General features: G+C 42.9%; 2 protein-coding genes across 2 annotated transcripts; both read right to left on the bottom strand.

The window, feature by feature from the left end:
- Nucleotides 1-6329: 6329 nt before the first annotated feature.
- smc3 (structural maintenance of chromosomes 3) lies at nt 6330-30257 on the bottom strand. Its single transcript, XM_034526175.1, is given in 31 exon segments — nt 6330-7553; nt 8147-8273; nt 8868-9025; nt 9438-9546; nt 9548-9585; nt 9587-9630; nt 10319-10550; nt 12416-12663; nt 13712-13820; nt 14136-14243; nt 15465-15623; nt 15742-15893; nt 18739-18891; nt 19362-19512; nt 19740-19881; nt 20112-20272; nt 21282-21381; nt 23261-23364; nt 23612-23825; nt 24163-24284; nt 25692-25856; nt 26134-26214; nt 26509-26684; nt 26870-26984; nt 27597-27675; nt 27765-27844; nt 28599-28670; nt 28936-29003; nt 29115-29153; nt 29336-29411; nt 30054-30257. Coding segments are annotated over 31 exon segments (3669 nt in total). The 5' UTR covers nt 30069-30257; the 3' UTR covers nt 6330-7481.
- Nucleotides 30258-31133: 876 nt separating this feature from the next.
- dusp5 (dual specificity phosphatase 5) lies at nt 31134-36371 on the bottom strand. Its single transcript, XM_034534880.1, is given in 5 exon segments — nt 31134-31896; nt 33949-34168; nt 34850-34932; nt 34935-34988; nt 35876-36371. Coding segments are annotated over 5 exon segments (1116 nt in total). The 5' UTR covers nt 36240-36371; the 3' UTR covers nt 31134-31501.
- Between the last annotated feature and the right edge of the window lie 35718 nt (nt 36372-72089).

The raw sequence follows: 72089 nt of genomic DNA on the forward strand, positions 1-72089 counted from the left end.
CCCATTTTATAGACTTGAAAAGCCCCTGCACTCACTTGCACATAACTAAGTGGCAAGCCTTGTGAAACTGATTTAACAGATTCTTGTAAGTAAATTAGTTGTCTCACCTTTACATGTAAATACAAATCAAACTGTGAATTAACATTTCACTGACCTTGTAATTGCCATAATTATCCTTTGGTGGGCTAAATCGAGTAAAGACAGCTTACTCAGTCGAAGCTACTGTCAGGGATAAAAATGGTAACATCTACTGAAGTATAAGTACTATTACTTGACCTAAATACAGCTGCTTCCAGAACAATTAACTTAGATTATCAAACTGTAGCAGTGTGACTATAGGTTACTTATTTTCACCTTCAGTTTTATTGAGTAAAATACAACTAGTAGAAAATTCAGATTTTCATCCAACTAGTAATGAAAACCTCTCGACACTAATTCTAATTATTTACTTATAAACCACACAAGTATTGTTACCATATATAAATCACTTTAGCTAGAATGTAGGCTAAAATGTCTCCAGAATTCATAAAGACACTATTTAAATATATTTAATTAATCAACATATTCCTAGTTTATCAAAGGTTTTAGGACGATCAGGTCACAAAGCCCTTTTCTTTTTTCATTTCAAGTTCAAAAACACCACAACAGTGTGGTATGCTGCATGCTATTTGTATTAAAAACATTGCCGTTGTTTCTTATGTCAAAGATCATTTTAAAGCAAATCAGGTTGAATTGAATGTAGATCACAGAATAAGCTATCAAAACAACACTGATCTATCTAGAGCGCGTCACACTTTGCCTCAGGCCGGCAGCTTGGGTCTCGTCGTGAACTCGGGGGGCCAGATCCACCGGTGACCTTGGTTCCACGCAGTCTGAGCCAGGGCCTCCTGCGGGGCTCCATCAGCTCAACAGCAGACCAACAGGGGTTAATGTGTGTCTCTCTGTCAGGCAGATTGGTGTCAGCTAGATAAACATTACACTGAGAAGACCCATTTCATTTGAATCCCACTCTGTATTTCTCTTCCATATGAATCACATGCATATTCGGATTTAATTGACTTGAAGCTTCATGCTTATTTTGACAACATAGTGAGAAATCAGATTAATCTCAACATTCACAGGCCGATATGGCTATTATGTCTAACTAGTGTACTTAACTAGCAAGCCTAATCTTGGACGGGTCATAAGACTAGCTAAATACTCACCTGGACAGTCATAGGCTTCTGTGGCTAACAAGCAAATCTGGCTTGCATTATCATAATAGCTCACTGGCGAGCTAAATAGTTTGCCAAGTCACATCCAGGATAGTGTGGGGAGATAATAAGAGATAATTCACTACTGAAATGTCATGAGGAAAAAAATTTATTTTCATACAGCATCCCACCACTCACTGTTGGCCGATGGATGTGAGGGCTCAGTGCTGTTCCTCTGTCCAATCGTCAAGTGCATAAGAGCTCCGATGCGAACACCATCCCCCACCCTTTCTGTGAGTCCGTATGGGAATTGTAAAACAGCATTATCTCCTTTCCTTTTGTAGGATGGTCCAGTGTACTCTATGCTAAATGACATAAGAAAGGAAGCATTACATATTTCCTAAGCATTTAGAGATTCAACCAGATCTCGGCGTGGCTGCCACTTCGATACTTACGGGTCATTTGAAAAATGTAAAAATAATCTTGAAATACTGCTATTGCCGGGGTGGAAAGTTGATGTATCGATAAATGAAAACGGCAGATTAAAAGAGTCTCATCTCTCCACACAGATCTGATGTAACCTTCCACACATGAATACATGAAACAAACAGATATATCATATTTATAGAGAGTTTTCTAGATTATTTTTGAAGGTGCAACTGGCGTTTTTTAAACTCCGTCATGTTGTTGAACCCACTTCTGCAATGGTAAAAGGGTTTCTCGCCACCCACTGCTTATCTCGATGAACCAACTCCTACTAATCGCATAAAGGGAGTATTTGCATTTTCTTTTGTAGATTTTTGTACATTTGCAATTCATCAGCAGCTGCATTTCTCAATGAGATCGATGTGAATTCACTTTAGGAATTTTAAACTCAGCCATTGTTTATGAGATAACTTGCTGGTCTTGGCAAACAACGTGACACGTTTGTTCTAGAGTTTTCTGGCTAACCTAACTCGAGGTGCAGCGGTTAAAAATGTAGCCTGAATATTTTAGGAAATGACAACAAATCCTCACGTGTGATAACTGGAGAGTTTGTTGCCTCGAGATGCTTCCGAATGAGTCTAAGCAGAGTGATGCTGTTCACAGAAACACAGACATTTGTGTTAATTACAAGAAAGCATATTGTTATTGAGGAGGGGTCACGCCCACCTGCTGAACATATGTGTACACATACCACCACTGCAAGCCAATACAATTAGAAATATATAACAGTTTTTAGATTATGTTTTCCCAGACCAGCAAAAAGAGAAAAAGCCCATGAAACCACAACTCTCATCAGTGACCACCACCTTCGGGCTGCAGCCAGGCTTCGGGACAGTTACGTTTGACCAGACTCACACGCCCGTGAGAGGCGGTGAGACACGCAGACAGATGACAGACAGACTGATCAGCTGACAGGCAGAGAAAACAGACGGGTCTGGAGATGACTTTGGAGTAGCAAAAAAAGAGACGGTCAGCCAGACGGTCAGGCCTGCACAGCAGATGGACCACCATGAAGTGCAAGGACAGAGCCAGTCTGTTCAAGGGGCACCCTCCTCCTCCTCCCCCCCCCCCCCCCCCCCCCTCCCCTCCAACGCAGTTAATACGCACCTGTTAGACAACAAATTAACTTGTTGACTGTAAAAAACAGGACAGTTTTATGCATGTTTTTTATGATAGGGAGCTTGATTACGGGAGCTATAATATTAACTCTTCATTTACTGTACTCCACATTCTGATAACAGAGGGCAGAAGTTCATGTGGATGGTTGAAAAGACATGGTGTTTATTGTCTGAGGTGGAGGGAAGAGGGGCTGCCAAAGAGGGGGGGGGGGGGGGATACATTACACGGCGGAAATATTATATGACCAAGAAGAGGAGGCGTAATCGTTAAAAAACAACACTTACACACCCACTTATATGAACAGATTTCAAGCAATGGTTGAAGAAGGACATATGCCTACATAGTATTTTCATCGGTATAATGTATTAATCAAACTACAGATATAAAGGAAATGTCGTCCCCTGATGTTCAACGATAGATCTTTATTCTTTTTTTGTCAGTTTTTGATTAATTGGTTCTGTATTACACTAACTTAACTGACCATCTGCGTAAAAGGGCTGATGGGTAAAAACGTAGCTTTCAGCCTGTAGAGTAACAATTGTCTACATTTAAAAAATTACTAGAGTGGAACTTAAAGATGTATAGCTACAATCGGCCAAACACACTTTAATTTCCTCTTAATGTGACCAGCAAACCTACAGCATCATGTTGGAAGGTCATAAGGTTAGCAAACTCATTTTAGTTCACCAGGATGGGGATAACTAGTTTGGCTAACTAGCCAAAGCTAACTAGCTAAGAAGGTGACTAGCTCAAAACTAACAAAATGTCTCTAAATAAGCTTCAAAGGTCCAGAGGATATTTTTGAATTGTCACAGAAAAGCACATGTGCAAATATGAATATTGAAATAACGATGGCTGGATTCCTTTTAGCTGTTTTAGTTCCATGGTCCTGCTATACAGTAGCGCTGGAATGAATCCTAAAAGACGGAAATAAGTTTTATTTCTTTTACTTCCGGTTTTCTTTTCTTGAAGACATTTGTGGTTTTTTTTTTTAGGCTTTATGTTTAGATGCCTGAAATAAGGTCTGTGGTCAAAAAAAGTGTAAGATATTTCAATGTTTAGTTTTTCAGTGGATGGCCCTCTCCAGATTTTCCGTGTCTTCAAAAATGCGGTTGCTAACAAGCTAACAAGACTCCTAAATGTCACCACGGCATCTAGTTCACCTGCAGCCTCGTTGTGCAAACTCACGCTCATGTGACCGTGGAGAGGTTCGTTTATAGCCTTTAGCTTTTTACTTCTGGAACTGTATTTATGCTTCAATAAATCATAACAGTGGTGTTACTTTGTGGCAATTACGTTGCTGAACAAGATGTGTAAGTATCATACCAGTGTTTGCCAGAGAGCTTCTTTTTTGTTGTTGCTATAATCCAACATACAAAAAAAAAATCTAATTGGCTTTTTGTGATGCCAACTTCCAGGGGTGGCCTACACATATAATAATAATAATGTACTTATATTGATCCCTGTGAGGAAATTTTTCTCTGCATTTAACCCATCCTTAGTTATTAAGGAGCAGTGGGCTGTAGTGAAGCGCCGGGGAGCAACTCGGGGCTCAAGGACACTTTGACATGCAACTACGGGGAGAGCGGGAAATACCTTCTTGTTTATTAAGATAACAAAACGACGAAAAAGATGCTCTTACTTAATTTTACACATATGAGAGAATACAAGTAAATGAAAGGACATTAAAACCTGACGGAGATGAGTTACGAGAATATGGCTGATCTTTCATCATCAGCTGACTTGGCGACAGATTGTGTGCAGGGTTGTTAATATCTGGCAGATCTGCTCTCTGCTGGCAGGCCCAGAGGAATGAGGTGTCCATATCACACCGGGCTCACTGACGTGTTGGCAGTGCTTTTAACCAACGGACTTTGAGGTCAGTGTGGTTCACAATTAATGTGAGCAGAAAAACATTGATCGCTTATCATATGGATGATAACTGCATATGCAGGGAGGTACAAGAGAAACACAACGGTGTCCAAAGACAACTGAAGTCAGGATTATTATTGTTGCCCTTCTTGAATTCTTGTTTTTACATGTTAATGGTTTCTTGAAATGTTTTGCTTGAGGGTGCAATGACATTAAAATGTATCAAGTTACAAAATAGATGGTAACATCCACTAAACACCACGCTACTGCGTATTCATATCCAGAACCATCATCTGAAATCACTCTTTCAGCAGTAAAGGATGTTAAACTGTACAAAGATCATAATGTCAAAATAGCAACAATCATTGTGAAATAACTTCAAGTCAAACAGGAATGGAAAGGTACCATATAAAGATGTAAATAAATGTTCCATAGATACCAGAATTGTAACACACAGTTAGTTTTGTGTCTGTTAATTACTCATTCCCTTCATCCGCCCTCAGCCACTCCTCTGCCTCCTTAATTACTCATGCCCTACACCTGTGGTTTTCCGCCCCTATATATATACTCCCATTCTTTCCCTTGTCCTCTGCCAGATTGTTGTTAGTCTTCTGTGTGACTTCGCGCTCCAGGCTGTGTTTTTGCTTGTGATTGCTTCTCAGTAAAAGTTCTTTTGTTCACGTGCCTGGACTCCTGCCTATTCTCTCTGTTACCCTTCCATCCGTGTGATAAGAATAATGGGTTGGTAGAGTTATAAGTGCTGAAAGAGATGCTCAGGCGGTCTGTGCCATTGCATCAGGAGTCTCTGATCCATCTCAGGAGGTCTGTGGCGTTACATCAGGAGTCTCTGATCCATCTCAGGAGGTCTGTGGCGTTACATCAGGAGTCTCTGATCCATCTCAGGAGGTCTGTGGCGTTACATCAGGAGTCTCTGATCCATCTCAGGAGGTCTGTGGCGTTACATCAGGAGTCTCTGATCCATCTCAGGAGGTCTGTGGCGTTACATCAGGAGTCTCTGATCCATCTCAGGAGGTCTGTGGCGTTACATTAGGAGTTTCTGATCCATCTCAGGAGGTCTGTGGTGTTGCATCAGGAGGTCACCTTTCAGACCGGCCTTGAAGTTACACTAGAATGACAGCCACGCATGTGTGACCAATAAGATAATTCATATCACAAACAATATGTAAGGTGTAAGGGTGGTGAAATGAGCGTCACTGACCTTGTGTCTGATTTGCCTCAACACTGAATCTAAAGCTGGATGGCGTTTCCCTCCCTAAATGTCTAGTATTAAATACAGGAATAGACATGATAAACAAAATTCTATAAAATAGGAAACAAATACAGAAATTATAAAAATAAAATACAAGTATTAGAGCAAATGTTGATTACGTTTGTGTTAACATGTGAAGTATGTATTGGGTAAATTCCGAACAGTTTTGTTATGCATGCAATTTTAAAAAAATCCTTCAGCAACGCAATTTTAGATTCATTTTCAAATAATTATTCTGTAAAACCCTTTTGAATAATGCATCATATATTTCCTCAAGTTCAACCTTACAAACCTTTTTAGTCTAAAAACATCTTTCATGACGTGAGGATGTCAGGTATCAATGGCACAGCACCACCTAGTGCTCGTATTAAGTGGAGCGAAACACTGACTGTTTTAAAATTATTTTATTATTTTTGGAAGTTTTCTTATTACATAAAAATGAACCAAAACATTTATAAAGCGTGTGTAAAACTAGGTGCAACATATGAGGAGTTTAATCCCAAACAAAATATCCAGTAAGGAAATGATAAATTACAACAAGTAATTTCATGACCCAAACTAAAATACTCCATCTCTGAATCACTTTTGCTTTTAATATATTGACTGATGAAACTGGGTTGATTTCCACAATGGATATCTGGTGTTATGGAATTAGAACTTTCATATATTTAAATGACCTAAAAACAGGAAATTACACAATACAGCCATAAAAAGTAACCACAACCTTGGAACATTTTTAAACCATGTGGCAGGTTATGACAGATACACATTAGCATTGTTTCAATGAGTATAAAGAGTATACATTACAGAAACCTCAGTGTGAACAAAGACTCTTTTAGCAAGAGTGGCAACAAAAATACAAATCCGGATCAGCTTGAGGCCCCTCCCATCTCCACTGAGCTTTCACAATGTTCATCCAAGTCATAACAAAACACTCAACTGTACACAAGAGGATTTGCCTCCCGAAAAGGTCCTGAAGGTTTGTTACTTTTAGAGCGTCTCTGGCACTTTGCATTAGAAATGACAGATAACCAAAAATCAGCTTGAAATTTTAGTTTGCCAGAACAATTTAATACAGTAGGACAAAAGCTGTTGCTCTCTTCAGGACCTCGAGAAAAAATTGAGGATTTTTCAGTGTAAAACAATTACACTTGTTTGTCCTTAAATCCAGCGTGGGCGATACACGGCAATGCAGGAAAATGTGCCAAATGTCTCCCTCACACAGATTTAAAAAAAAAAAAAAACATGATATTATATTTCTCAAATTTGTAGTTTTATCAGCCTGGAATGATGTCAAAGGTAAACAGCAAATATGAGTAATTTAGAGCGATGGCGTTATCAAAACGTTTTTTTCCCCCAATTAAACTTCAACCTTCGGAGATGGTGTGAGAAGCGTAAGACTTGCTGCGTTGTTGATCTTAAACAGAAAGACGAAAAAAAAAGCTGGTGGATTGAGGGAGATATTTCTGTCTTTGGGCCTCGTTGTGAAAGGTTTTGAGCTACGCAGTGCACCGTAGAGGAGGATGAAGAGCTGAGGACTATTAACCATGGGTGGTGTCATCCTCCACAAAGTCTTTAGCCTGCTCCGCTGTGATCACATCAATGTGACTCACCTAAAAAACACACACACACACACACATACAGTTAATAACCAATCAATGCCCCATTTTAGCTGTGACTAAACAGTGTTCATTTATGTTATTAAACTACAAAAAACTCAAGAGCAATTTTTTTCTTTTCACTCAGGCTGCTTAGAAAACAGACCTGAACTACAGGTGGAGAGTGTAAACAGAAAGCCTTGGACTGAAAGAAGAATCGGTACCAAAAGACGAAGAAATGTGGGTGTTTGTCTGTTCAACTTTCATTTAGAGGGAAGACGCTCGTTTCTTTGATAACAAATCAGAACAGAACTGTGGCAAACCCTTTTTTTCTCCTGCTATATATTTTTATTTCATATGTAAAAGACACAACACTAGGAGGACAATATGGCAGAGATTAGAATAGGACTTGCTCTTTTTTTTTATCTGCCATTTTTGGATTTTACAGCTATGACTAAAGCCTTAATATCAGTTTTTTGCATAAAACCGGGGGATTACAAAATGCAATGCACTTTTAAGTCATGGCACTGTTGTGACCAATGCAGAGAAGAATCAAACTTGATCCAAGTGGACAACTGGGCAAATCCTCCCTTTAGCAGAAGACTCACCTTGTTTCTGAATTTGACGCCGTAGAACTTGTCAGCAGACTCCAGCAGCTCGGGCCTGAAGGTGGTGGTGATGAACTGGGCGTGGCCTGCTAGCTCCACGATCATGTCTGAGATGGACGTGCAATACAAAGAGAAAAAAGATTAGGACTTTTCACATTTGCCAACTTCTCTCACAAAGAATGAAAACCACGATATTCTGTTCCGATCATTGGTCTTTTTTGTATTTATCCCAATACAACTCCCCAAAAAACTGTTGCCAGGAATTTCAAATCGACATCCATCTTACACAATGACAAACTGATACTTTTAAGATCATAAGATATATATACTGTAGGCCTGTGGTACAGATTGTATAAAACTGTACAGATTAGGGGTGTAATGGTACACCGAACTCGGTTTCAAGGTTTCATTGCGAGTTTGGTCCAGCGGATGCAAAGCTCATTGTGCGAGAACCTTAGCACATGGTTGCTTACAGCTAAAAGTTTCCAAGCAGAAACTCACGCAGTGGTGAAACGTGGGTCCGCATTACGTGCATCAATTTGACACACACTGCGTCGTCTGTATTGGCTGCATGCAACGAACAGCGACGGTTCTGCATGATATATGAACCATTACAGCCTTTGCACAGATGTTTCTCATTTTCTTGCTACTCATTGACATTAATTCATGGATGACATTCACTCTATTCCACGAGCACTTTTACCTGAGACAGCCTCCTGTGCTGGCATCGAGGGCCTGATCGATCTCGTCAAACAGGTAGAAAGGAGCCGGGTCACACTTTTGAATGGCAAATATCAGGGCCAGAGCCACCAGCGACTTCTGGCCTCCAGAAAGCTGTTGCATCTCTCTCATCTCGCCCTGCTTCCCTGTGAACGACACCTACACACGACAAGGGAGGTTGTCTTTTTAAAACCAAGGCAGGAAAGACCTTCCATATAAACCTGAGGGTTTCTTTATCATTATGATATTCTCTGTTTTTGAGACAGATGATCCAACAGAGAGCAAGTAAGATTCTTTCTGTGCTGTTATGACAAGCTTCGATAATGAGACGCACACATTTAGAGTGAAGAGAATCGGGTATTACTCATGACATGGCGGCATCAGGTGTGTTGACAATACTCAAAATACACAGTCCCATGGTTTCTAGACAAAGACCGCATATACAAGGGTACACGGTAATATAACCGTCATTGCAATTCTTTTCTTACTAAATTACATTCATCAACTGTTGTAAAAGGGAAAGCATTCTCAGTCCAAGGGGATACAATGAAGAACGAAAAAAGACTCTTACCCTGATGCCGACTCCAGTGAACTGGTCCACTGAAGGAACGCTGCTCTGTGAACCGGAGCCCCCGCTCGCTGTCTGCACCTCCCTCACCCTCATCTTGAGACTGGCTGCCTTCAGCATCACCCTTCTTCATCACCAATGTAGCTTTGCCCACCTGGGACCAGCTTCAGGAAAACCTCACTGAAGTTCTTGACACCTGAGGGAAAGAAAACATGGCGGGAAGAAACAAGGTGAATATTAGCCACGTTAGAAAATGTGCATCTAATACGACTCAGAAACAACATACGTTTTCATTTCTAAAAAGGAGAATAAGTGAAATAGTTGCTCTGATTGTCCAAAAAGAGAATAATAACACTGCTAAAATGTTGCCCGTTTGCAGCAAGGATTACATTTGCAATACTGTCCATGCTGTTAGTGTTTGAACAGCTCAAATTGTCAAACAATGACTTCAAATGGATTTAGTCATCGATCTAAAGAACGGCTGAGCTGGTACAACACAAAGTAGTATTTTCCACTAGTAGGGACTCCCCCTGTTATACTATAAGTACTATAAGATGCTGACTGGCAAAACTGACTGACACTAATTCTCTTTTACACAGGTCTGATATTGATCCGTTTAACTCCAGGGACCAGATTTCATTAATAATATTGTATCAAATCTTATATCTGATGCCAGAGTGCCACTGTAGGTCACAGCCAAGGGCATTAAAAAAACATGCATGTCATAGAATTATTCAATAAAGCACCAACAGGTACATCCGCCCTGCTAAGCCAGACGTGTTTTATTAAGCACCAAACACGCGTTAGCTGACGGATGTATAACAGACCTTTGCGCGAGCTACGCAATGTCACCGCATGCACCCACCCACCCGGACACTTGGAACAGTCCGGCGAGCCGCGTACCTGTTTGAATGTGAGCTGGATGGCCTCGTACTTGCGCAGCTCCAGGACGTTCATGAGCTCCATGATGGATTTGTGGCCGCGGTCCAGCTCCTCCTGACGCTTGATCAGCTTCTCCTTCTGCTCAGAGAAGTTGACAAACTGGTCCAGAGCTTTCTTGTTGACATGACTGTACTTCTTCAGTTCTGTGTTGCACTGCTCCAGTTTTCGGAACAACTGTTGGAAAAGAAAGAAAAAGCAAAGATGAAATCCTTATTGACTTCCAGGTAAATCAGTCTGTCGGTATCTTGAGAAGATAATTGTTTTTTGAAGTACAAGAATAAGGAAGTAATTTATCCATATTTGTAAGACTGTTTAAAGTACTTTCAAGGATGCCCCGCATCCTCTATTAATTTGTATATACTTATCATGATTAACTATATAATGCTTTACAGTATGTATTCAGAGGCATTAGTTTAGATAAGAATGCATGCACGCTTGATTTTAACATTACCATCTAAAGTTTTGGAAACTTCTGAAATAATATTTAATTTCTTCATTCAGCATTTTTGCTGTTACAACGGCACTGCCCTTTGATTATTTTCAGAGAATTTATTTTACCACCAAAATATGTAAGCATAATTCTGCCAACAAACCTATGTAACTTCATCTTGAAGTTTCACAAAGCTAGAAAGTTAGCTATATCCCGCTAGCTTCCAAGTGTGCAGTGAGACCACTTGTCGACTTAAACAGGGACATCACTTCAGACCTATTATTCATTTCAGCATTTAAAAATATGTTGCTAGTTTCTATTCAGGTCTGAAGATGACCTGATTAAGAAGAAGCTTAGCCTGGATCAAAAGTGACATGTACCACAGACTCTCAAACTATAAATTCATCCATCTGAATCACTAATGACAGAACACGAGCAAGTGCCATTATCACTTGGCCCTCTCTCCCACTTCTGCAATCAATGGCACCATCTTGCCCCCTGAGCAGTGGCCAGAGCAGTTAACTACGTGGAGTGTTTATGAGAATGTGTGTGGCTATTTTCAGCATTGTCAAGAAGGGGAGCACACAGACACACAGAGACAGACAGACAGTAGCCAAGTCTACTCAAGTCTCCCAGAGGCAGCTGGTTAAAACATAATCTGAGAGAGCACTCAGTGTCTGAGTCACTGGTGAGTGGGTGGGATGTGAGGGCCCTGGGTCTTATTCCTTAGGCGAGCTGGCTTCATTTGTGTGTGTGTGTCTCAGTTTGTGTGTGTGTGTGTGTGTGTGTGTGTGTGTGTGTGTGTGTAAGCTTTATTCAGGTAGTGAAACTGGATGTGCTGTTGTTATGTCTTTGGTGTCACTCTGAAGTCAAACAATTTGGGTCTGACTTTCTACATTTTATTTTTATTATTTTGTATTAACTGCTCAAATGATGTGTTATGCAACAGCTTGTTGTGATTAGTGCTTTATTGTCCCTACACTGTAGTTTAGCAAGAACATATGTCTTATTAGTGATCAAAATAATTATTTACATATATTTTGAAACTAGATTGTTTTGGTGCGAGTTGCCTAGTTTTAGAGATATCAGCCATAGAGATGTTGCCGTCTCTCCACTATTATGAGACTATATGGCTTTCACATTGTGGTGCTCAAAGCACCAAAACATTTGTTTCTTTATTTCTTTCAAGAAATCATGACCCAGTTACTTAAGATAATCCACAGACCCTCTTGTGAGCAGTTTTATGAAGAAACTACGATTGAAAGAAAATAACAATTGTCCCTGTAAAATATCCACTCGAGTTATCCATCTTAAAACTGTTGAAGCCTCACATTAAGTTCAGATGAACTCTGGAATGTATTTTTGCACAGGAGGACTGTGGATTACACTGCTGACATTGGCAGTGCATTAGCAAGGGTTCTCTGAATGGCCGGTACTAACAGGAGGAATGATTACAGCAAGCACATCCTGTTGCAATTTTTGTCTGGGCTATCGTTTTAACATTTAATGAGGTCATTTAAAGATTATATATGCTGTAATATATAAATGAAACTTAAAAACAATGAATCACCATGCATCATCATTAAGCACTGTGAGTCTATGTGTGTACCTGTTTGAGTGTGAGGGTCTGGTACTTCTCAAAGGCCTCCTGAGGCAGCGAGCCGAGCTCTCTGATCTTCTTCATGCACTCTTCTTTCTTCTTGAGCAGCATGCCCTGCCTGTTGGTCATCTTCTCCAGCTCCTTGGTGTCGTGGTTGATGGCGTCATTCTGGTCCTTCTCAATGTTCTTCCAGCGCTCCATGCTCTTGATGTGGTCCTTGATCTCTATCTCTGTCTTGTCAACCAGAGTATCCAGATCTGGGAAAGACATCGGAGGAGACGGTAAGTGATGGGTTTCATTCCAAATGAGTCACAAAACAAACAACAAGCACTCCTTATAGACTTATAGGTTTCATCTTCATTCAGTGGACAAAATTACTCTGTTTGGATTTAAAGCCTTCATCAATAACCGACTAACGTGGATGCTATCCTCAGTCCAAAAGAGAACATTTATTGAAAAGATGTTATCAGTTCTAAAATCAAATTATTTTACCCAACAAAATATTCATCAATTCATATGTTAAGACGTTTGGCCTTGCTAAATGGACATTCCCGCTGCCCTAACACTACTCCGTCACTCAAAAACCTCAAAGCTTCAAATGTAAAAACCCTATCCATAACTTAACTAACTACTTAACTACTGTTATGGAGCACAGAGCAAAGTTCTGGTGAGCTGGCATATGCAGAATGCGATGCAGGGGACAGATCCGTGGAGAAGGTGGCAAACTTGTTTGTTATTTAAGGATTCAAATTAACTCGGCACTCGTGCTGATTAACAGAGCTCAGCAGGCGGACTGCTCCACCAGAAACATCTCCAAATGCACTGTAGGGTGCAGATTCTGGAGACTTAGTTCTGATAGTAAGTGAGTTTAAATTGCCTTAATATCGGAACAGGCCAAATCAAAAGACGGCACACAATGCCTACTTCAGAATAAGCTCATGCTGTTAATGTCTTTAGTTTAATTAATTTAATTTAGGAATTCATGCAAACTAAATCTATTCAGGTCAACTGCCTTCCTTCCACCTCATCTGAGTCATAGCACCGCTAGAACATAATAACAACGGCCAGGCTGTCTCTGGAACAGGATATCAACCACACTGAGTCGATCACATCACAGCAATTTTTCACCATCCGCTGGTGGTACAAACCTATTGAGGACAGCCGACAGTTTATGAATTTAGACTGCTATTTTTGGACTCAACAGATAATAAAATCAGTTAATATTACGGATATTAGTCAATAGCGATATGCTGTGTTTTGTTAGTTGCCTGAAATGATAAGGCTGCTCTTTAGTACAGTGCATACCTTCCGATCGCGACAAAGTCTCCTTGACACGTTTGTTGATGCTCTCCAGCTCAGATGTTGTGGCTGTGAGCACCGTGCCTCCCTCGGTCTCTCGCAGCTCATTTAGCTCCTGTGACAATGCAAAAAGAAAGTCATTCAAATTCAAACACCTCTCTTCTGACTTGTGTGCATGAAAGCATTGAATCCAGGACTCTCAATGTACAACAGCACACAATGTCAGAACATTATATCAACTGAATCCTCCAACAGCTGCAAACTAAAACCTTGAACGTGGTAATGCACATTTATATAATTTACCATACGAATAAAACACAAAGAACAAAACTAGAGCGCAGTTACACACAGATCTGACATTACACAATACAAATGATCCTGTAGAGCCGCACTATGACATGTTTCTGGGGAGAGTAAAGGAACAGTGTACCTGCTCCACTTGGTCAAGACGCTTCCGCAAGTTCTCGTTGAGATACGTTTCCACTCTGGTCATGATGCCCTCCAGCTTAATCCTCTCATTCAACAACTGTCTGTTGTCCTGTGGGTGGGTAGAGGGATCAACACACAAATCACAATCGGTTACTCAAGACGTTAATACATTCTCAACAACTCGACATGTAAAAGTTCCTAACACTTGCTCTGTGTATAAGATGGAATGAATTAGTGATGCCATCAGAGACAAAGAAATGCAAGTAATGGTAGCAGTATTTAGTAATCTAAAAAAGGAATATTTTGAATAATATCTTTCTTTGGCATTTTACATAGACTGCTATACTGTGACAACAATATCCACTTCTGCACTGAATAAAACTGAAAATTGTGAATAAGCAAGTCCTCGGTGAATACTAATCTGTGTGTGCATTCACTACAGTCAAGACAAATGCCTTATTAACTATAACTCCTAACTAAGTGGGATGTCGCGAGCAATAGAATTTGACAACCACCAACACTGCAGAACGAACATGAAAGGCTGTTGCAGGGGCGGAGTTGTTGCGCAACCATAGCAGGGAAGGCTGAGAGATCATTGAGATGAGAGCTAAGTGCAGCTGGCGTTGAAAGAGAAAGAGGGGGCAACACTGGATCACAGGAACAACCCACACATGGATGCTGCCTGCTACTCTCACCTCAGTCAGGTCATTTGAACACTGCACGCTAGCACATCATACGCTAGAAGGAGGCGGAGAGGGAGGAGAAACGAAGAGACGACAAAATGTAGGTAACAGGCGTGTACTGTGTGAACTACATCGACGCAGGTGGAGGTTTGTGAATGCATCAACGAGCTCAGCTCAGAAAGGTTTAAATCCATTAAAATCAAACATTGACTCTATTGTTGCTACGCGATATGACCAAACATGTATATCGCAGTATAGTTGGTGTATATAGCTAGGATCCAAGCTTGGATCTAAGCAATAAAGAACGTTTGAAAGAAATCCACGTCACCGTTTCATCAAAGCTTTTTCACCTCTTCTCACCACAGCACAATGGAATTACATTGCACTTAAACAGTTACATCTTTAAAGAAAGCAAATGCAGACCTCACCTAACGGCAGAAGCCAGTATGTCACCGTAGACAGGGACGTAGTTCATTAGGTGCATCTCCCTCGTCCCTGTGTTTATCACGCTGAAGTCGTTATTGCATGTCGAGGTTGACCGTCACATTGGTGACGTTATGAAACCGGTATACCGCCCACCCCAAGGTGTAAAAGACTGAATGACATCAGACACGGATCATACATCTCTGTCCAATCCTTCTACCCACCTGCTGGAGTTGACGGATCTCGTCGTTGAGGTCATCAACGCGCCTCTGGTCCTCCAGGCTGAGCTGAGAGAGCAGATCTGTACCGAGCTCGGCCTTCAGTGACTCCCTGGTGGACTCCATGGCATGGAGACTGGCCTCCAGACTTTGGAGACTGCGTTGCTAAAGATGAAGAGTCAGACATCAGTGGCTAGCACAGACTCCCAGGGGACAGACAATGCAAACTCTGGGCTTGTATGTACGGTAAATGACGATATTGTGACATCAGTTTTATGATCACCTTGGGCATGAACGTCTTCTCTGACTGCTGCCGCTTCTCCTTCAGCATCTTCATCTCCGACAGAATACTGTCTCTGGATGCCTTAAACTTCCTCTGCTGCGTCTCGATCTGCTGCATCTGGTTCATCAGTTGGTCGATCTCATTGTTGATGCGTGGAGGCAGTGATTAAGGAAGTATAAGCCAATGGTTATTACAGATGAGCATTTTTATTTTCTCTGAGAAGTAACTTAGCAAAGAAGCAGAAGCAACAGAGACCTGTTTTGTAGAGGCCAAAGAAAGCCAACAGGATGGCTAGCTTGTCATTCTTTTTGTGAACTCAATAATGCCTTAATAACAGGATTGTGTCATTATTTATATCAAAGAAGAGGATTAAAGAGGACTTCCCATCACATCATTAATCTAATTTAACAGAGAAGCTTATTGATCCGCCAAAGGCCCAACATAGGCCTTTGAGGTTTAACAGGACTCAATAAACACTTAGGCCAATACATCTGCTGATTGTTTTGTTTTTTTATTGTTAAAAGAGCTGCTGAAAGTCAGAGGACTGTCCTGTCTAAACAGATGGAGGAAATGGATGGTTTAAGGTCATCCAATAATTTCATTTAATGGGAACAAGCCGACATCAGGTCACTAACTGCTCCGAGTGAAATGATTAATGAACCTGCATTAGTCTCTGATGACCACTTCAACTCATGAATACAATATAAACCATGGTCAATGGACTTGTATCGCACTGCTCTAGTCTTTTGACCACTCAAAGCATTTTACCACAACGTGTCACCAGTCGCCCATTCATACACTGCTTGAAGGGTCTACCATGCAAGGTGCCACCATTCATATACCGGAGGCACAGACTATGGGAGCAATTTGGAGTTAATGGTCTTGCCGAGGACACATCGATACGGACTAGCGGGGCCGGGGATCAAACCGCTGATCCTCTGAGTGAAGGACGACCCTGAGGATCTACCACTGAGCCACAGTCGCCCCCAAATCATGTCACATAACCAAGTCAATGAGAGTTGTAGCAGTCTCGTGCCCTTACTGTGTGACCTCAATACTTTCCCTGCAATGTGGTGCTAGTGGCAGAATGAAGATGGCAAACTGTAATAGAAGGGACGGGTGCGGTGCATCGGTGTCATCTTGTGCTTATTAACAGGGGCAGAGATGGAAAACAACAAGGGGCTTTAAATAATTGATCTGCTGTCTGACTCATCGCTGCAGGAGTGAAGGACGAGCGCCATGTCATCGGCTCAGTCATCCGTTTCCCCTGCCCACTCAGACACGTATGTAATCACCAGGTGCATTTATTACGCAGTACTGGCTGCGAGTGAGAAGCTACACAGGTGTGCAAACACACACATTATCATTCCTCAGCGGAAGTGACCATATTCATAAACATACCGTACATGCAAACCCAAATCCTCACTGATCCGCCTGTCTTGCTTTCACAAAGCTGTCCAGAAGTGAGTCATGGCTCTGGCCAGTATGACCTAACAAAATAATCCTTCTTGACCTGCTTAGACCCAGATAACCCAGATATATTTAATCCATAGTCAAAAGACAGGCTCAACCATGTGACAAACTGTAATTGAGTGAAGGCTGAGCGAAGAGAGATAGGCAAGAGTCTCCTATAACAGTGGCATATGAATTAAAATGTTTCTTTACTAACAGAGGATGTCCATCTTAAGACCTATTTTCTATCTCCAACATACTCTTAAGAAAATATTGACTGCATTTCCTCCTCCATTTCTCCAGAATCCCCATGACACACGTGTCTACGGTTTATCACACTTTAGACATCAACAATGTAAAGCTCACACTGCCTGCTGTCCTGAATTTTTTTTTTTTTTACATCATTTCAAATTTCAGAAAAGATTCTAGCCTGAAAACTGAAACACTTTACTGGAACTGATTTCTGTCTAACTGTATCCAATTATTCTGAATATCATAACAATATTTCAGAGTAGATTAAGTCTGTCATTTTCAAATGTAGAAACATTTATTCTGTCCAGAGTACCCAATGGGATGAATATGGACATAACTATATTCACAAAGCATAAAACGAGAAATCTAGGCGTATTCATGGACTCAGATTTACATTAATCCACATTAACACAATTACAAAGTAAGCCTAAAATCACCATAACAATACATCAATTAGGAAAGAACTTGTATCTCAGCAGGACTTGGTAAAACCTGTCTATGCATATATTTTCAGTAGACTCGACTTCTGTAACAGTGTCTTCACAGGCTTCTCTAAAAAATTGATTAAACGTCTGCTTTTGATTTATAACACTGATGCTCAAGTCCAAGAAAGTGGATCACATCACTCGGTTTATAAAAGCACTGAATAGTTATAACTCTGATCTTCTGTTACACTATGAACCATCCAGACCTCAGGTGGACTGGGGCAGGTCTACTTTCTGTCAAAACTAAACATGCAGAAGCAGCGCTCAGGTTTTATGCACCACATATCTGGGACAAACTAACAGAAAACTGCAGGTCAGCTGAAACTTTCCCTTCCGTTTGATTTAGGGCAAACCTTGCACTAATAAGAACATAGCGTACACAGTGTACTTCATGGTACACAGTGTACTTCGTGGAAGTGTACTAACGGAGGTACACGACTTGAGAAACAGCCAATAAAACTCAGAGGGAGGAAAAAATCTGAGTGTGATCACATGGTGAAGCATTTACAGAAACCGCATGAATTTCTTTGAGTAAACTAGTTCCAAACTCAATCTGCCAACTAAAAGAGTTCTTTTCTTAATAATTTCCATTGAAAAGCAGACACATTTCCATTGTAAGCAATACTGCAAGAATGTCTGCAGCACATCTAGACATACAGGCTACGCCTTCTATAAAAGAATACTATTTTCCCAATGGAAGTGATATAAGTTATGTGTTCTGACTTCCCAATGTAGAACACAGGGAACCGACATGTTCCTGTGGGCATCAATGACAAAACATTGTCTTGAGATGTAATTGAAAGGATATGTTCAATGTTCCTGCGCAGGTTCTCATTGAGCTTGGCTTCCAGCTCACCCAGCTCCTCCTCAGCCTTCCTCATGTCTTTCTGCAGCTCCAGACGAGACTTTCTGGTATCGTAGTAGCCTCCTGTCAGAGCTCCCCGGTGGCTCACCTGGTCACCTAGAAGGTCACAACATATAAAAGTGCTTCTACAGTACTGGAGCCACGATGACATGTTTAAAACTATATTAATGAAACATAAAAAAAACTGAGCTACGATGCACAAGATTCAGTGATATAAAAAGGCCAATAAAAGATCCTGATTTAGTGCACCGTCAGATGACATTGCCAAACCCCTTAACAACACAGATTAAATGGGATCATTCAGAGAGGGTGGATAGTAATGACAGGTGGCTTTTTACAGCCTTGCGACAGCTAGATAAACCTTCCAACTAACAACATTTAGATGCAAATGCCTACCAGTGTCTTGTCATAATTTCTTTTTAGGTATGTTTGTACAGATGATTGCCGTCTTTCTTTTGGATGGAAACCACAGACGTCGTTCGTTTTTTTAAACAGAGCTGCCGCCTTCCTTTTAATGTTCTTGTGGTTGCGGTACACACAGTACTGTGCATCACAGGTTCGCTTACCCTCGAGAGTTATACAGTCCATAGTGAAAGCTCTGGCCAGCTGGGTGGAAACTTCCATGCTGCGACAAATCAGAGTCTTCCCAAACACGTGCTTGAAGGCCTTGTCAAAGGGGTTGCTGTAGCGCAGCTTGCTGATCATGGGGATAGCGTCCTTATGGGGCGGAGACAGGTTGGTATGAACACAGTAGTGAATATTACACACACATTATCACAAAACAAGAACTGTCTATCGTAGTGTTCTACACATTCAAGCGCAACTCTGAAAAATGAGGGCGCTTGTTGCGATTGTTACACTTCAAGTATGTAAAGTAAAATATTTTATTTGCTGTCATGGTCTAAATGTACTGCCTACAAATGTAATTTAAGTGTGTCCCTTACGTTGGTCTCTGGGTAGGCCGTGTCCCTGACGTCCAGCTTGGTCAGGGGCAGGAATGTGACTTCTCCAGGCAGGTTCATTTTGTTGAACTCCATCAGTATTTTGGTGCTGACCTCGTCAGTCTCCACAATGTGATAGAACAGTCTGGAGAACATAAGAGTAAAATAGAGACATATGAGTGGATGAGTGTCACTTTAACTATAAATCCAGGCTGCGTCATTGTAAACAACAAATATCTACACATCTGTGGAAACAGAGAAAATAGATACAACATCTGTTCTTGTGAACAGATGTTGTATCTATTTTCATTGTGACATGGTATTCATTGAAAACACCACATGGAGGAAACTAAATGTAAAAAAGGCAGTCCTTACCTGGTACCAGCTGTCACCTCCACACAGGTGTAAAAGGCAGGCTCACACTCAAAGTTATTCATGACGATGCCGTGGTAACCATTGATGACATGCTGGTTGATGCCCTTTCGACGGAAATGCTCAAGGACTTTGTTGATGCTGTCAATGCCGTTGAGAATAGACTGTATGACCACAAGAGATACACAAGGCTTGAGTCTCACTTCAATTGGTAAACTAAAACTTTAGATAGGAATATATATATATATCAAATTTCACAACAAATAATGCAGCATAAAAACATACATCCTAATCATAATGTTCTCATAGTAACGTTTGTTTTTTTATTATTACAAAACCAGCCACGATCTCTTCTCTAAAGTAGGAAATGTTCAGTGAAGAATATGTGAAACTTTGCATGCAGTATTGACAAAAATGGCTTTGTATTTTGTTACTATTGTGCAGCACAATGAATCGGTCTACATTGAAAAACAGTGAAACAGTATGAATATAAAAAAAGGTGAGGAGTCCATCCTGTTCTCTGTTGCCTGCTCTGGAGACAGGATGAGTGAGCTGGGACCAATGAAAGACAAATAATCAAAAAATGTAAAAAAGGCAGGACATTTGTCCATGTAGCTACAAACAGCCTCCTTTCATCTCAGCAGTCATTATTCAGAGGGGATATTTGATTGATGTATCTGCCCAGAAGAAACGACTGGCAGTTACTGGATAAGGCAGCGAGGAGTGAGTCAGATATAAATTTAGCGAGCTGTGATGAGGTGCCAGTAGCGAGGCAGATGAATGATTCCACTTGATATACCTATCCTGACAACTGGCTGACTCACAAAGTGAGTCATTTGCAGCATTCAGGTGGGCTCATATAGGAGGAGAAAAAAGCACTTTTACACTTGGGATTTGATTCATCTTCACTTGCCCATTTCCTTTCTCACAGAACTCCGGCAAGTCTGTGCACGTTTGAAGGTTTGTCCCTCTTGCGTCATCCTGAGGATGAGGCAGGTGTGTGTGTGTGAGTGTATGCATGTTAAGTGATTAGCATGGTTCCATCAGTTTGTCGTCAATTTTAATCCTCTGAAAATGTCTATTTCTGTGCCCCCTCTATCACACACACATTAGGTATTGTGTAGCTGCATTATGCAAGTCAATAACTACGCAGACGTGAACAGCGACACGGACCTTGCCAGTAGCCGCTCGAAGGAGCTGCTGTTTCTTCTCCAGGTCCTCTCGTTTGGCAGCCAGGGCCTGCTGCTCGGCGTTCTCCTCACGCCACAGGTAGCTGGACAGACACACACCGTTTCACTTATGTCACCAGAAAGGCCAAAACGCAACTGCAGCCATAATACTCACTAAGTCAGACAGTGATAACACATTTTTAAAAACACTGCAAAACGAGGACACTGTACTAAAAATGGTTGTCATTTAGAATACATTTTAATGTAAATAATTTGTGAGTAAATAAAAACATTATTTTATTATTTTTTTAAAACTGAATATATATATATATATATATATATATATATATATATATATATATATATATATATACACACACACATACACACACACACACATACATACACACATATATACATATACATACACACACAGTATTTGTCTTCCTAGAAATAAGGTAACGCAGTAACTTTAACAATGCAACTCCTCGTCCGTAAATGCAGACTAACTAGAAATATTAGGTGAATTCTAAGAGTATTCACCCCCTTGATTTTCACATCATTTCAAATTTAGACTTTTTTCAATCCTCATATGAAGTCACTTCATTCATGTTAATGACATTTAAAATCAATTAAAACTAGAACAGTCTCCCTCTTGTTTTCATTAGGGTAATTTTATTAATGTGATCATATTTTTAGATCACACACTTCCAATAGCTTGCAGCTGTTGGTCTGCACGTCATTCTATCAAAGTTGTCATTATGCTGCCTTTTCACCGACTTCACCTCAACAATGAACTGGAGGGCGAATTCAATATCAGACAAACACAAACCTATTCATATAATCCGTTTCATTTAGTTATTGTCCTGAGGGCCTGGTATTTAAATTGAACGGAATTTAATTTAAAAGGCCCTAACCTCTTTTGTAAACATACATTTAAGAAAAACACATTTGCCTCGAGTGTGCATCACAATTAATAGTTGTAAACTGAATGGAAATGCTCAGTGTGTCCTGTTTAAGAAGCAGGGAAGCAGCTGTCGTGACTAAATGTTCACAACTAACCCACAACACAATTCATCCACCCTGGAGGACACATGAAAAGCAGAGCGGCGTCTGGCAGCAGAGACCCGAGGAATCATCCTCACGTTGCATGAATAAACCTCATTGTTTAACCAATCAGTGACGGCCCAGTGACATTCACAGACAATATTCTGCTGTGTAACTGAAGCAGAAACAGCATATTGGTTTAAGGGAAGGGTGAGCAATTCAAATTTAATTTAAAATCCTCGAACAAAATCCTCAAGTTGAAGTATGCGATTTATCAGATGAAATTACTTCAATCAACTTTCTTTGATGTATATTGCCTCCTTTTGTGTGCATCAAGCAAGAGAGCTTTGTTTTTGAAAGGCTAAATGGAGACAGATATGAATTGATGGAGTATTTTGCTAGATATAACTTGTTTTTTCAATACATTTAGATATTTGGACTTAACGCCCTTGAGTGATTGGAATCGCTTTAAATCACACGAGTCGGCCACAATCATAGCCAGCCATCACTGGAAAGAAATTCTACAAATAGTATGATGACGCCAAATACTTTGATAATCAACGCATTAGTTTGAGTACTTTTGTTATTCCAGCTTCTGAAATGTGCATATTTATTAGTTTCTTTACTGCTCTTTAACATCAAACTGAGTATCTTTGAGTTGTGCAAAAAAGAAGAAATGTGAGTCAATCATCTTGGGAAACACTGATTTACAGTGTTCCCCATTTTTTAATCGACCAAACTAATCGATTAATCTAGTCAATCTGATCCACAATGACAATCTGGATTTCAAATCAATGTGAATAAAGCTTTGAACAATATAAATGAAGTGATGCTAAACTCTGAGAAACTACACACAAAAATAAGACAGCATGAGCAAAAGACAAGGCTGAACTTTAAATTGAGTCAAAGATGTCACGTCAAAGACACGATTCTTACTTTCTTTCGCTCTGCAGCTCATCTTTCCTGTTCTTGACTTCATAATACTTTTTGTCCAGCTCCTCAACGCGGGTCTTGACTTCATTTAGGTCTTGATCAAGTTTCTATGGAGACAAATTGAAAGTTGATCAGATAAACTCAGCTGTTGGGAGGTTAGATTAAAGTGCAGAAAGCTGTTAAAGAAATTACACGATAAAATCATCATACAGTAGCATTGAAACAGTCCTGTAAAATAAACCAAGAGACAATGTGACTTAACTTTAGTTAAGCATCAAGATTAAAAACCAGAGCAGAAACATCGTGTAATTTACACCGAATAGGTTATCACTTTGATTTTATCTTTAAACATACAGTGTACTGCTCGAGGTTCTTCTCCTTGCTGGTCTCCGTGTCCTCCAGGTCTTTGTGGATGGCTGCGATCTGCCTCTTTTTATCATTGATGGCCTGGTCCAGAGACTTCAACTCCTTCTTAATCCACTTGTCCCTCTCTTCTTTAGAGGTGAACTGGCTGCCACGGCCCTGCTTGGCATACAGGTCTGTCCTCTCCTGCGTAGCCTGAGCCAGTCTGGAGGGAGGCGTAACCACAGGAGTTCACACATTAACGGGTCATCTTAATATCAATATCAATATTTATATAATAATAATAATAATATATTTTTTAAAATATTTTCTCCTCTATTTTTTTGGAATGTATATATTGAGCATTTTTCATACTTAATATGTTGGTGTTTACTCTGTAGCTGTGCTTGCTATATCCTTAGAGAATCCATAAATGTCTTGTGTGCATCCACCTCTAGGTCTCTCGTTATCCAAATTAATTCAAAATGGGTTGAGTGACTCATCGAGTTATACCTGGCCATCAGCTGCTCAAGGGGCTGTGGCTGAGAATGAGTCATCCCTACCTGGATATGCCTCGCTCCTCTTTCTCCTTCACCATGTTGAATTTGGGTTCAGTCTCCTGCAGCTCTTTTTGCTTCTCCTCGATTTTCTCAAGCAGCTTCTGCCGCTCCTTCAGCAGGCGTTTCTGGAAGAGCAAGAGTGGCCATTTTACAACAAATCTTCAAAATGTAAAACAAAGAAGTGGGCAGGGGGAGAAACAATATACATTTAGAACATTTACACAAGTTCAACATGATCTATCAAAAATAGTTTAACAAATATTATTATAATTTACTCAGCTCAGATCGAATATTCATTTTTAACCATATTTCCTATAAGTAATATAATTATTTAATTCTTCTTCTAGGCAACTAAAGTAGCAAACAGGACAGATCTTTGTGTATTTTATGGTGTCGGATAGATATAAAGTAGGAAAATATATTACTTTGCATAATTAGCATGCATTTAGCTATTGCATACTAAAGTAAATATGTATGAAACAAACGCCACAATGAATGATCATAAATTCACAGGTCCCATCACTAAATCGATGGTGCCTGTAAACGACAATCACAACTGACATATGGGATACTAATGGGGAAACGACATCCTACTCTGGACACATAAAACATTTATAATTATTATAGTAAACATGAAGCAAATGCAGAGAGGGAAATGTTAATCCCCATCATCAAGATTCAAAAGGAATTCCTTATATCTTCCTCCGACACCTTCTGTAGGAATCTTAGCTTTCCCCTGGATCTCCCGAAAAGCAGACCTGCTCAGTGACTCCTGATGTTGACAGTGTGAGTGGTGATGATGGGCTGTCATCCCACCGGCATGAAAACATGTACTTTCCCTCTCGTGTCAACGCCATCGCAAATCAGAAACATCAGCGACTCGTGACGCAGTTCTGCTTCCCTTTTTTTTTTGGCTGATGCTCTGCCAGCCGTAGCCAGGTGGGCTTAATCCAACCAATCGCAAGCATGCTGCCTGGGACTCATCATGGGTCACACACAGACTGAGCCAATAAAGCAGTTATGCATGATTATCATCCTCATACTCACACGTGCACACAAACTGAACACAGGGCCATACGGAGAGGGATTCCTGCCAGCTCTGTACACACAACTTCCCGCCAGGAATGATGTATAGTGGAGCTGATGGCAAAGGGTCTGATACCCAGGCTGGTGCCTCCTCTGTTCCGAGTCTCAATTCAACTATTGAACCAGCAAAAGTTATTCTGAAAGATTTAGGGCTAAAACTGACAACTGCATCCATTAGGCCAAACTGACTTTAAATTCGTATTTTGAAGTAAATTGGCAGTAAATTCCCACGTGATAATTTACGTAAATGTAAGTACAATTAAACAAATGCTGGTTACAGTTTTCACAAACTGTGAGGTGACCCTTTTGGGGAGGTATAGTGGGCGAAAAGAGAAACGGACTACCATCCTTCTCTAACAGTGAAGATGGTGCATGGGAAGGGGTGGGGGAATGTTGCTGGTGCAGTATCACGTGTGCCGTGTGACGCAGATGGGAGGCTTCCGTACCCTCTGTTCGCTGTTGCCTGCCAGCTCGTCCTGCAGGTCCTTGGTCTTCAGCTCGAGCTTGGTCCTCTGCTTGATCTGCTCCTGGCGCTCGGCCGACAGCTGCTCTCTTTCCTCCTTCATGGCAGAGATCTTGGACTTCAGCTCTCGCACAACACGCTCCGTCTCCTACAGAAAACGAGTCAAAATAAAAAAAGAAACAGGCTGTGAGATTTAATTCAAAAGAACCGTAAATGCAACAACTTACTTCCTCTTCTGTGATTTATTGACTATGCATGTATTTACCAAGGCCACGTACTGTCAGGGCAGTTGAATACATTAGTCCTATAAAAACGTTATGTCAAATTAATTATGCATGTATTCATTTAGTCCGACATATAAACAAGGACCACGATGACCTTTATCCCAGATATTAACACTTCTGTTGCAAAGTAAAATTCTTTACCTCGACTTTGTCTCGGGCATCTTGCTGAGCATCACGCAGCTGTCTGGATTTGTCTCCACAGGTCTCCCTCTTGCTTGACAGCTAGAAAATTAAACAGCCAAAGGGTCTTGGTATTGAAGCTGTACCCAGCACACAGTTAAAACAAGGGTCACACATGTTCCTACCCATTAAACCTTCCAATGGCTCTAAACCTGCCAAAAACATTGCAGATAAACTACTCATAACCAAGCTAATATTATTATTCTGTATATGTTATATAATAATGGGCAATGATAATTTCCCCCCCTGGCACCAAAACAGATCATAAAGTCAAACATGTTCAGTCTTCTACTCGCCGTATACACAGTATATCATTTGTTTTTTATAGCACGTTACCTCATCCAGTTTGGCGCGGGTTTCATTCAGCTCCTGGTTGTAGATGGTGTACTCCAGGGCTCTTCTCATCTTGTCCCACTTCTGGTACTGAGCCAGCTCCTCTTTCTCATCCTCCAGGGTATGGAGACGCTCCTCAATGTACTTCAACAGCTCATTGATCTTCTCTCGCTTCCCCTCTGAGGAACACACACATTTTTTTTTTAAACAAGTAAATCACTACTAACCGCACACTTAACTTTCTAGGACTGGAATTGCTCCGATAGCTGTAATTTAAATGGTGAATGCTGCGTCAAGGTACATTTTAGCACAACAATCCTCAATAATTGCAATCTACAAGACGATGATGTTAAGAAGCTTTTACCCGTCTCCTTCATCAGAGAAATACTCTCCTCCTTGCGCTCATACACCCGTGTCCCTGCCACCTCTCTCAGCAGCTTCAGACGTTGGGAGTCGGGGGCTGTGGCCATTTGGTTGATCTGCACAGACATTAAAGTATAATGCGTGAGATGAAACGCATTTAGTCTTGGACGAAATGATGAGATTAGCATTCAAGACAATATTTGCCAGCCACGATAATGCTCCTCACTTGTTCGTGCTGAGAAAACGATATTTATTCATACGACACTGGTTATTGGTTTTAAGCTATATTCAGTTTCTATGCTTCACCGCCTTGTTGTAGCACATTTAAAAAAAGTAACAACATGCTAGCATACGTATGATTTTGTGAAATTGTGGTTCTATGTATCGAATGTATGGACTGTCAGAACACCCTGATAAAGAATAAACCATTTTAATATCATTTTATTTCCAAAAAGCAATAACTAGCTGGAGAATTTCAAATCGCCCAACACTCAACACACTGCTGCTGAAAGCAACGCTAAGATTTTCCTGCCTGACAATTTTTTACATTTTATATACATTTTAGCAGATGTTGATTTCTTATTTAACCCTTTCCTTAAATCGGGCAAAAACATCCAAGACAACTCGTTTTACAGCTCTGTTTGAATATTGCAAAGCATTAAACAACACTGTGAAATTAACGAGTATGTCTTTAACAAGTGTGATGTTGGCACCTAGTCCTTTCTCACCTTTCCCTGCTTGACGATGTAGTAAGGGTTGCTGCGGGAGAAGCCAGCACTCTCCAGAAGATTCATGACGTCATTCTTACTGCAACAATCAGAGACCCCATCAAACAAGTTATTACAATGACTTATTTCCTGTGATGAAATGAATAGCCAATCCACAGCTATACTTACGTAACCATCTTCTTGTCTAAGAAGTACTGGTCCTTCTTTGCGCCAATGACGCGGCGAAGGGAGACTTCCTCCTTGTCGATCTGGAGGGAGAGACAGTTAATCACTGTAGAAGAGGAGAATCATACACAGCAGCAGAATTGGCTGGTTATATCACAGCATTATCAGGCTGAAATCTTTGGATTTCTAGAGCGGTGCAAACATCCGGCCTTCACCATCAGAGTAATAAGCACTGTGTGAACTGTGAGACTACTATCAGTGGTCATCAGCAATTTAGGAAGACAGTACAACATGAACTCAACAATATAATACAGTGATAATTAACCATTTCCGCTGGTAGCCGGGACTAAGGATGTTGAAAATAAAAGATATTGTATAAGTGATGCCAATATCTGGTACTTTTGCCACATCTATTGATGTACATTGTTAAGAGTATTGGTATAAATGTAGGTATTAACCATTCCAACTTTTTTTTTATGTGGTGGCTAATTTGGTTGTTAAAATTAAAGAAATGTATATAATATATTTCTTTAATTTTAACAGCCAAATTAGCCACCACATTAAAAAAAGTTGTAACAGGTTAATACCTTAAATTGGACATGCAACGATATGCACATTTAAGCTTACACCAGCCAATATATCAGTTCACCTCTAGCTGTAGCTTCTACTGGCTCAAACACATAAAACTAACAAGTATTTATCACATACACACAAAAGACTGCATATTTGTTGAGAGGCTTACTGAAAGGTTTCAAGTGTATCAAAAAGTAAAGAATCAATCAGTTCATCGACAATGACATTGTAATAGGATCAATATGAAATGATTGCCATTCCTACCGGCAGCCGGTTGTCAGAGTTGTCAAATATAATCTCCACAAAAGCTGAAATGACACGAGGACCAGTTCCCTCCTACAAGGGAGGAAAGTCATAATTCATTATTTAACAACGTGTAATAATTACCTTGATTGTTAAAATATGTTGCTCTATCTCTAGCAAAACTTTATATTTTAACAAAAAAGAAATTACAGTAATTCTATGATAGCTTTTGTAATCCACCAGTTATTAGGAAGTTACACAACTGTCGCTCAGCGTAAACATGCCCAACAACAGATTTCTACACAACCGCTGTGAAACAGTAGCTAGGATCTGTAATGTGACATTTGCCTGAACTTACATGGAGCAGGGCCAGGCGCTGTTCAGGTCGCAGGTGGCTGAACTCATCACTGAGCACAAACTGGATGGCTAAAGAAGCAGAGTGGAGAAACGGCTTTATACACCCACAATAACTGGCATTGCACAGAATGGAAACATGTTGGGACTGCTGTATGGTAAAATGCATTGAGGGAGACATACCATAGAAAAAGTTACTTTTTCCTGACCCATTTCTTCCAACTGTAACGGGGAAAAAGTAGATAAGTAGACAGGCCACCATCGAGACAGGTATTTGGCACAACAATGTTGCTCTGGCAAAATTATGTTTGTATGGTGCCGTCATTCAAAGTACATACTACATTGTGCAAAGTACGATACTACACAACAACAGGAGGGATTCATCTGGACGAGCACGTACTCACCGATGACATTGTGCTTTGGACTGAACGGGTCGACCACAGTCTGGTCCCTGTAACTTCGGAAGCCCTGGATGATGACCTGCACAAGAACCCAGACACCCGCGTGAGCACAACATCATACTATTTAGGGTCAGGTGAACTTAACGTGAAGTTATCCAAAGTGACGCAAGTAGCAAGCCCAACACTATTTATGAATGCAACAATATTCCTTCTTCGCCCTTTTGATATAAGTTAGACTCGACATTTAAAACGTATTTGCTTTTTTACGTCATCATGAACGGGGCTCGGTTTCCCACCAGGGCCTCGACCGGCCAGCATTCATTCGGGACGTCAAAGGGTGTGCACGTGTGCCAACTAAATGACCCCATACGTCAGACAACCACAATACTATCAAAGTTCATATGTACATGTGATAAAAACCGACTGAACTATGATACTGTGCAACATTACAATAAAAGCGATAAGTCCGCTAACGTTAGCCTCGTAGCGTTAGCTTAGCATCATAAGAAAAGGGGGACGGGCAGATTCCTCCAGACAGGTGGCCTCAACTAGCATGAGCAAACTATCTGGTAAACGTGTACCTGTCTTTGGTTTGATTTCGCAGAGCGCTGCGATCTAATTGACGTTAAAATGTGTGCAAAACCTCGGCATCCCGAACTACCATTCAGTGGGATAACGTGAAGGGACGGCAGCACACACAAGTCTGGGGTCGTTAGCTTACCTGTTTGATGTACATGGCGGTCTAAACAAGGCGGCTCCTCGGATTCACTCGGAGATAAACTCCCTCGCTCCACTGAATTGGAGAAGCCAGGAATTTAATGACCCAAACTTAACAAAATAATAGAATTCGAAGCATTACAAATTGGTGAAACACTGTGTGCCATAAGAGAATAACATGGAAAATGGCGGCGGGGGCGGGATATAATGGACCGTACCATTCTGTAGAAACAGGATTGCAGCAATAACCGTGATGCTAAATAAGATGTGGTAGATACAATAACTATACATCATTAGACAATAGAAAATAAAATATCCCAACAGCACTGCGTCTTCAACCTTTGGTCTCATGGGTTTGTATGTAAATAACATGTTGGACAAGTTTGCCATGTACTTACCTCCCCTTTAGTACAGCTGGTACAGTCTGGCTGCCTGTCTTCTAGGCGCCAAAAAAGTCAATAGTTTAGGAGAAGTGGCTAAATAGGAGAACACGATGGTCAAAAAACAAAGACTGTCACTCTGTTTCAAATAGAAGTAGCGCATGCAATTATTCACCTTTGTCTGGTTTGAATTCTTCCCATGAATATTGTGTTTGGATTGCCCGAGTATACTAGCGATGAACAATATAGTCATCTGTCTGTCTCTGTCGCTGCAGGTGTCACTGTTGCCTCTTCTGCTGCATTTGGGCCTGTCCCGGTTTATTGTTGCGTTTGCAAACATCGTGCTTTCAGAAACATGGATACGCTATCTGGAGTCCTTTGATATAAGCTAGGACACTGGCATACGTATTTCCATTTGAAAAATGTTGTGGAATTTGATATAGATTTGTTTTCTGTTACATTTAAGGATTAGGTGTTCCTTTATGGGTTAGCAGGTTTCTCATGTCCCATGTAATCACTATGTCCTGGATAAGATCTAAACCAGGATGGTTCAGAACAAACAGGATGCTAATGTGCATCCCCCCTAACACACACACACACACACACACACGCACACGCACACTTGTAATCCCGTTTGACTTCCCAGTTAGCCTGTAACTCTCAAACAACATGCTAGAATGAGGAAGTGATAACAGTTATTTTTGTGATGAAAACATTTATTAAACACATATTAACATCCACATGATTGCAAAAATTCAGACAGACAGAAATAAATTAGGTATAAATGCCTGACTGTATTTGTGAATAGGCATAAATCACAATATCAACCTAAGGCATGTATATTGCAGTTCATCACTGTGACATGTTGTTTCATCATAGCAGTTCAGAAGACAGGAGAATAACATTGATGTCTATAGCCCACTATATAGTGTTCAAGTCTCATGAAGTGAATACTATTATCTTGACTCTTCTTTTTCTGTCTATCTGCTCGGTTGGTTTCAACAACAGGCACACAGAGACCATTACTTTTTCTTTTTTTTTCAAGTAAGACTACAAGCAGTCACGGTTCATTTTAAGGCAGTGCCGTTATTGGGCTCAGTTTGAACTGGAGGTGGACCGGGGACTGCAGGCAAGAGGTAGGGAGGGTGAACACAGATGGCTCAAAGTTTTTGGTGTTGAAGTCATTGGCAAAAAAGGAGGCGGACTCCTGGGCGCAGGGTGTGGCAGGTTCAGGCGTGGTGGCGTGAACCGGGGCCATGGAGAGGACCTCTGACTCGAACTGCAGCAGCTGACCCATGAAACTGAAGTTGGGTGAGATGACTGCCCGGCGCTGCTTGATGATGTCGAAGGCCTCGTCCAGCCGCAGCTGCTGCGTCCTCATGATGTAGGCCATGCAGATGGTAGGTGAGCGTGAGATGCCCGCTTCGCAGTGGACCAGAACCTTTCCCCCCGATTGTTTCACGTGATCTGGAAGGAGAAGAAGAAGAAGACAAGCCAAAGTTAATGATCTGGGGTGAGATGGCAGCCCTATTTGACTTTGTGATCATTTACAAAATTATTTGAATCAAACTTTGCATTCGTTTTTATTTTATTAAAGAAATACCCATTTCAAAATAGAGACCATTGTATTTTTCGTGTTTCTGTAATTTATATTTTAAAAGTCAAGTTATTTTGCTCGAGAGGTTGCAATGAATCACCAAGGAGTTTGAAACGGTGAATAATAATAAATGAAAAATCACATTTTAACAGTGTAATCATTACCTACTCATCACTCCCACTCACTAATTAATGCAAACACCGTTGTCTTTCTCTCTCACTCACCCTTTTGAAATGTGCGCACATCTTCTACCCAGTTTCAGTTGCACATGCATAAACACTTGTGAGGCCTGTCTGAGTCACAGAGTGCAGCTGTACATGAGACTTTCTTTCTCCCACACTGCTGTAGGGGCGCTCGGTGCTGCTGCAGAGACGTGTGTTCTAATTTGGAGCTGCAGCACTCCTACATGCCTATCTGTGTGCTCTAAGGCCCACTCAGATACCTACTTTCTGTCATCTGTACAAGTGTCAGTCGCGACACATTTCAAGATTTTGCTAATTCCTAGAACTACTGCAAACACCTACACGTCTCCTTTTCTGTCTGTCTCGTGTGCTAATTTAATCCACCTACAGACACTTGGTTCCACTTAGCCACTGCTGACACCTATGCCCCTCTCTCTCTTTGTATACACTAAATAGAAACATTTACATCAATAGAAACCCTTCTGTCTGCTGCTGAGAGCCACTGCCGAATGATGACTTCTGGCAGCGTCTCTATAAACCGCATGAATGATGGATGAACTTCCCATCTTGAGTGGAGGGCGGTGGGGTGAAAAGAAGAGTGACGGCAACAGTGGATCAATAATATTTATCATCTCAACCCTGACTGTGCATCAGTAGCCATGCTCTCAAAGGGTTTCTGATTGGTGATTGATCTTCGTTTGGGGGCAGCTGCAGTTTGGTGATTATTTGCGTGCACTACATTTCAGTGCTCAACCCGCCCCTGGAACGATTATTGGTCTTGTGTAATAATAAACGGGCTGACATCCAACATGTAGGCTGCATCCTCAAACAATGCACAATACCAACAATAGCACTACTGGCCGGCCCAAGCTACTCGTGGGTGAGTTTTCGCCCTTGGTTGTGCCTTGCTATTAATAGCCAATAGCACACCATGTACATCTTCTACTGCTGCAGTTATTATCCGGCACCTCTCTTCTGTCCCACACACTCTCTCTTCCTCTGTAACACATTCATTGCCCCGCTGCCCTCGGGTCTGTCAATGATTCCCACCTGCGAGCAACCTCTCATTATGTGTCTGTCAGCTGGCTTTTATCCTCCACCCAACCATCATAAACAACTGTGTGTGTGTGTGTGTGTGTGTGTGTGTGTGTGTGTGCGTGTGTCAGTCAACCTCCTCCACCCGACCATTACTAAACTCGGAGAGCTCGCCCAGTTCTCACATTGACTGACCACACCCGGCAGAGTAAGCCACCGAGATTAGGCCTGGGAGGCGATGACGGCATGGGAGTGTCTTTTTCAACTCAAGATGATGGGGGAGGAAGGGAGAGAAGGATGAAGGAGACCAGGGGGGGTTGGGATGAGAGCAAATCCTAAATGAATGAAAGCAAGCTGTCTGGATCTGCTGGTGGAGGATTGAAGGCAGGCGAAGTTACAACTGATTACAGTTTACAGCCCTCTATTTGTGAATGGTGGCAGGTAAGAGACTTCGACAAAGGGGGTTATTTGAGCATGGAATTAAAAATAAACACACCTATGTAGAGGAGTCTACTTAGGGTGAAGTTGCACTATAAATATACAGAACGTGATGCTCCAGGAGAAGGTGGTGGTATTTATTTACCTTCCTGGCTCGTTTGAATGACTGAACTATTTGGTGACTTTTTTTAGTATCCAGATTCAGACGCAAAAACCAGGAGCGCGAACGCTCTTGACAGAATTTTTTTTCCGTTTCTACCAACTCACCAATAAAATCTATGGCCTCCTGGAAATGGGAGCTGATGTCGGCCATGTGGCTGTCCTCCACTGGGATCCACTTGTAGTCGTAGTGGCCTTTGGCCGGCTGTTGGTCCCTGCGCGACACGTTGAGCAAGGCTGTGATGTGAAGGTCGCTTAAATAGTCCTGTCTGGAGGCGTGATAGGCACTACCGAGGTAGAGGAAAGGCAGGATCTCCACAGGTTTACCCTGAGAGGGGAAGAGAGGGGAGGGATACGTCAGTTCATTCGGATAAGGACTAGAATATACAGAAAACACAACGTGATTTCACAGCCCGCTAACAAGACATAATACTGCATCCCAGAACTTTTTAATTAACCAATAATCCACCCCTGAGAACATGGCCAGAGCCACAACATCCAAACAAACACCTGTCAGCTCAATAAACTGCAGAGCAGAACATTACGTACTAAACGCACGCGGATGCATGGAGTTGGACGATGGATGGATTTCACCTGTTATGTAAACCACTAATAACCCACAATATGTCAACCAGACACAATACAGCGTTTTCTGAGATGCAAAGCCTGCCACATGCTTTCTGTTTGGGCAGTGTAGGAGATAGGTCAGAGATGAAAGAGTTTTTCTCTATGGGGTGTCAGCTGCCCATCATGGGCTCAAACATGAGATGTATGGGGAGCAGTGAAGGTCAAATAATATCATGTATGATGAGAAATGTTTTGATGGACTGATGGCAAATATAAGATGTCAGCTATAAGATGTCTTTCTGATGTCAGCAGGACTTGGATGTGTTGATGTATATATATATTTTTTAATTGGTTGGATAAGGTTCAAAACAAAAACTGTCAGTGGATGGATGTGTGTGAGAGTAGGAGTAAATCTGCTGTACTGTGAAGGGTGTTTCCGTACCTGATCGTAATCTGGTTTGCGGTGAGAAAGCTTCTCGCTGTTGCTGTTGACTCTTTTCTCGGTTTCAGTTCCGCTCTGGTCGATGGTTTCACCTCAGTGCAAAGTTCAGGGTATTGAGAGTTGAAGTTCTCGTATCCTCCTGAGAGAAGGGGGGATGAACCGTGAGTACACGCGGTAATAAATAAGCTTACAATAAACACCTAGGAAGCGTTTATGAAACATGTTCTAGCAGCGGATTATAACATTTATAACCTGATTATAAGCGCCTAATTAATGACCGGAGCCTGCATTTAACAGACCGGTAATCCGTTTAACATCCTGGGGACGCAGAGGTGACAGACGGAAATGGAGGTGTTTCAACACATTATCACGACCCCGCTGGTTTTATTTAGCGAACAGAAAATGTTAACTTGGGATTTTCTTTCTTTCTTTTTTTCTTTATGGTTATTAATGAAACTCATTGCGCCACCAATTTGACTGCGCTTCCCTCGCACTGACTCATCCGCTCCGTTGACGCATGGAGAGCATTCGTCTCTCCAAGAAGTGAGAGGAGAATGTAAGCAGCTCTCAGCACAGGCGAGAATGATAATGAGGGAAATGTGACTTCAATTTTGATTCAAAAGAAAAAAGTCAAATAATAAAGTCAGAAACACACGGTTAGACCACGTATGGGCCGACGATGAATTAGCTCTGAGAAACCAAGCGCTCGATCATTTATCTTTTTGCTTCACAGCCTTTAGTTTATGAAGATTTGAATGAATACAATATGATTTGCTACTATTAGCTACGTTTGTGGGGCAAAAAAAGACAGCCGAGGCGTGGGCGTAGACGACACGAAGGGTATTTGATTAAAAGGCACTCTCATCAATACATTTTAAAAATAGCTAAATATGTAAGCTGTAAATCACCGTGCTGGCTGTATATATATATATATATGATTACAATCCATCCCATTCTTGAAACAACAACTAAACAAACATATTTTCCTTTATTTTTCCAAACAGTGTAATGTCACGAAGCTCTCACCTTTGAGGAAACAGATGTTCGTCCCGCTCGCTAGATGAGCGAGAGTGTTTATTACTATTTGTGCTACACTGTCCTTTTTCAGTTTCTGCCAGTGGGACGTCCGGTCATCCAGAGCTACGATGGCCGATATGCTCCCCTCCCGAAGCCGGAGCAGGGAGCTCTCATCCGGGATGACAAAGTGCAGAGGCACCGGCCCTCCTCGAGACCTCCGGACCACCACGGAGTTGAGATTGACATTGACAGAGCCTTTGATGTTGGAGTTCGTAAACGAGAGATACGGTCTGCAATCCACAACGAGGCAGCTCCCGCTCTCCTTCCGGATGATTTTCCTCAGACGCCGGCAGTCTACGCTGGATACTTTCATCTTGACGGCGAGGCGGTGAATGTTATTGCCTAAAGAATTCAACTGGATTACTCCGAAACGCGGATACGGGCGAGCGAGGAGTCCCGTGCGCGTCTCTGTCTACATGTCCTCCAAGGGGATTCCGGCCAATCGGTTTTATGTGAACGGGACCTCCGGCGCGTGACGTCGCGAACCATATATGGACACGGCGAGGTGTGATCGCAGCAGAAAGTCCGCCCACATCGATGACTGAACCGTGACTCCAGCCCCGGTCCTGGTAAATAAAAGGCCGATACTGCAGTGGGTTTGATTCAACTCCTCCGCCGGCGCCTCCCGTGCACCAGTCCTTTCACTCGCAGCTCCCAACGAGTGTTTTGATGAGACTGCAAACAATGATGGACAGGAATTGTTTTTCTAAAAAAAAGAAAAGGGTGGTTTTTTTTAATGCTATTAAAGGCTCAATTACAACACGTAATAGAGATGCTCTGCTATTAGATTATTTACATATAGAAGAAAGTCTAACACGAATATAATATTCCAATTGATTTGACCATTGATTACTCTGCTGATTCTCAGATTACTCATTGGTCCTGAAAACGTTAGAAGATATTGAAGTACATTGAGAAAAAACAGAGAAAAGCTTAACATCTTCCCAAATAAGAAACAGGAAACTAGGGAATGTTTTGCATCAAACAATTAATGAATTATTGTAATAGTTGCTATTTTATATATTATATATATCTCAGTCTATCAATTGATTAATCAACTAATTGTTTTAGATTTGACAAAAAATATTATTGTGCATCATGCATGCAAACACACCATACACCAACACTCGAATGTACACAGCAAATGTAAAAAACACATAGAGCCCCCATGATAAACCGATGATATAATAGCAAATAAAAATGCCATATACCACATGCCGAGTACTGAAAATCCCTGTAAAGGTGTTGTTTTGTTCAGGCTACTTATAATAATCCTGCATGTAGTACTCAGTATTGTGGGGACTTTCAGGGAGAGCTCAGTGGCTGGACAACAAGTAGCTGCTTCCGCTTCCCATGTATAGCCCAGTGAACCTGCCTTATTTATATCCCTCAGCATGTAAGCCTAATTCCCCAAATGAATTAAGAGGTTTAAACGTCCCACTGCATGTTCTCACATGACATGCAGTCAATCCTAACACGCAGTGCAGGACTGTGTTTGGGTTCTCTTAGGATTTACTGTAAATATGTAACTTTAGCTCTTAATCCAACTGAAACCATTTGAAATTCACCCAAAAGAGTAAGAGCGTAGTGTCAATCATCTCATCTAACTTTTAGCAAGAAAGTGAAGCTTATTTCCTAAAATGTTGAACTATTGCTTTAGCTTAACATATTTAAATGAGATTTGCCACATACTGAAGCAGCCATGACAGTGGCTCATGGAAATCCACACTCATTATATGATTTGACTGTTACTGTTCATGGGAATCTCTGACCCATTACATATCATATGTACTGAAATGATTATGTTTCCTACTTAGAGTGTGACGAAAAGGTCAAGGTTCAAAGGCCAAACCAGGCCTAAAATGTTGCCTAAACATAGTGTAAACAAGAGGGACTGAAAGCCTCTTTGGTGAAATGAGTCCAACAAATAATGTGTTACATCATTTTGTTTATGCTGTATGAATACGTGGGAATGATAAGAGCAAAACAGAGTAGGGGGGGGCACTGAACAAAAGAGCAGAATTGTGAGAAATGGATAGACAGCGAGACATACGCAGTGACAGACACAGATGGAACGAGACCAGACAGAAGAAAACACAGACAGACAGACAGACAGACAGACAGACAGACAGACAGACAGACAGACAGACAGACAGACAGACAGACAGACAGATAGACAGATAGATGCCTGGCGGTGGATGAGGATTATGGTCCAGTCTAATCTGGGTTTGTGAAATCAAGGCTGATGAGGTGGGGAGACCCAACATTTGTTTCCAAACCCTGCTGTAAATAACAACCAGCAGACCCAGATGAGCCAGATAAACTGAATATACTTAACTTAAGAAATATATCTCCCTCCAGTCGTTTATTTCTAAATATATGCCCTCTTTTTCTTTCTCTCTTTTCCACCCTTTTCTTTCTCTCTCCTCCTCCGCTCTAACATTAATGGTTTGAGCCCATGCACGTCTCTCTAACAGGGTTGCCTCAGTATAGTAACTCTGGAGCTCTGTAGTAAAGCTAATATATTTAGGAAGCGGGCAGGCGATTTTAAGCCAGCCACAATCCTGCTTGCACAGAGTCCTGTCGTCAGCTGGTCGGCTAATAGGTCTGTTGTCTCGGCCGTAAGTGTCAAACGCACTGTGTTCACAACGTGTCATCTGTGTGGTGATGTCATCGGGTCACAAGTGCAACAGGTCAATTTGGATTTACGTTTTGGACTGACGTCACCACTGTGGGAACTTGTGCACATTATGAAAATGTTTTCTTATTTGCTTACATTCTGTAGAGGACAAACAGTGAGTAGATTAATCAACGTGAGTCTCATCTGATCCTCGTTATAGATTCATGTCAACTTCCAAATAGTATTTTTTTCAAATGGTATGTTAAACACCGAACCTCTAATAACACATGTGAATCATGCTGATTAACTGTGGATCATATTAACATTCAGCAGGAATGTATGCGACATATATGAATTATACATCATGTATCCAAGTGAACATCACAGCCTCTTGTTTCTCATCAACGTAACATGAGAGGAAAGTTATTACTCCTTAAGGGAATAACAATAACAGCAGGCTGAATGAGTTCTGAATGTTTACAGAGGAGCACAAACAGGGCCAGCCACATTCATCAGCACCTGAGGCCTCGACTATTTTCTATGCAAGGGAATTTCACGCAGAGACCAAGGTTGACTTTTCCTTCGAACAATAACTGGGGTGAGTTTAATCTCTTTCTCTCTCTCTCTCTCTCTCTCTCTCTCTCTCTCTCTCTCTCTCACAAATTCAATTTACCTGTTTTTTTCCATTTCCAAGTAAAGAGTGTAGCAATTTCTTGTTCATTTTTAAAAAGAAATACCTCCTTCAACTGCCAATGACTCACAGAAACAGAACCTCAAATCTTGACTGTTTTCTGGTCTAACAGTTTTTCTATTTCATCTATAATTCATTTCTTGCTGTTTTATAATTGAACACTGATCCAAATAGCGGATCTAGTAAATAGCACAGCATCTGTTATTCTGAGGGGAGAACTCCAACCCGTTAATTGTATTATTTGCAGAGTCCCTGTCAAACTTGACTGTAATGTTCTGGGATTTTGATATCAAGCCACATAGTTCACATTTGCCCAATTGTTTGCAAAAAACCCATTTGTTAACAGAATAGTTTTTTACTGCAGCCTTCATTATCTTGTCTATTTTGTGCTTCATGCATGTAACTCATGTCACAAGACCTTTTTGATTTGCACCAGACAATCACTGTTGACACAACTGCATTAGCTACGGTATGTAAGTGCGTCATGTCACTTCCTGCCCAGAATGTTCCCTTTTTCCACGAGACTTATAAAAAGCTCCAAAACACAATAGGTTGCCTTCACTGGGACATGTACACCCCCCCCCACACACACACACACCCACACCCAGCAGCACAGGTGTTTCCTGATTTGCTGACTGAGTCTCCACATGATGACACTGTTTCCTAATAAGGCCCGTATTACTCATCTCACCTCAAAGGAGTTTCAGTGTAGAGTAACAGCAGTCATTTATGGTAATGTCCCCTACAGAATGAAAAGGAAAATCCTAAAAAACCAACAACAACAAATTAGCTAAGTATATCCTCTGAACTGTGTTAACAGTTTGTAAGTTTGAAAGGTTTTTCTCTCTCCTCGACCTCTCCATACCCTTGACACAGATCACAGATCAGCTTGTAGTCTTTTAATACAGAGCTATGACAGAATATTAGAGGGAGGAAAAAAAGTTAGATGAAGACAATATGCAGAAAATCAAGAACAGGTAAACAACGCACACAAGACAAGTATAAGTAGTATAAGGGAGTGCTGATGACACGTAGTCACACATAGGTCCTCGATTATGTTTATGAGCAGAGACGGCGACAACAAACACCAGCGCTGTGAGTAATAATCACATCGTGTCACATCCAAAAGCACCAGTCAACCTGTGGCTGCCAAATTCAAATAGGAACAGAAATGTTTGGCATTCCTGAGTTCAAGTCATGATATGATGGCCCAGATGACACATGCTGAACACACACTGAGACACAGACACACATGGGCTACACACAAAACGCCTCAAAGGCTTGAGTCACCCCACAATTCCCACCCACTGCTCAACATCATGGCAGGACTCCTTGAGAGAGAGAGAGAGAGAAAGAGAGAGATTAAACTGACCCTAGTTATTGTTAGAAAGAATAGTAAACCTCGATCTCCGCATGAAATTTCCATTGCATAGAAATGGTCGGGGCCTCAGGTGATAAATGTGGCTGGCCCTGTTTGTGCCGCAGAGGTGAGAGCGCCGGGGGAATTCACCGTGCAGCTGGAGGCGTCGTCGTGCTCCTCTGTGACGTGCAAATTATAAAGAAAAAAAACCCTTGTTGTTTCTTTTACCATTGGTGTCATTGTGTGTCCAGCTGTTCCACTAAACGGATATCATTCATGGCTGACGAGACGCCGTAAGTCCCGAGGAGAGCTGAATAACATTGTGTACTGTACTGTGAACCACAGGATGGCCTGGTTATCACGGAGGAGTTGTATGCACATTCATCCGAGCTCTTGAAATAACACGGGTATGCCATCTTGACAGATGATAATCTAGGAGAGACGATTACATGGTCTTCAGCTGCTTCGCATTCACTCTCGCACACATCTACATCTGGAAGCTGCTCAGTTCTGTTTCTCATCACAGCTGCTCACACACTCATAAATGTATCACTGCTTTAAGAACTCAGTGTTCTTTCTTCCTGCCCCTTACTCAGAAATAAGGAAGTTATTCACCGCAGAGAGACAACAGAATTTTGGTGGAAAAAATAATAAATCATTGCCTAATGAGGACATTTCCTGATTTGGCTCGCCAACCAGAATGTTTGGCTTTGTGCCACTAAAATGTGTTGCAATATTGATTATTTGTTGGCCGCAGTGATCTCTATTACCTTCGAGAGCAGGGCTGCAGAAAGTGTCGATGTGTATTCTTTGTTAAAGGATGAGGCAGATGATATTCTGTATGTATTTATTGTCAACAAATCAATTGAAATGATCAAGATCAAATATCAACAATTATTGATCGCTGTAAGAAATACTATTCAAAGTATTAAAAACACATCGTAACGCTGGGTGACGCATTCCTTCATTATGGGCATTGTAGTTTATTTCAGGTCCTATTGAATATACCATGAATATTTGCTAGAACAGTGAGTATGAATCCGCAGCTGAAAATAGTCCCCAACAAAATGCAACGTTTACTCCTGTTTAATGTTGGCTGAAAACCTTTATAAAATAAAACTATATATTTGCTCTCTGCTTTTTCACAAATTTGTGTTGGAGCAAATGGGTTTGTGGCTGAGTGTCACAGACAGGATGAAGTCAGAATATGTTGAAAAATATGACACCAGCCTTATCCTTTTAGACAAGAGTTATAATTGGAATTAATCAACAACGTTCTCAAATTCAGGTACTGGTATGTTTTAGAGGTTATTTTTTGTTATGGGAAAGAAAATCTTTCTCTTTGCCCATTGATGTGAGATTAACATTAATATAAATGTATTTGTCTTGCATCTGCTTATTTTCTTTTATTCAGAACAAAAGGAAACTTATCTTTATATTGTGTCTGTATTTTCACGCCACAGACATGTAGATACAGATGTAATCTTTTTTTGTGCTACATTAGTTCACATGATCTCTTTTTGTCAGCTGGGCGTGTAACATGTGTCCAGAAATTCAACCTGAAAACAGCCTCTGCAATGAATCAGCTGAGAGTCTGAACAAGCTCCTCAAGCGTTCACATACAGTCGCCCTTCTGTCTGCCTGCGCTGCATTATTTTACCACATTCTCAGCATTATATACAACAATGTGCCTTCCGCTTTGCTCTCTCATTCATTTGAGTGTCTATAAATACACGTATATGTCACTATATGGTTTTCTGTCTTCACCTCAGTGGATCACAGTGGAGAACGAGGAAGGAAGCCAGACGATAAATACATGCAGGGGCAGCACTGAAAATGTAGCACGACGTTTGCCTCTCTGAGGGTGTTAATGTTACTTTGAGGAGGGAATAAATATCACGTTAAGCCTTTGGCGGTGAGTCAGCCAATGGATCATCAACTGCAAAGTAAATCCCAACATGCTCTTAGTATGATCGCGTACGTCAAGCTTTTCTGCATAAAGGACAACATAACCTGGGATGTATGAACACAGAATAAAGCTTTTAATATCATGGAACAGAACTTGTCTCAGGTCACCTTTGTTGGTGCATAACATTATGGAATAGATTGTTGTGGAATATACTAATGCAGGATACAGGAAACAAGCAGTGACATTTGCAAAAGTCCCGGGACTTTCACTAAGCCACAGGGTTAGAGAGCTAGTTTCACATTGTTTCCTTCTTCCATACCTTTGTTGGCGTTGTCACGAAGCAACAACTGATTTACAGTCAAAACAGCCTTCGGCTTCTACTGAACATTTCCCGATGCATGGTAAACCGGCCTTTGTTGTTTCAAGGAAGTGAGCTCTCTCTCAAGCTAAAAAACATTCCTGTAGACAATCGAGGGTTTGCATCTGGAGCTGTGTGTGCGTGTCTCAAAGGTGAAAGTTTGCAGCAGGAAGAAATATCTTGCAAAACGATTGAAAACAACATCATACATTCAGCCGTGCAGTCTATTTGGTGCGTGATCGCCTGAAATGACATAGCATGTTGCTTTCGCAATGAAAACACTCGACTCAGCAAGTACAGCGCGATAAAAGTCATATCAGCACTGAGAGTTTACAGTAAACAAGACTGTTTGTATTTCAGACATTAATGTGGTTCACCACGTCAACAGTCCAATACAGCTAGGATGCATTGTAATACCAATGGAGATGATATAGTGCAGCATTGCACAGTGAAGAATACAATATAAAAACGGCAAGAAGTATATAATACAACACATACAACAATATGAAAACAAATAGTTAAATATGCAATGTCTTGACATCAAAAATAGGAGTTAAATGTGGACTTTATCTCTCTGGGGAAATACTAACTGTGTACAATGGGGTTTTACCTCACAATCTATACATAATAAATAGGACGATGGCTCATCATGGAAACAAATAGTTTGTGACCTTCATGAGAAACCATGACATAAATCCTCCCCCACGCAGCTGCACTGAGACAAGGGATTTTTTTGTTATCATTTATTTCGGACCGGAACTTAAAAGTCATGCATACTCCAACCCCTCCCCCCTCCGTCTGTCTGTCCCCGTCTCCCCCTCTGTCTCTGTTTCACTTCCACCCTCTTCTCTCATCCCCTGTTGTTCCGCCTGTTTCCCCATCCTCCCCTCTCATCACCTGTGTGGGAGGCACAAAGCCAAATCCACTCAGCTGGAATTAAACTCACTGGGAACTTACAGATTGTGCTGCCTCTCTTTAATCACGCACGCACGCACGCACGCACGCACGCACACACATAAACATTTCACGCACTGACACAGACACTCTCCATTCAGCAGATGGAAAGACAGAGGCAGAGATGGAAAGATGTAATAGATATGAGGGCTGGGAGCGCGACTGGGGAGCGCCCACGTCATGAAGTAGGTGGCCTATATAGCTGTTACTGTTACAAACAGCATTGTATAAATACGCACATGCAAACTGTTACCATTGAGAGCAGGTGCCAGTGTGTCTGAGAAATAGAGAAAAAACACAACAAAATGGAAAGAAAGGTACATGACTTAAAGTAGTAGCAACGTGATTTAGGGTGGGCTTTTCCTTCTTATGGTTGGTTGTTTGTTTTTATTTGGCTCTATAGACCTACACACATGCATATGAAAGTGACGCCATGAAAGGAAATGCTACCCGCTGGATCTTCTGTCATTGCAAAGAGTAATAGTAAAACTAGCAAAGGTACAACATGTTGTGTCGGTGATTAGAAGTTGTCATGAAATATTGACGACTGCCCTTTAAAAAAAAACGTCCATGCTTTTATTACAACTAATGCAACTAATGCAACATTTGGGGCCTACAATATAATTCAAAAAATGTTTTTATGTATAGAAGGAAAAAACCCTAATACTCTGACAGGTTATCAGCGGGTGGGGAGACATTGTGTCATGTCATTACCACGGCGATGCCCTGAACAAACACACACATACTGTGCATCTTTTATGCGGGCCGTTGTTCAAGTGTTTGTAATAACGATGGTTGTGATTAAGCTGACGTGAGGTGGTACACTGAAGCTGGTGGTGGTGTCAGCAGGCGTGGCAGTCAGCTGGGCTTTGACATGTCCTCTTTCCATACCAGTCTTTGACGATCACTCAGAGGAGCTGAGGTAGGGGCTGCGCTGGTGACTCATGCATTGTCTATCTTTACTTCCAATCAGAGACAGAGGGAGGGAAGGATGTGGGAGGTTTGACTCTCAATTACTTGTGGTTTTTCTTTGTCCTCATATTGACTGTAACTCCCCAAGCGGCTACCTCAACCAACGGACATTTCAGAGTTTGGTTTGGAGAGACGACGCAACAGTTACGCATCCCTTATTGCTGGCGAAGTACCTCCACACTCTCTTCTCACCCCTTCCTTCCTTACTTCCTTCCTTCCTTCCGGCAGAGCTATCAAAATATGTAGAATGAAGGTCACATTTGATCTGGCAACGTAGTGCCTGGATTACGAAGAGCCGCTGCTTCTTGATAAGGCTGGTCTGTGGGTGGGGTCGAACAGGGAAGACACCTAACAAGACGATTAGAAACCCGGCTGTGATCTCTTGGCCGCATCCAGATTGTCAGTTCGAATGACAGATGACAAAGTGAGAAACGCAACATTTCACCGAAAGCCAAGGGGGTTGACATTCTCATAAGATAGATACAGAGTTTGGTTTTGATTTATAATTCAGCGTCAGTTTTCATCTACAACGGATGTATCACACATGATAAGTCTGAATCATACTTAAATTATATTCCCCGCTGGCGATAATAGAGCTTGATGCTCGATTTGCACATTCTTCCTGTGTTACAACAACTTATTTTTGTATCATGACTCAATATGACTGAATATGGGATACAGGACAGACATCGTGGTGAGCAGAAGCTCTGCAGCATATAAGTGTGTGATTAAATGGTGTCTTTCTTCAGCTGCAAAGGGACACATTGCTGCATACAACCCCGAGACCAGACTCGACATGGATGCACACTTCAGTAATGATCGTGGATGACTGAGTCACTAGGTGATGGGCTATGTGGGCAGTGGACGAACCAATCCACATCTGGCGGTTGCGATCTCTCGCAACCTTGACACCAAGCCAATAGCGTGTGCCCCAGCGGAAACCGCAAGTGTTGGCCTTATGAAATGAAGCTGTGGTGAGAGGTTTGTACTTGCTTATCTCAATGACACACTACATTCAGTGTAAGGGAGTGTCTTGAACTGTCAGTTGGAGGTACATTTTCTTTGTTCCAGGATGTTCTTGAAGAGAGTTTTGAAATCCAGAGATCTTAGCTGGTGGCGAAAGAAAATATGAGTCTCAAGTATTGAGCAACGAGCCTCTAATCTCAGCAAATATAAAAATGATATATGATGTTATTTTGCATTTCTGGGTTTGGTAATATAAACCAACCTCAAAAGGACTAACTGGTACCGTTCCCATCTGTACTCATGTAAGCTGCCCCCCAAAAACAACTCACTGACTAGTTAAACTAGGGCAGTGTGTGTGTGTGTCTACACAACATAGCCACTACTTTTGAAAGTGTCCAGTATACAAATAATGACAGTTTGCTATATTGGCAGTTAGCATACAAGCAGCGTCACGCTCACATTAGCTTATCGGCATCAACAGCTTCATTCATGCTACTCAACCACAGGCTCATTCATCAGCTGCGTGGCCACCAGCTGACTAACAACATCCAATCAGACGCATGCAGGTGAACAATGTGGCTATTGTGACCCAACATTTCTTGCTATCGGTCCGCTGACGCTCACCTGGAGTTTGCTGTCACAGCTCCGTCCACCACCTGCACCTTTTATTATTGTTAATTTAGCATTCAATGTGTGTGTCTGTGTTTATTATGGGGGATTAGTTCTCCAAGGAGAAGCCTTGTTGGTGCAAAGATTCTTTGTATCCATTTTCTATTAAAGGTGAATTTGTTGACGTAAGTGTATCTGACTGAACTTTTTTGTTTTGTTCCGACAGGAATGACACAAGATATTAAACAAAGACTTTTTAAATCAAACAAAAACATTTTAAAGTTTTGTCGGTGCCATTGCGCCTTGCAAAAAAATATTTTCACCTTGGATCTGCTCTCAATGACTTCTGATGCATTGTGGGAAATAGTGTCCACTGACTACACGCACACACACACAAAAGAATTAGTACATAGGACAATTAATCAGTCCATTTATCTACCACAATTGATCTGTTCGCACTAATCAATAGATCGTTCATCTTCTTTGTCTGTTGCAAGGTTACTCCTTGGGATTACCAGTTACACTGTCGAATGGATGTCAATTGACAAATCACAGAATATGTGGCTGCACGTTTCAAAATTATGCTTTTCAGACTGTTGAGCTCTTTAGGCAGATCTGTGATTCTGAGCTATATGAATAAAATCAAATGAGCAAGGCATCTAAGAAACAAACAAAATGCTTTTTAAATCCTTGTTGTCAAATAGTGTTGCTTCCAAACTCACTCACTGTTAATTGGAAGATTATAGCCCCATTTTTAATAGGAGGCTGGTAAAATACCCAATGAGAGATGAAACAGCAGAACAAGAGAAAGAGCAGAAACATAAAAAAGTCTTAATGTCAGGCAGAACGACCTATTCGTTCAACCAATAGTTTGACAGTTATTGAGATGGTGATCAAAACACTGTGGCTGCGTCAGCCTGGGGGAAAATAAATCTCCCTCCTGAGTCACTGAGACAGAATTAAGGAGCAACAAAAGAATAGATAGGACACAGACAAAGAGAAACATATACAAAGAGAAGAGAATCAGACTGAAATCGCTTTAGTCTTCTCCGTTTCTACAGAAGGACAGCGGGCAGACGGCTCCCTCAGGTATTGAAGCAGAATGAAAGGACCGGCAGCACAAAGAGTTCAGACGTGAATGCAAAAGTACAAAAATGTGCACAATGACACTAATAAGAAGCTGCTTGGTGATGCGTCTCTTATTTCTTTGCTCATATTCTTGGTTTAAGGTGAAGGTTTTGTGTCAGCCATGCAGAATTAAAAGGCACGGGCCTTGACTTGGACTGACTTAGTCACCATTTAGCAGCAACTTCCAACTTAAAACAGGAAAGACAGGTTGAAATGTTATATTTACTACAGTTTGTAAGCGCTAGTTGACCAACATAAGTAAAATATTGTCTTTCTTAGATAATATCACTACTTATCTCTCCAACCACACAGCCTGAACAAGTCCAGGCATGTCCTCTCCATGACTGAAGTAGAAAAAGAGGAGGCAAGTAGATGCAGAGTAGACTCTTTGAAAAAAAAAAGAAAGTTCCAACAGTTTATGACTAAATAACTCCTTGAGTCCTTAAACAAACGATCATGATGACTAATGATTGTGAGAGCCAAACCAACCCCTTTTATTGTTACTGGGAACTTTGATTCCTTTTCCAAGTAACATCAAATTGTGTTAGTTCAATTCAATTCAGTTTATTGTGTATAGCCCAATATCACAAATTACAAATTTGCCTCAGAGGGCTTTACAATCTGTACACATACGACATTCCTGTCCCAGGAACCTCACATCGGATCAGGAAAAACTCCCCAAAAATAACCTTTCACAGGGAAAAAAAGGGAAGAAACCTTCAGGAGAGCAACAGAGGAGGATCCCTCTCCCCGGATGGACAGATGCAATAGATGTCATGTGTACAGAATGAACAGCGTTACAAAGTTACATAAACACATTGATAAACACATGAATATGACAATGTATGAAATGGAACTCCAATCCATGAAACAGAAGGAGTAGAGAGGAGGCGCATCAGCAGGGCCAACGCGGGAGGCCGGCTCACCAGGCATCAGACACAGCCAGGTCCAATGGACCCTATGATACGTGAAGTAATAACCACTCCGGGGAGGAAGCAGAGTTAATAAGGTGCAATGGAGAGATGTAAATTCATCCATAAGGAGAGAGAGAAGAGGAGATAGGTGCTCAGTGTATCCTAAAACGTCCCCGAGCAGACTATAGGCCTGTAGCAGCATATCTAGGGGTTCGACCAGGGCAAACCTGATTCAGCCCTAACTATAAGCACTATCAAACAGGAAAGTCTTAAGTCTATTCTTAAATGAGGTGACTGTGTCTGCCTCCCGGACTGAAAGCGGACGTTGGTTCCATAAAAGAGGAGCTTGATAATTGAAGGCTCTGGCTCCCATCCTACTTTTTAGGACTCTAGGAACCACAAGTAGCCCCGCATTTAGTGAGCGCAACTCTCTAGTGGGACAATGTGGTACTACAAGCTCCTTAAGATATGATGGTGCATCACCAATCAAGGCTTTGTAGGTGAGGAGAAGAATTTTAAATGTGATTCTTGATTTTACAGGGAGCCAGTGCAGAGCAGCTAATACAGGAGTAATGTGATCTCTTTTCTTAGTTTTTGTGAGTACACGAGCTGCAGCATTCTGGATCAACTGGAGGGGCTTAAGAGACTTATTAGAGCAGCCTGATAATAAGGAGTTGCAGTAATCTAGTCTGGAAGTAACAAACGCGTGAACCAGCTTTTCTGCATCTTTTTGAGACAAGATGTGCCTGATTTTTGAAATGTTACGTAGATGAAAAAATGCAGTCCTTGAGATTTACTTAACGTGGGAGTTAAAGGACAAGTCTCGGTCAAAGTTCATCTCCTTTATCCTCATCCTTTCCTCATCCCTTCTTCCTCTGACTCACATAATGACATGTGAGTCTTATTGTCCGCTGGATCAGAGAAATGGCAACTGCATTATCAACAGAGTAGTGAACATGGGTCAACTTGACCCATGACTTGCTGGTAAATTGTTGATTTTGGCATAATTAGTTTTTCCGCTCCACCAGCAACACAACTCTGGACAAATTATCATCTCATGTTTGCTTTCATGTTGTACGAATCTATTTTCTGTGTAAAAAGGGAAAGGGAAAGATCAAAAGGTAATTTCCTGTCTCCTGAAAGTCAAGCCACTGACACACGCTAATGGCCATTTAATCTACCGCTGCTGCTCCTGCAGGAGCGCTTTGCCAAGATTCCTTCCTCCATACAAGGGAAAGCAGACATAAACTAAACCAGGTTATCTCTGTTCTTTGTTGGTCTGAGTTTTATATGTAAAGCTATAGGAGCCTTGATAGGAAAGGCTCCGTGGTGTCTGTTCATTAAGGAAGCAATCAATGCTGGAAATGAGCCCTTCTACCTGAATTCAATCAGCGACGGAGCTAAAGCCTGTTATCATGAAGTACCTCTGGCACTGATGAAAGGGGACGAGGCAGGCAGACGTCTCCCAGCAGAGAGGAGCCGGGCGGGGCTGGAAACGAGCGAGGCATTTCCCCCTCTGAGTGGAATTCCTAGAGAGGAACTGGGAGCGGAAAGCAAAGAGCTGGTCAATGGTATCCCACAAGTCTGTGTGGTTATGTATAAGGTTGTCTGGATATGGGGCTGGTGCTGAAGAAGATCAGCTAAAGTCAAATCTGAGACCAAAATAATAATAATAATAATAATAATAGATATTTGCATAAATATTTCCTCAAAAACTTAATCTGGTGATCACCCAAATTCAGTGATGTATTCTAGTTGCTACCAGATCATTTATGTGTCTGAGGTTTGGAATATAAAGCAAAGAGAAGGACAGCTCTGCAGCATTTCAGCTTGGAATACAAATAGAAACGTTATTTTGCAAGTGAAACACCTGTCAAAGTTTGAACAGCCGTCAACGTTTCTCACAAGAGTTGTCTGAGCTAACCCACAAATTCTAACCAGCTAAAAAACTTTTTTTTGTATTTAGATTATTTAATGTGATTACAACATAGACCTGGTTGCATGCACAAAATAAAAATGTGTTAATGGCACAGTTTTCTTGAATTAATTGTACTCTTGTGTGCTTTTGTAATAAACTTGTTATTAATTGCTGGTATGTGTCTTTTGATTTGTCCTTTATTGTCATATTCTTTTTCTCCTTAAAATTGCCATTATTTTGAAAAATCCCATTTCAGAAATTCTGGTTTGTAATATAATGGGTTAGAAAACCAAAAAACATTCAGGTTCTGGAAAGAGTATTGTCACGGATATAAAATCCAACAAATGGTAGGAGAGAGACAGTGAATAATAATTTCTCCTGTCAAATGCCTCACATTTTGAATGCCAAACCTGATCCACTCTCTAAGAGGTTTTGTTTTGCTATAAAGCTTCATCCCTTCCATCTTTCCTCCTGTGGACAGTCATATTTCTCATGGCCACCAGAGATCCTTGTGAGGTAAACCAGCTCAGTAGCACCACCAATTGTCTTGCACCTTGTGATTAATATGCAGTGCCAAAAGTCATCTTATGCCTAAACAATCAAACCTTCTAAAACTGTCCTTAACAAACGAAGTACTTTGTCATTTAAGTTGGAAAACGGCCCATTTACCATTTGGATAAAATGACTGGTAAACACGTGGTTAAGGTTAAAAAACAACATTGACTGGAAACTGTCATCCCGGGTTTAAGACACTTTGCCGATGCAATCCGCCCCGATCCCAGACTGGCTTTGTCGCTCCCCAACCACGTTCCCTGTCTTCCTTCTTTGCTCCTGTTATCATTCACTTAGGCGACCAGAGGACCTTGTCCCTTAAATGTAAACAACGGGGTAAATCCAGAAATGACTGATGCTGTCTCTGATCGTGATTTACACACTTTTAAATTTCACTACAATGATATGAGTGCCACACACACTACTTCCTGTCTTGGCACTGAATGTTGCCACTGAATATTAACCACTAATATCTGCAGATGATTTTATCTCGTAGGAGACGAGATTTAAACTTTTAGAACCACCCACGTTCCTAAAGACACTAAAGTGACTCTCAGGTCGACGAATGCGTGAAGGTGATCAGAAGAAAGAGCCTCCACGTATACAAGCTACAGTATGGATGAAAGACCTTAATGAACAAAATGAGTCAGAGCAGTGACCGCCCCCACCACAGCAACACTCGCTCAGTGACAGCTGATGCCTTAAAAGCTTATTTTATCCCATTCGGTGGCAATTATCTTCCCCCTTGACTTACCCACCCAACTTGCACTTTGTGTCACCCACCGCTCCCGCTGTAAATCTCATAAATGCCAACTCAAATAGTCCTGTCATCTTCCAAAGTCAACTTCACCTGCTGTGCGCTTTCATCACCTGAGTTAATTCGCCACCTCTCTCTGCTGCGATTGCACCCGAGACAGCCCTCTCCCTCCCTCTCGACACACGTATGCATAGATTTCCTTTAGCCAGCGGCCATTTTGTTTGGCTGCGGGGCATCTGGCATCACCCGATGAGTCACCGCCGAGCCTGCCGGCTGCATGCGTTCTCACTCTTATTAGCAGCTGCCACGGTCAGGACTGGTAATGAAGCTGCTGACCTCTGTGGCGATGACTGTCGGAGGTCACGTTGAGCCACCGCTGAGCTGATTGCTGTGTTTTTAGTGTGATTTCTGTTTTGTCGATGAGGGGCTGTGAGAGAATGCGGGGACGCAAGCAAATATATGCGATCACGACCTAAAGTAAAACCTGAGATGAGAACTATATTGTTATTCAAAATGTCTAATGTAAATATGTTTTCCAAGTTCTGGATGTGATCCTGTGGACAATTGTCAGGGCCTTGCAATGTGTGAAAGGCTCGAGCACTTTGGTGACACAATGGTGACCCTATTCGTGCTCTCTTCATGATTCGTCATGATTGACAGAAAAGACTTCTCGGTATGTTGTGTGGTTTCCCTTTCCTTTTATGGAAGTTTATGATTTATTGTGCAATTACAACGTGATGCTCTCGGGGTGCATGATGAAACATGATGAAGTGCCAATATGACGAGAAGACATGATGCAGTCCCATATTTGCTTTCTTTTTTATTTCTGTGTTTTGCATTTGCCCGACAATGCCTGGGACAGCCACTGGTACATACTGACTGCCTGTTGATTTTCTGTTTCTGGGTCTCAAAAATGAAATTTTTGGAAATTATAAATTGTCTAAAACCCAAAATGTTATGTCTAGAAAATATAATACATAAATAAATCAAAACAATAAAAAATTAAATGTTACATTTTTAAGGACATTACTTGTGATTGAATTGTTCCACAAACCAAATATTAAAAATGCTAATTTACTATGATTTTGGCAATGTAATGCACCATGACTGAAAAAAATAATGAATAATGAATTTCTTCCCATGTAAATCAAGATGTTAATTTCTGTTTTGAAGGTAAAATCCCCTGAAGTGCAAACAGATGCAACATCGATGTCATCTTTTAAAAAAGAACATTACCAGGTTAAGAGAAACTCTGAGCATACCCCAACATTTCAATAACAGGATTAACATACTTCACAGCACACACTGGGGACTAAATGTTCCAGGAAGTTTATTCTATTTTAGCTTGAAGACAAAAACATTATTTTTGGAAACTTGTATCTTTTTACTCAATTTATGACTCAGTCTTCTGATATCAATGAAAACAATACAAACTATTTCGACAGTAAGTAGGCTCAACTGTTCCGCATAAGCAACGGGATTGACAAGTTCAGGATACCGTGTGCAAAACAAAACTGTGGATTCAGCACTAACAGCTCGGATTAGAAAGGTCGTGCAAACGTTGCTGTGGACAATGTTTGGCATGTCGAGGGAAACAGTTTCCTGTTGGCCAGCGTACTTCCTGTCCCCACTTTGGCAAGTGACACAGAACCAGCCGTGTACTTCCTCTCCAACAGGAAATAGTCCTGCTTTTATCAGGAGGCCTGAGGCTGGGCAGTGAACCTTACAGATGTACAACTTACATGGACGATTGAAGTATTATAGTCACCTTTATATGCTTTCAGCCTGATCAGCTTCACTGCGTTAGTTTGGAGGCTAACTGGCTCAGTGGCAAATGTTGATGGAAATGCTTCATAGTCATCCTTTCCATTTACTTTTTTCCAAGCCTTTCTTTGGAGTCCAACCATGACCATCCAGTTTCTTGTTTTCCAGCCTCTCCAGAATTTGAGCTCTGCTGATAAAAGCTACAATTCAAACTATTTCAATTGTTCTTGGCTTAAAACTTCAGTCAAATAATCAGATGATGTTTAAAGGGGAAATTCCTCAAGTCAAATATAAATTAAGTATTTTTCCTCAGGAAATAAAGTGCAAGAGATACAGAAGTGGCAGTGCTTGTGTTTGGGTGGATGTGGTCAGTGGGAATTGAACTGCAATCAGAATGAATCTCACCTTGTCGGCTGTATTTGGGTCATCATGTTGAGCTCCTCAGGTGTTTTTTAAAAGGGGTTAGTTGCTTAGTTCACAACAAGACTCAAATGGTGGTGACTCTGTCCTGTCAATGAGTTTGCATACGTCTCTGTGTGTGTGTGTGCGGTTAGGGAGCGTGTGCCCAGTGTGATTAGGAATGGAGTGAGAAAGCCTTGCACATCACTGTATGTTTTATCAGCTTGTTGTCTCATGAGACCAGTCTGAGTGTCCGTTAGTGTGTGTCGAAATTACACCCACTTAGTTCTCTCTCAGTGAAAGACAAACATGTCATTGTTGATCTATGATCAGGAAGGACTGTAGTTTCCTGAGGCAGATCCTGTTACTTTGAAAGAAGCCGCACTTCCTATGCTGCACTTGCTTAGTCAAAGTAGTCTGTTGAAATCATTTTAATATGCAGTTTACAACAGTGTGGCACAGAAAGTCACAGGAGAAGTCACATGAGTCTGTGTGAAAGTTTCGGAATGAATGGTGCAGCTCAGAACAAACACGACACACAGCAGCGTATCATAATTGTGATTGGCCCGGTGCAACACACAACCCGTCCCATTGCAAAGCACACAATTGCTATTTCACCGTTGAGAGGCTCCCCATTTAACTTCCATCCTGCAAACCAACCTTTGACTGGCGCCACAACTGTATCAACGCTAATTTAACTGCCATGGTCTGACCTCAGCGGCCCAATGTTATCACAGACACAGATTACTGTGGGTGTGCATTTTCCAACATATGAGAGGAAACATTTACTTTGCAATACATTGAAATCCCTGATCCACTCTATAATAACAACGAGAATCCTTGAATCAACCATTACAAGTTCATCCTTATCAAGGTCATCGACAACACTGCTCAAGAAGAAGGCGTGAAGTGGTCAATGCGAGGCGGAGTCATATATTATAAAAGTGCCTTCCTACCTCACAGCTTCAGGGCCCCATGACAGCTGCATCGGTTGCATCGTTGGTATTCACGCCATTGTTTACACATCAGTAACAGTCGTTATTTTTGCGTAATATTTCCATGTTTAAGCCGCCAACAACTGTAAGCAGGTATCACAAAATTGTCGATCTCAAATTATGACTTCATACTCTTTATCGTTTAGTCGTTTAGTTCAGTTAAAGTGTTATCACAGGCGTTTACTCTGATTCCAAACTTGTGTTTGAATTAAAAAAGTTACACTCTTGTTCCTCACAGAAGTTGTAAGGAAGCTGTTGGGGTGGATGGTGGCCGTTACGCAGCACAAGATAGATAGATAGATATATAGATAGATATATACTTTATTAATCCCCAAGGGGAATTTTGTTGTCATAGTAGCGCCCAACACTTTACAGACACCAAATGGAATAGACTAAATAAACTAAACACACAAAATAAAATAGAGAGACTGTGGTTTAAACTCATTGCCTCTCATTTCCCAAAATGTCAAACTATTCCATTGGAAGTTTGGGAAAAATCCCAAGTTAAATATAGCATGAGTAAACACGTCCTGTCCAGAAAAGACTTGTGAGTGCCTTAACATCAACATGTTCACCATGCTTTAGCTTCTATAAGTGGATATTGTAAAGAAAAACAATTCATTACATTGTCAGTGAACATCTTGTTGCTAATTTCAATATGAAGATTTGTTCATTTTAATAAATCATCATGTTGACAATTTTATATTTATCTCAACATTTATTTTTAAAATGTATTTGATGAACATAAATGTAATTTCTAGGAGTTTGTTTTGAATTTTGATGTCAGCCTTTAAGTGCCTAAATAGCTTTCTACCCAGATAAAACAATAAATATAAGTCTTTTTGTTGCTACCAGTCATGAACAAAGATCCATAGATTTTAAAATGAATAGCATTTGCCCACCTTGATACAGAAACGTTCTGGGCCCTGCCTCCTTTAACTAATAATATGATTTTCTTTTTCCGGTCCTACACTTGAGCTGTGTGACATTACTGTAAAGTGCTCATGATGACAGTGAGCTATAGGTAAACACATGCATCTGCGAAAATTGTATTTCTTTGTTCGTGACTCGATTTGTATCTCGATCACGCGGTGATCATTCCCCGTCAAGCGGTCTGTATCCTGCGGGGTAGAAACAGGCGTGGAGGGGGGTATGGGGGCCCCTTATTCTCCCTGTTTACCCACCAACATCCTGCACAAACAAGGGCCTGCCTTAGAGACAACAGTGAGTAATCTTGTCCAATCTGTTCCTCCGCTCCTCTGACTTCTGCTTCCTCCCAGCAGCTCAAAGCCAAGAGCTCAGCTCTCGTCACGCAGCCGACCTGGCTCATAGACGAGTTGTGATCTGGGAGGATGATGATAACGGGGAGGCAGCGTGAGTGAGGATATTGATGATGAGGCTGATATACAGTAGCAAATGGGATCCCATCTGGGGAGAAGTGCTGCTCAGAGTTAGAGCTGGCCAGCTGGCTGACGCTCCTGTTTTACAGGGAACAGGTTTTTATGCAATTCAACCTGACACATGAACTGTGGAGACAGGGGTTGTGATTGCGATGGAACATGAGAGATCACTGAACAGCCGAATGGACAACATTAACAGAGGATGTGGTTATAGGATGTGGCAGCTAACAGGTGTGAATTGTATCATTCTCTCTTGAAGTGTGGTGTTTTAAAATATAGAAAACATATTCTCTGCTCAGGAAAATGAAAGAGACGTATAAAGAGATTACGTTCTAGGAAGCACAAGTTTGAAAAAGAAAACCCCCGTGGAAAGCACCTATTCCTCTAACTATTTCCTCCCATTTCCTTGTGGGTGTGGTGTGCTGTTGCAGAAGAATTATTCAACCACTACCTTTTGATTGAAATGATGCAAAGAAACTTTATTCCTTAATATAGCATAACACGTTCTGTATACTCAAGAGTGACTCTCCTAAACTATGAAGAAAATTCAACATTTGGGGTAATACTTTTGAGATCAATAACACTCTCCTGTCTGTTTTTCTTAGGTAGCTACAGCCAGCAGCCAGTTAGCTTAGCTTAGCATTGCTACCAAAGTAAAAGTCCCCCCTTAGCACAGCCAACTGTAGTTTTCACACTTTGGTTTTTGCATGGATTAGCGAGATGTAACATGTTATATGAGGGGCTAGTAGGTGGATTAGGACATAGTCAGGCCAGTTGTTATGCTAAGCTAAGCTAATTGTCTGGTACATAGGCCTACATACATACATACATATACACACACTTGTTTTTCTTTTCTTTTACAATGTTTATTGTTATGCACCAAACACATGGCCAATTGCTTGCAAGTGAAAACTTATTTGGCAGCCAACCTGATTCTGGAGATTCTCACGTAATGCTTTCATGATGAAGGTATTTTGTTTTTGGCTCATTTTACAACACTTCGTGAGACTTTGTTCAGTGAGATAGTTCCAGGCTAGAGAGGGTGTGCTCGGCAAACATCCCAAGTTAAATAAAGATTGAAGTATGTATTCACTTTAATTTCACATGAGGCATTTACTTTCATACCCTGCAGGCTGGAGCGATGACACCTGCATCAACAACACAGGGAGTGCTGCAGAGAGGCGAAGCTGAGATCTGTGACTCAGCCGTGACAGCTCTGTGCAGGACTTAGCAGGACTCCGACAAATTACCTGACTTCTCCAGAACTACCCCCAGCTACCTATTCGTCATACTGATTTTATCATTGTCTTTTGGTTTTGAATTTGCCATTGTGATGCTGTGCACAGTGACCCTCTTTAGATACTGATCGTCCTAGTTTTATAATATTCATTAATGTTAAAAATACAGATTAAAATATATTGTGGTTGTGTATCAGTCACGTGCCATGACATTCCTGTTCAGCAACAGGCAACACGGACGACCTGCCCTGACGCTCAAAGGCACCACCCTTCTCCCTAGGGCCTTGCGATGACTCAAATCTTTGGAGCAGGCGGCCTAAGGCCACAATCATTACCGCCGCTACTTTGCAACTTCCCATGGGCCCTTGTGGAGAGGGACCTTTAGGCCGGGAGGTGAAGGGCAAGCTGTTATATTTAGCTGCCTGCTTGCGTATGGAGGTGTATCACCATGTGAAGCAGCGATACGTTGGTGCTGAGAGTTGCACAAAGACAAGGAGTTGTATTCCAACACAAAGACCTCTTTCGCACCGATAGCGAACGTGTGAGAAAGTGAATGTGTGCATGAGAACGTAAGAGAGGGAGTTTCTGCACGTGCTGGTGTGTTCATACGCACGGAAATATGTGTGATAGAGATAGTGAGGAATGAGAGCGGGAGGGTGTGTGTTGTTGTGTGTGTGTGCCCATTGTGGGTGTGACTCCTGCCTCTCTGTCAATACATGAACTGCGTGAGTCTACCAAAGGTTCTTGGATGATGCACATCACAACAAGCGGCGCTCCGTTCACGAGGAGCCTCGGCACCCTTTCCAGATATGATAATTTACTGTGAAACCATTATAAATAAGGCGATGTAAAGGAACGCAACAACCTTTCTTCAAAATAGTTAACACGTTTTAAAAATGTCAACAGTTCCTGCGTTTCTTTGTTGAAAGCTACAATGCAAGATCTTCGTGACATCACGCCCAACTTTCCTATTAGGGGCCTTTTGTTTCCTTTCTATTTTTCAGTGATAGCAACACAATGTACATTATCAACTGCTCTTCTGTTGTATTTCTGACATACTAGCTGCTTGAGGAATGACTGATGATGTCTCCATGGTGTGTCACTAAATCAACCAGGACTAAAATATTTAGGATTGCAACATAAATACCCAGTTCCATCAAATGCTAAAACCAAAACACACAGATGAGCTGAATTTAAGAAAACTAATTCTGTTTCAGTGACCTGCAGCCAAATCATTGCTTGTTATTGCTTCTGTTATGTACATGACATTTATGAATTGCACAATATACGTGACTCACTCTCTCTCTATCTCACACACACACACACACACACACACAAACACACAGGTTGTGCAATTGGATACCATAGTATATGGCTGGGAAAGGAATGTGCTGTAAACAAAAACAACACTGTGTCAAACCCTCAGGGAAGGCTAGGAACTCCTCAGCCCGTGGCACACTCCAATGGCCTCAAACCAGTGACATGTGTAAAGGAACAAAGGAAGAAAAACCTCAGAAGTCTTCTCTGCCCCACTGACGTTATTTTATAGATGGCACGGAAACTGTGCCTCATGCACGCTTGTTGTTATTGTTGAGGCCATTTCCCTACTGCTATTATCCATCTGGATAATATTACGCCATCATAATCATCTCCTCTTTCCTGTTTCGTCCACTCGATCCTGCATTTCCAACCATCACCCGTTCTTAATCCCACACGATCTGATCTCACAGATCTGCAACCTGGCAAATGGCCATTGGAAAGCACCATACCAGATGTCTGCTCCTTATCATTTCATATTTTTACTCTTACTTCATCAATCAGGGATTTACAAGTGTCACAAGCTCTCGAAATGTTGGCTGCGAGCGACATGATCTTCACTAGAAATATTTAGTCAGTTCACATTTTCCGGAGAGCAAGAGATGTATGAAGTAAACACGGTGAACACTTCATGTCAAACTGTGGCTCACAAACATCCAGCATCAGACAGAATCTCCTCCACTTTGCTCGTCGCCAAGTCATCAGTGACATCGTTGCAGGACACCTGCCCGCTGGTTCAATGCTAACAAGTGTAATGACAAGTCGTCACAGCCCTGCCTCATGATGCGACTGGTCGCCTCAAAACACGTCATAGCTAAGTATCAGCCACAGGCAGCATTACAATTATGCCTGTGTGTGAGCGTCTGTGTGTGTATGTGTGTGTGTGTGTGTGTGTGTGTGTCGGAGAACAGTAGTGGAGAAATCAATTAGTTGGGGACAGAAATAAGCCAGCATCAATTGAGTTATAGTGTAATAACATTAATAACAATGATTCGTATTATTGTTAGTCGGCCAATTAGATAGAAAGAGTTAGAAGAGAATCTTCGTGCACAAACAGAGAAAAGGAAGAAGAAGAAAAGAGAGAAGCAGCACACAACAAGAAGCTTTAATATATAATCCAGTGGTGACTCATATGCTTTTGTCAAAACCCTCTCACACGCACACACACACACACACACACACACACACCAAAACACAAAGCTCTGGCTGCTTCGTCCCTACTTCTTTACAAACAGTGGATGAAGGAGGCAGGTTGGCAGAGTGACGATCGAGCCCAAATTAGCTTGATTAAACAAGATGTGACCCTGTCAGCTGAGCCGAATCCAAAATCACAACCTGCCCCCGAGCATTGTGGGACTATCATATGATTAGCTTCCTCGGCTGGACTGACTTCTTTCTGTACTTTGACTTAATTACATGTTTTCACCATGAGTTTTTCATGAAAATGGTGAGTTGTGTGGTAAATATGGCAATTCTGTGACGAGAAGGTCATATAGATTTTAATATCGATGGCAAAAAGTTTCTTTAATTTCATTTTTAATTTTTGTTTTTTGTGCTGCAACAGGAAGAGTGTGTATAGGGAAAGGCCAAGCTCCCTACAAGCATGTCCTGAAATGATTCTTTGTGAATTTAAATAATTGTGTTTTTTTGGCTAAAAAGGTTGCTGTGTTCATACAGAGCCATGCAATACTATGAGGAAGCCTTTGTGTTTTGCTAATGTCGCGCAATATCATATCACACAAAAATCTTTTCAGGCTTCACTAATATCGGAACTGGAGAGTATTTCGTCATTGAAAGAAGAGCAAAGAATGACACTGAAGGCTTCCTCGATGCAAAAGATGCACGTGATCTGCTGTCTGTGATGTGTGCAAAGAGATCCAGTAAGCCTATACAGTTGTAGGTTCATACGATGACTTTGTAATCCTGTGGTATCGACATGGCGGCCATTACGTCAATACATTTGTATTGACTGCTATCTGATGAGAAGACTTGCTCTGAAGTGTTGTGTCGGACAGATCTACTTCTCCATTTCCATCCTTACTGAAGTGAATTTTAGAGGCAGTGAAAATAAATAAAGTAAATAGGAAGATGCGAGTAGATGCAAATTCGTCTGGGGTGGTGCAAATGGATGCAAAGACGTGCCTGTGTGAGTTGAAAGGGCTTCAACTCGAGCGAAACACTTGTGCATATCCCGGAAAATGACACAGACACAGAATGGACACAAAGGCTTTATTAAGACATGTGGTGAGGACACTGCAGTGTTCCCAATGTGATTCACCCCTCCTCATTTCCTGTTGACCACAGTCAGGGAGCCACAGAGCACCACATGGATCCAGGCGGACAGAAAGCAGACCGCCGCAAATCCGAGGCAGATAGATCGGGCGAAAAACGTGACTCCCTCATGACCATGAACACTGTCACCGCGGCGAGCCCTCATTAGCGGCCGTGTATGATATGATACGGTGTGAGTGACTGCGATGCAGGCGTACCAGATCTTACACTGTCACAGTCTCACGTCCAATTGGACTGGTGGCAGCTAGTCCTCTTGTTGTTGTTGTTGTTGTTGCTGTTGTTGATGTTGACGTGGCTGGTCGGAGGGCACTCGGCTAGGAGGAAGCATGAAATAACACACACACTTAGATACAAGCTCACTTGCACACGTGTACACACTTCAAGGACACACAAACACCCCACTCGTGCACGTACCCACACACTGGGAGCTCTGTACCTGCAGCGCACAGAGACGACACACAGCTTTTTAATTCCACTCACGCGGTGTCCTCCTCCTCTACTGTAAGAAGGAGAAGCTGCTGCTGGCGTTGACGTAGCAATTACCATTCTCGTGCTGCGGTATTATAGCCAAGCCGAGAGGATTAAGGGCGCAGAAGAAGAAGAGTTAATCATTTTCCTTGTATGAGCGTCATTTCTAACATCATACCAGTCATCTGCTGTGCAGATACGCTGATTAAGGGGTCGGAGCCGCGATAAAGCTGATAAAGGCAGGCACTTTCACGCACAGGGACTGTGGGAGAAGAGGGCGAATGAAAAATGATGTGTGAGAATGCATGTGGGCCAAAATCGATGGCCTTTTTTCCCTTTATGGCAAAAACCTTTTCACACCATTTGTCATAAATGACCATGAAAATATTGGTTGAAATTGGTCCGCACTAGCTTCATTGTTTTAAAAGAAGAAAAGATGATTGGGTTGATTTTTGGTAAATTGTTTTGCAAATGTTGTTAAATGAGTGCACAATAAGGGCAGGGATGTGATCTAAAAGGGTTAAAAAATCCCTTTTTCAATCCGTCCTGGTAGCCCAGATCAACGCCCGGGAGAGAGAGAGACAGACTGATGGAGTCAGGCTGGACTAATGCTGTGTCTTGTCATTCATACTGACTAAACTGGTTACTCATCTTTCTCTTTTTATGTCATCAGACATTATCAAATTTTTTCAGCTGTATGCTTTTTTTTGTCTTGCTTTTTTATGTCATGTGGCTCTTTCTTTTGACCTTTGACTTCTTTCATCCCCTTGCATTCACACACACACATACACACTGGCATGCCTATAGTCGATGTGACGCTTTTCATGATGTGTTCATGTCTCGGCACTGACATATTTGCTGTTGTAATCAGACTGTCTTGTCCTGCTAACACAACGCTACATTCATAAATCTGCTTTCATGAAGACAAACCAGGTGCAGTGACGGTGAATCAGCCTCAGCGTAACCAGGTGGGAGGCTGCCCTAAAAAAAAAAGATATCCACATGTTCAATCGTCAAAATATTTTGGGATTATTGAGTCAATCGGAACACTCGTCTGTTGGGAATAAACAGAAACAATCGGGTAATTAGCATGAGGAGAAATGATCCCAAACCAGTCATTTATAATTCTATATCATCTCTTCTTTCATTAGGGAATAGAAACCATGTGACATGATGTGTTTGACAGAGCGCTGTTCAGCCTCCGAGCAGGGTTGTGGTTGCACTCATCACCTGACAAGCCCTGAAAGTCTGAGTCAACAACATGAGTGTGGATGATTATCCTCTGAGACATCTCCAGGGCAGCTGCTGCAACTAGCTCAGTCCCCTCTGCCTGCCGTGCCCTTTTAAATAAAGCCCTTTCCTCCGCCTCAGCAGTCCCACTTCTCCAAGCCAAACCTACGCACACCCATGCAGAGAAAGACACACAGATGGGAAGTTAGATATCATGAAACGTGTATTAGAGGATATCCCTACATTGAAAGTTACACACAAAGGAGATGTGGACAGAGACAGACATGTTGGCCTGGGCTCTTGATTTAAAAACAAAATGTGTCAAGTTAAATAAAGTAAAACGTAAAAAATAAATAAAAAATAGACATGTATAAAATCGCATGAATACAAATTACCTGGCTATAACGCCAGTTCTACGAGTACAGCCCTCAGCTGCGAGCATGTTAGTTATTGGTGGAGCACGCACAAAACTGAAATTACCAAATGATGATGGGTGTCAATGCAAGTGTAATACTCGTTCAAAGCAGTGGTTTGGCCTTAAGCTCATGTTGTCGTAACTAAACTGTCAGCAATCTCTCGCAGTGTTGCTTAAAACCAGTATCTGTTGAGTTTTGGTGGTCATCACCTTATAAAGTTGAATGTGTTCGAAACAGTTGTATTATCTCCACAACCAGTCAACACGGATCACACTTACACAGTTGTGTTGTCATCCAGATGGAAAATATAAATCCAATATTCACTCTCCTTTGAGCTCAGGTTTTGGACTCCTCAGTAAAATATCTGTCTCTTTAGCTACTAAACGCTCTGCTATCTTCACCAGCTAGTTGCTCACATTGCCTGCCACATGGTGCTCAGCAGGTGATGCAGATATGTTTTAGAGCTCTTTCATTGAAACAAAGCTTCCTGTTGTGACAGGAAACTGTTATGGTTTGTCTCTGACCCCAAGCGCACGACAACAGCAAGGTTTAGTTCTAGCCGAACACACGGCGTAGTTTATTGAGCACAACAAGTCGCTTAGAAAAGAAACACAAAAAACTCAAAGTGTCCCCTTAGTCCACGGGTGATCGAACATCAAACCCCAAAAAATCCAAGAAAATACTCCACACAAAAAAAAGTCAGCAAAGACACGAGGGAAAGTTCAGTGACGACACAAGGAGGAAAGTCCACGGACATCATGGCACGAACTCGCAACGTCAACACAGACAGTCCTGATCTTTATCCCCCCGAATACAACGAGCTGACGAGCTGCAGCCGTGGGACGAGCTGAGTGGCTTCAGGTGTGAGTTGGAGCGCCCCTGGCTTGTCCCCGCCTCCAAGCCCGTAGCTCCCTGGCAGCGTGCTCTGAGGTACCGGGTGTCACTGTGTGAACGGGCTGAGGAGGGAGTCCGGCTGGCTGAGTCCTGACAATACCCCCCCCTCTACGGGAGCCACCTGGCGACTTGCCAGGCTTCTCGGGATGGGCCTGATAAAAGTCAGTCAACAGTCCTGGGTCCATGATGAGCTGGCGGGACACCCAGCTTCGTTCCTCCGGACCATAGCCCACCCAGTCCACCAGAAACTGGTACCCACGTCCTCGTCGGCAAACATCCATCAGTCGGCGAACCTTCCACTGAGGGTGCCCATCTACGATCTTAGGGGGAGGTGGAACTGGGGCAGGAGGCATCAGGGGACTGTGGGAGACAGGTTTAATTCGCGACACATGGAACACTGGATGGATCCTCATGGAGGTTGGAAGTCTCAGCCTCACCGCTGCAGGACTGAGCACCCTTGTGATCTCAAAGGGTCCAACGAACCGGGGATCCAGCTTCTTAGCGGTTGACTGCAGGGGAAGATCCTTGGAGGACAGCCAAACCCTCTGCCCCAGTTGGTATGCGGGCGCTGGGTTCCGGCGACGGTTGGCTCCTCGGCTGCCACGTTCAGCTGCTCGGAGTAAGGCGGCTCTGGTGACCTCCCAGATACGACGACACCTGTTCAGATGGGTCTGCACGGAGGGAACTGCCACTTCCGACTGCTGAGCAGGAAAGAGCTGCGGCTGGTAACCCAGAGACGCCTCGAAGGGGGAGAGGCCGGTGGCGGAGCTGACCAGGGAGTTGATGGCGTACTCGACCCAGGGGAGGAACCGACTCCAGGAGGATGGTCTCCTGGCTGCCACACAACGGAGCGCAGACTCCACGCTCTGGTTCATCCTCTCAGTCTGTCCGTTTGTCTGTGGGTGATAACCAGAGGAAAGACTGACAGAGGCGCCCAACCCCTTGTAAAATGCTCGCCATACCTGGGAGATGAACTGGGGTCCTCTGTCTGAGACGACGTCCTGGGGGAGACCATGAAGCCGGAACACGTGGCTCGTCAGGAGGTCCGCCGTCTCCAACGCCGAAGGGAGTTTAGGGAGGGCCACCAGGTGCACCCCTTTACTGAAACGGTCCACTACCGTTAGTATCACCGTCTTCCCCTGGGAGGGCGGAAGTCCAGACACAAAGTCCAATGCCACGTGGGACCAGGGACGGCTAGGAACTGGAAGGGGCTGCAGTAGCCCTGCGGGAGCCCGGTGAGAGGCCTTGCTGCGGGCACAAACGGGGCAGGCCAGTACAAAGTCCTTTACCTCGTTCCTCATAGTAGGCCACCAGAAACGGCGAGCCAGAAAGGTGAAGGTGCGGTGGACGCCAGGATGGCAGGCAAACTGGCTAGCATGTCCCCACTGAAGCACTCGGGACCTGACCGACTCCGGAACAAACAGACGGCGTGGGGGCACGCCACTCGGAGCAGGATGGGAGCGCAACGCCTGTCTCACGACTGTCTCGATGCCCCAGGCCACCATGCCAACCACCTTGCCCTTGGGGATGATGGGAACTGACTCCTCAGCAGTCAGGCTCCTCCCTTGGTGTAGTCGGGACAGGGCATCTGCCTTAATGTTGCGGGAACCGGGACGATAGGTCAGAGAAAAATCGAACCGACTGAGGAAGCCGGCCCACCGAGCCTGTCGACCATTGAGACGCTTGGTCGCCCGGATGAAAGTCAAGTTCTTATGATCCGTCCAGATGGTGAACGGCTGCTCAGCCCCCTCCAGCCAATGGCGCCACTCCCCCAGAGCAGCTACCACTGCCAGCAACTCCCGGTTCCCGATGTCGTAGTTCTCCTCAGCAGGAAGGAACCGGCGAGAGAAGAACGCACAGGGATGAACCTTCTGATCCGCCACGGCTCGTTGGGAAAGAACCGCCCCCAAGCCGGTGTCCGAGGCATCCACCTCCACAATGAACTGCCTCTTAGGGTCGGGATGGAGTAGAACTGGGGCGCTGGTGAACCTCCTCTTGAGAGCCAGAAACGCGGCATCGGTAGCTGGGGACCAGATGAACGGCTGGGAGGGAGAGGTCAGCCTGGTGAGAGGTTCCGCCACGACACTGTAGTTCCGGATGAACCTCCGGTAGAAGTTGGCAAACCCGAGGAAGCTCTGCAACTCCTTTCGCGACGTGGGGTTCGGCCAGTCCACCACAGCCTGGATCTTGCGGGGGTCGGCCCGAGTCTGACCCTTCTCCACAACGAAGCCCAAGTAGTCGACAGAGGTTGAGTGGAATCGGCACTTCTCAGCCTTGACGAAGAGCCGGTTAAGGAGGAGACGCTTGAGCACCCGGCGGACGTGCTGGACATGATCCTCGAGGGTCCTGGAGAAGACCAGGATGTCGTCAAGGTAAACGACCACAAACTCGTCCAGCATGTCGCGGAGCACGTCGTTCATGAGCGCCTGGAATACCGCCGGGGCGTTGGTAAGGCCGAACGGCATTACCCGGTACTCGTAGTGACCTCGGGGTGTCTTGAAGGCGGTCTTCCACTCGTCCCCCTTCCTGATTCGAACCAGGTGGTAGGCACTCCGGAGATCCAGCTTGGTGAAGATGGTAGCCTGGGTGAGGGGCTCAAGGGTGGAACTCATGAGGGGGAGGGGGTACTTGTTCTTGACCGTTATGTCGTTCAGTTGGCGATAGTCAATACAGGGTCGGAGGCCCCCATCCTTCTTCTTCACGAAGAAGAAGCCCGCTGCCACCGGGGAGGACGACGGCTGAATGAGCCCTGCTGCCACTGACTCCGATATGTACTCGTCCATCGAAGCCTTCTCCGGAATAGACAGGCTGTACAGCCGACTGCTGGGAAGGGAAGCCCCAGGGCGGAGGTCAATTGCACAGTCGTACGGCCTATGTGGAGGGAGCGACTGAGCCCGGGTCTTGCTGAAAACCTCTCCCAGATCGTGGTACTCCGGAGGAATAGAGGAAACGTCCGGGGGAGGGACACTGGGGATTGGTCGGGGTAACGGGCTGGGGGCTGCCTGTAGACACTGGGCGTGGCAGGAGGAACTCCATTCCAGTATCATCCCAGAGGACCAGGCAATGTGTGGCTCATGCTGTACAAACCAGGGGTGCCCTAGGATCACAGGGGCCAGTGGGGACTGGATCAGGTAGAACTTGCGGTTCTCCACATGGTTTCCCGCCACAGTGAGGGAGATGGGACGGGTGCTCTGGGTGATGCGGGCCAGATGGCGGTTTGTCCAGTGCAAAGGCCTCTACGGGCTCCTCCAGTGCTTCTAGCGGGATGTTAGCCTGGGCAGCGAACTCCGAGTCCAGGAAACACTCATCCGCCCCAGAATCGAGGAGGGCCCCCACTGTAATCCGCTGATCCGCCCAGGCCAGGGTGACGCTAATCCGCCGGCTCGGTGGTGCAGGACTACGGGAACAGGAAAGGTGACTCACTAGGATCTCCCGAGGTCCTGGTGAGCCTAATCTTTTGGCCGGGTGGGGCAGCCGCTGATGCGATGTCCCTTCTGGCCACAGTAGAGACACAGGCCTGCCCTGAATCGGGCCTCCCGTTCGGTTGGGCTAAGGCGCATGCGTCCCAGCTGCATGGGTTCCTCGCCAGTCGTCGTCTGTGATGAGGGCAGGACGGGAGTAGGGGGAGTAGGTTGAGCTACGGCGAGGGTCCTCTCCTGTGTGCTGGGTCTGTGGGGGGTGGGAAGGGATCCCCGGAGGACTCGCTCCCGCCTCCTCTCACAGAGGCGTCCATCGATGCGGATGGCGAGGTTGATGAGGTCATCAAGGGAAGAGGACTCCTCCCGTGTGGCTAGCTGGTCTCTCACCGCCTCACTGAGCCCCCTCCGGAAGGTGACCCGAAGCGCAGGATCGTTCCACCCACTTTCCGCAGCGGCCAACCTGAACTCCACCGAGTAGTCCGCCACTCTGCCACCACCCTGTTGGATACTGCTCAACCGGGCACCAGGGTCCTGACCACTGGCTGGATGATGGAACACCTTACGTAGCTCTGCCACAAACTCCCTATAGGAGAGACAGAAGCTGGCACCCATGGCCCAGGAAGCGGTAGCCCACTGGGCTGCCCGGCCGGCGAGCAGGTTAATCACATACGCGACTCGAGCGGTGTCAGAGGTGAACCTGCTAGGCTGGTGAGTGAAAACCAACTCACACTGCATGATGAAGGTGGCACAAGTCTCAAAATCACCCTCGAACGGTCGGGGGCTGGAGAGGCTAGGCTCCCGTGGTACTGGGTTGGAAACCGCAGGGTTAACCGGAGAGGGATACACAGGGGGCGGGTTCACAGGCTGGTTCAGCGGCTGGGTGGTGAGGGCCATCGTCAACGCCCGCAGCTGTAGCAGGATCTCGGCTTGTTGGTCTGCCGATGCCGCCTGCTGACGAGTCAGGATCTCCACAGAAGCGTGGAGCGGCTGGACCTGGGCTTGGAGGTTCTGCACGGCAATGGAGGCTGCCTCCAGCTGGTGAGAGTGGGTGTTGGTCAGATGCAGCTGCCTACTAAGGGCAACCTGAACAGAGCTGGACAATCCACTCTCTGTGTCGGCTGGGGTCGTCATGGCGAGTTCGTACTGTTATGGTTTGTCTCTGACCCCAAGCGCACGACAACAGCAAGGTTTAGTTCTAGCCGAACACACGGCGTAGTTTATTGAGCACAACAAGTCGCTTAGAAAAGAAACACAAAAAACTCAAAGTGTCCCCTTAGTCCACGGGTGATCGAACATCAAACCCCAAAAAATCCAAGAAAATACTCCACACAAAAAAAGTCAGCAAAGACACGAGGGAAAGTTCAGTGACGACACAAGGAGGCAAGTCCACGGACATCATGGCACGAACTCGCAACGTCAACACAGACAGTCCTGATCTTTATCCCCCCGAATACAACGAGCTGACGAGCTGCAGCCGTGGGACGAGCTGAGTGGCTTCAGGTGTGAGTTGGAGCGCCCCTGGCTTGTCCCCGCCTCCAAGCCTGTAGCTCCCTGGCAGCGTGCTCTGAGGTACCGGGTGTCACTGTGTGAACGGGCTGAGGAGGGAGTCCGGCTGGCTGAGTCCTGACAGAAACGACACGATGAAAGGCGAGGGTGGATAAAACCATTTGAATTGTGGCCATAAAACCAAAACAATGAAAGACGCTGAAAAATGCCAATTCAATTCAATTCAGTTTATTCTGTATAGCCCAGAATCTCAAATTACAAATTTGCCTCAGAGGGCTTTACAATCTGTACACATCCCTGTCCCAGGACCTCACATCGGATCAGTAAAAACCCTTTCACTGGGAAAAAAGGGAAGAAACCTTCAGGAGAACAAAAGAGGAGGATCCCTCTCCCCGGATGGACAGAAGCAATAGATGTCAAGATCAAGATGTACAGATGAACAGCGTTATAGAGTTACAACACATTCAATGAATATGACAGAAATTATGAATAATGAGTAGTAGGCATGGACCACGATCCAGAGTATCATCTGCATAAAGATGAAAGTTTATGGAATTTTTCCTGATAATATTTTCCACAGAGCTGAAAGAAACTGCAAAGCAATTTTGTCACTAAAGGTCGCACCTTTCACATTATACATATCTTTCATCCATTGCTGATATATAAATATTGATTAGACCAGCTTTAACTTCGCGGTCTCTAAAATCACTCGCTAACATGCTACTAGTAAACAATAAACAATAAAGTGAACTGCATCCACTTTATATATATATATTTTTTTCTCCAAAATATGGTGGTTAATGTGTCCCAAAGTGCACCCAAGAAATTCCCCAATGGAACGAAAACATTTTAACATCTTTTTTAGCATTTCGACTACTTTTTGCTGAAAATAAAAAAAGTGCAATGCTCCACATTGTGATCGTTATCTGAAAGATTTACTTCCAACACAATGTGTTATTACCCGGGGACTGAAATACTTGAGTGGAATGCATCCCTAATCCATAATGAATGTTATTAGTTACACTTGTGTTTGACAGGTCAACATGTCCACTGTGAGAAAGGTCTGTTGTTTCTGCCATGCCTCCCTATCCGAAGAAGACCATCATAATCTGAGACTAATGACCCGCAATGATCCCATTATCCCCCCTTTCACTGTCACAGATTCATTCAGTGTGGATGAAGAGGGATGGAGCCATGAGAGGAGAGGAGACACATTCGAGGATAAGTGAAGCAAGATCCCTGCGGCCGCCTTCGAAAGGCTGTGCGGCCGCGACCTCTCCAAAGGCGACCGACAGTGACAAGTCACACGGCGTGACGCAGAGGTGGGGAAACAAAGACATGTCAAATGGGCATGGAGTGAGGAGAGGTGGAAAATTATACCCAACCGAGATGGAGGGAAAAGTGGGAGAGAGGAGGAGGGTGAACGAGATTCGTCGACAGTCCTTACATGACGGTAGCGACAGCTTGACTAAAATACTCGCAGTTGACCTTGAGTGTTCAACGAGGGCAGCCTTTCTGTGTGGCAAAGGGACATCGTGACCGAGTCAGCGCCATGGAAGTGTGTGTGTGTCACCATACATGCTGTTATCTATGTAGATGTGTGTGTGTGTGTGTGTGTGTGTGTGTGTGTGTGTGTGTGTGTGTGTGTGTAGAGCAGGAGAGTGGAAACGACACATCACTCTATCAGCGAAGTGCTGCTTCCTATTTTTGCAACAATCATATCTAAAGAGACGGTGCTCAGCAAAACAGAAGGGCCAGCCGACATGGACTTTCCTACTTAACCACAGAGACGGGATTCGTCATGGCCACCAGACAGGAAGGTAGTGAGGTTGTTAGTCATGTATGAATTGATTGTGTCCGACTGTAACCCCGATGACCTTGAGACGCTGCTCATTTGCATGTCTTTGCATCAGATGTTGCACAGACACACAGATGGCGATTCCCACAAGAAGAAGCCGCTGGTCATAGACCGTCTTTGAAATTTAGAAAACAAAAACATATGCTGCACAGTATAGAAGAAATACGCAAGCGGATGCTTTTTAGGCTGTAACTTGCACCTCGAGTCCCCTCCCACACACTGACAAGAACATGTAGAAACATCTCTGAAACCACAAATTCAGGTGGCTATGGACACAGCTACCGACAAAAACGACAGATTTATTATTGTGATTCTATGTCAAGAAGCTAGTTATTGTCTTAAGTTATTGTAGCTTGAGCTTTCTCGTTCAAATTCAACATCACAGAACGAGAGAACACGTTTTTTTGCTTTGTATTAAAAAGCCCCTCGGATGTAAAATGCAGTAATGTATTATGGTACACCGTGTTTTAAAGACCATTGTTGCATCCATTGAAGGTGAAAACATGTTAATAAAGTGTGATCACGCAGCTGTGTTTCTTCTCATTTTTCTGAGCAGAAATTCAGTATAGGCAATTCTCTATTAAAGTTTCTGAATAACTCACAAGTCTTAGAGTCTTAGAGGAGAAAGACTCCATTTCAGAAAGTGATGTACACGATCAATTATGACGGGATATTAATCCCTGGTTGAAGAAGCTTCAGATGGGCTCTCGTTGATCTAGTTGTCCATGTACACAAGGCATGACAGTCTTTGAATCACCTGGTGAAACCCAGAGCTAACGTTCCTGTGCCTGGCCCTTCTGAGGTCTTAATAAAGGGAGAATACGCGTCTACTGTTTCTTTATTGAAGATGCAAATATACTTGATATCGTAGTGCCTCTTCCTGAGGGAGACAGGAAACACAATTCGCCTGTGTTTGATTTATTTGCTGCAGCAGCAGCAGCAACAACAACAACTGACAAACGGTCCACCTGTCTCCTCAGGCTTCCCCACCTGCTAAACAGGAAATGTATTTATGGAAGCGCAAAAGGGTTACGGGGACCAGTTGTCGTGTGATAATGCTGCTCCGCACTTCCTCACACACTTTAACAGGTGCTCCAATTACAGAAATCACATTTAGTGAGGAAATGCATTTTCTGTACAAGATGCTTGCTGCAATACAGATCATTTCTGTGTGTAATATATATATTTATAAAAAGTATCTACTGCATACTGTACATTAGTCATGCTTCGGGCTGGGAGTTACATTGGCTCTCAAAATG

Source organism: Cyclopterus lumpus, chromosome 1 (genome assembly GCF_009769545.1).
Source record: "Cyclopterus lumpus isolate fCycLum1 chromosome 1, fCycLum1.pri, whole genome shotgun sequence".
NCBI classification, from domain to species: Eukaryota; Metazoa; Chordata; class Actinopteri; order Perciformes; family Cyclopteridae; genus Cyclopterus; species Cyclopterus lumpus.